This window comes from Alexandromys fortis, unplaced genomic scaffold (genome assembly GCF_014885135.2).
Source record: "Alexandromys fortis isolate MF-2015 unplaced genomic scaffold, M_Fortis_MF-2015_v1.1 scaffold_177, whole genome shotgun sequence".
Taxonomy (NCBI): domain Eukaryota; kingdom Metazoa; phylum Chordata; class Mammalia; order Rodentia; family Cricetidae; genus Alexandromys; species Alexandromys fortis.
In genome coordinates, this window is record NW_026068056.1 from 1,053,269 (window position 1) to 1,125,357 (window position 72,089).

General features: G+C 47.3%; 1 protein-coding gene across 1 annotated transcript; it reads right to left on the reverse strand.

Moving 5' to 3' along the window:
* Positions 1-23,696: 23,696 nt before the first annotated feature.
* Positions 23,697-59,034, reverse strand: Cnpy1 (canopy FGF signaling regulator 1). Its single transcript, XM_050119941.1, has 4 exons — positions 58,936-59,034; positions 29,369-29,572; positions 27,579-27,675; positions 23,697-23,734 (listed from the first exon to the last, which is right to left on the reverse strand). Exons 1-4 carry the CDS (start codon positions 59,032-59,034, stop codon positions 23,697-23,699), a joined length of 438 nt encoding a protein of 145 aa, XP_049975898.1.
* Between the last annotated feature and the right edge of the window lie 13,055 nt (positions 59,035-72,089).

Sequence of the window (72,089 nt, forward strand, 5' to 3'; positions counted from 1 at the left end):
CAAAATTGGAAAACTTAAAGTTAATGAATTTTCTGGATAAATATCACTTACCAAAATTAAATCAAGATCAGATAAGCAAATTAAATAGATTTATAACTGCTAAATAAATAGAAACAGTCATCGAAAGTCTCCCAACCAAAAAAAAAAAAAGGTAAAGACCAGATGGTTTCAGTGTAGAATTCTACGAGATTTTCAAAGAAGAACTAATACCAGTACTCCTCAAATTGTTACACACAATAGAAACAGAAGGAACATTGTCATTCTTTTTGTGAGTTTACAATTACCTTGGTACCCAAACCACATAAAGACATTACTAAGAAAGTGAATTACAGACTAGTATCACTCATAAACATTGATGTAAAAATACTCAATAAAATACTGGCAATTAGAATCTAAGAACACATCAGAAAAATCATCCACCATGACCACGTAGGCTTCATCCCAGAGATGCAGGGATGGTTCAACATACAAACATCTGTCAATGTAACCCACCATATAAACATCTTAAAAAAAAACATGATCATCTCATTATATGTTGAAAAAGCCTTTTGACAAAATCCAACATCCCTTCATGATAAAGGTCTTGGAGAGAGCAGGGATACAAGGAACACACCTAAACATAATAAAGGCAATATACAGTAAGCCAGCAGCCAATATCAAAATAATGGAGAGAAATTCACAGCATCCCACTGAAATCAGGAATAAGACAAGGTTGTCCACTCTCTCCATATCTATTCAATATAGTTCTTGAGGTTCTAGCTAGAGTAATAAGACAACAAAAGGAGATCAAGGAGCTACAAATCAGAAAAGAAGAAGTCAAATTCCCACTATTTGCTGATGATATGATAGTTTACATAAGCAACCCCAAAAATTCTACCAAGGAACTTCTACAACTCATGAACACTTTCAGTAATGTAGCAGGATACAAGATTAACTCAAAAAAGTCAGTAGCCCTTCTGTACATGATTGATGATAAATGGGTTGAGAAAGAAATTAGAGAAACATCACCCTTCACAATACCCACAAGTAGCATAAAGTATCTCAGAGTAACTAACCAAACAAGTGGAAGACCTGAATGTCAAGAATTTTAAATCTTTGAAGAAAGAAATTGAGGAAGACACCAGAAAGTGAAAAGATCTCCCATACTCTTGGATAGGTAGAATTAACATAGTAAAAATGGCAATCTTACCAAAAGCAATCTACAGATTCAATGCAATGCCCATCAAAATCCCAGCAAAATTCTTCACAAATCTTGCAAGAACAATACTCAACTTCATATGAAAAGCAAAAAACAGAACAATAAATAGCCTGTACAATAAAGGAACTTCTGGAGGCATCACAATCCCTGCCTTCAAACTCTACTACAGAGCTACAGTACTGAAAACAGCCTGGTATTGGCATAAAAACAGACAGGTGGACTAATGGAATTGAATCTAAGACCTGGATATCAATCCACACACCTATCACCTGATTTTTGACAAAAAAAAGAACAAAATATGAAATGGAAAATAGAAAGCATATTCAACAAATGTTGCTGGCATAACTGGACATCAACATGTAGAAGAATGAAAATAGATCTATATCTATCGTCATGCACAAAACTCAAGTCCAAATGGATCAAAGACCTCAACATAAAACCAACCACACTGAGCCTCATAGAAAAGAAAGTGGGAAGTACACTTGCACACATTGGCATAGGAGACCACTTCCTAAATATAACCCTGGTAGTATAGACACTCAGAGAAACAATTAATAAATGGGACCTCCTGAAACTGAGAAGTTTCTATTAAGCAAAGGACATAGTCAACAAGTCAAAACGGCAGCCCACACAATTGAAAAAATCTTCACTGACCTCACTTTGGACAGAGGACTTATCTCTAAAATACACAAAGAATTCAAGAAATTGATCATCAAAAACAAAACAAAGCAAATAATCCGATAAAAATGGGGTACAGACCTAAACAGAGAACTCTAAACAGAGGAATCAAAAAGACACTAGGAAATGCTCAACATCCACTCTGTAATTCTATCTTATACCTGTAAGAATGGCCAAAAGCAACAACATTGATGACAACTTATGCTGGAGAAGATGTGGGGTAAAGGGAACACTCCTGCATTGCTGGTGGGAATGCAAGCTGGTAGAGTCCCTTCAAATATCAGTATGGTAATTTCTCATAAAATTAGGAAACAATCTACCTCAAGACCCAATAATACCACTTTTGGGTATGTACGCAAAGGGAATGCTCAGTCATACCACAAGAACATGTACTCAACTATGTTCATAGCAGCATCATTTGTCATGCCAGAATATGGACACAACCTGGATGTCTCTCAAGCGAAGAATGGATAAAGAAGATGTGGTACATTTACACAATGGAGTACTACACAGTAGAAAAAATAATCACAACTTGAAATTTGTGGGCAAATAGATGGAACTAGAAAGCATCATACTGAGTGAGGTAACCCAGAAAGACAAATATAATACGTACTTATTCATAAGTGGCTTTTTTATATAAAGCAAAGAAAAACTAGACTACATTTCACAATCCCAGAGAACCTAGACAACAAAGAGGACCCTAAGAGCAACATATGTGGATCTAATGTATATGGGAAGTAGAAAAAGACAAGATCTCCTGAGTAAATTGGGAGCATGGAGACCATGGGAGAGGGTAAAAGGGGAGCAGGAGGAAGGTAGGAAGCAGAAAAAACATATAGCTCAATAAAATTTTTTAAAAAGAGAGACATGAACACATACAAGGGAGATAAGAATGTAGGAGGGAGGGTGGGTAGGAGGAAGAAGGGAGTGGGAGCTGGAGGGAGATTGGGACCAAATGCAGTGACAATGCCCTTGATACAAACAGAAGCTGATCAAAAACTGAAATACTAAAAATAATGAGAAAGGGATGGTGTGGAATGCCCTCATGTATATTGCCCATATGTGCTGCTTTTATTGGTTGATGAAAGCTGCTTTGTCCTATGACAGGGCAGAATATAGTTAGGATAGAAAGCCAAACTGAATACAGGGAGAAAGAGGGTGGAGTTAGGGAGATGCCAGCAGTTGCTGGAGAGCAAGGTGTGAGGTAATAAACTCAAGCCTTGTGGTAAAATACAGAATAATAGAAATGGGTTAGTTTGAGTTGTAAGAGCTAGTTAATAATAAGCCTGAGCTAATAGGCCAAACAGTTTGTAATTAATATTAAGCCTCAGAGTTCAGGAACTGGCAGGCCAGAGAGAAACCTTCAGTTACAAATGATCGAACATGTAAGTTTGATGCTTGATATTTTGAATATCAAAACTTAAACTTTTGCCTCCTGATGTTGGACACAGTCACGAGAACCCATCATCCTTCTCTGATGAAGGCAGTGGGTTCTCTCAGGCCATTCCATAAGTGAGAGGAGCCTAATGCTTGGGTCTCAGCACTGCACTGCCGAGCTGGAGGTAAGAGGGGTCTGAACTGCCAGGGTCAGTAGCTAGAACTGTGTCGAGGAAGGGCCAGGAGATAATCTTTCTGAGTCACTTCCAGGCAGAAGAGAGCTTTGTCCTACATGTGTCCCCCACACTGAAACTAGGAATTTCCTTGGTTTCTTTGAAGCCCAAAGCTGAAATGCAGGGTGAGGTCTATGACTGTTCCTGTCACACAGGGTACTGCTCATGCCAGGTCATCGATTCCTCACCTCACCTCACTCTGTTCTGGGCCTGGTGGCATCATGCCTTCCCTTCTTTCTTTAACATATGGATGTTTTCCTTTTATGAGGACTTCTGTGTCTGCACCACTTTCTCATTGCAGGAGGCTGACAGCAGTTCCTTCCCGGGAATGGGGGCCAGGCTGAAAGGCATTGTACAGATGGGCTTTGCTCTGGGAGTCTTGCCTCAAACTGGCCCTCTCTTGGGAACAGACCTGACAGGGAAGTGATCCCTGTCTCCCCTCAGTGTTGCTTTATGTATCTAGTGATTACATACCTGGGTGAAACCATGCTAAGGAACGAGGTCCGCAGAGAACCAGTAAGTCAGACTGGGCACCTCAGCACTCCATCTCTGAACTGGTGGCCAGTGATGCAATGAGTTGGGTGGTGTGCACACTGGCAACCCACCAGGAGCCCTGCTAAGCTGGAGGCAGAGCCACTTCTTGCAGATGTCAGAAAGACCCACACAATGAAGCTGTGCCTGACATGGCTCAGGTGGTTGACAATGACAGTCATACTGTCAGCGTCTCCTTTGTTGTTATGTGCCATCTGACTGGAACCCATGTTAAATTCTAGAAGGAGTGAAGCCTCTGACTCATGGCCAAGACCTGTGTTTGGACTCAAATAAAACTGGGCCAATCTGTGAAATTCGTCTATCCAGCGCCCTGCCCTCTTTGACCATGCCTGGGATTTGCCTTGGCTATAGGAAGTTAGTGGTTCAGTAATAAACCTGAGGCTGGCTCCCCTCGCAAGCAGTATGCTTCCAAATACTGGTTTTCCCTAAGCCTGGCCACCTTCAGGCTGACTCCCCCTCTCCAGTAGCCCCTCCAGTTCTTACCCATACCCAAGCCCTTCAGACTCTTCTGTCCCCCAAATTACGCACAGGAGGCAATCTGGAGGACACCAGAGTCCCCGTCTATTTGCAAAACTCCCCTGGACAAATTCTGGCTCTGTTCCTGCTATGCCCACCATGAGGTTCAAGGACAAGTTATTGTCATTTAGCAAAGGTGCTTAGTGACCTTTACAAAATTAATTTCTTGGTTGTTGCTGTGAATTCCCAGGAGGTATGTTCAGATATCAGAACACCATTGCCAAGTCAAAGCTACTGGGAGAAGGGCTGGGTGTCAGGGCGGGGGGGGGGTCGCCCCCAGTGAGATGCTGAATCTCTGAGCAGCAATGCACACATCTGTTCACCACCCTTTACTGCTCCCCACCAACCGACAGTGAGGCTGACAGGGGCAGGAGGGTCAGAATCTGAAGAATAGCTAGCTCTGGGACTACACGAAGTTTCCTTATTTCTGTGCCCATTTCCCACATGTGAGACATGAGGAGTATTCGTGTTAGGGTATGTGTGTGTGTGTGTGTGTGTGTGTGTGTGTGTGTAGGTCACAAGGCCAGAAGACAACCTCGGGTAAGCTTGTTCAGACTCCTTCTTCTTCATTTTCTTCTTCTTCCTCCTCCTCCTCCTCCTCCTCCTCCTCCTCCTCCTCCTCTTCTTCTTCTTCTTCTTCTTCTTCTTCTTCTTCTTCTCCTTCTCCTTCTCCTCCTCCTCCTCCTTTCCCCCCCCTCCTCCTCCTCCTTCTTCTTTTTCTAAGACAATGTTTCTCACTGACCCCAAACTCACCAAATAGGCTAGTTTGACTACCTAATGAGTCCAAGGGATGCCCCTGTCTCCACCTCCACAGAGGGAAATGTCACATGACCAGCTTGGGTTCTTTGGGTTCTGGGGATTGAACTCTGGTCTTTGTGCTTGTACAATAAGCATTTGCGCTTTACCCACAGAGCCCTCTTCCAGGCCAGACCTTATTTTGCATTGCTATAACAAATATTTGAGAAAGATAAGTTAAAGAAAGTACTTATCTTGGCTCATGGTTTTGCAGGTCACGGTCCTGGCTTCACTGATTCTGGTAAGGCATGGGGTCTTACAGCTCATGGTGCTAGAAGTATGTGGAGGGAAGATTACTTATTACTTCATGGCAGACATGTTATGAAGACCTCCCTCCACCCACAGACCCTCCATAAGCCACCTACTTCTATCTAGACCCCACCTCTGAGGGTTCCCAAAACTGTCCACAATAGTGTCACTAGCTGGGAAACCAGTCACCTACTTCCATGAACCTGAGCCTCATAAAACCAAAGCGAGAGCTTTTTATGTCAAGCCATGGAAGGAATGGCTACTCCCAGGTATGAACCCCTAGGGCTCCTGCTTGCTTACCTGCTTCAGAGGTCTGCCTCCAAGTCAGGCTGGGACCCCTGCCTGGATCAGATTAGAAGCCAGCTGCATCCAAAGACACCTCCACCCACCCCACCCCACCCCACCCCTTCTGTGCTCTCTCACTTGGGCCTTTTACCTCCTCTCCTACAAGTCATCTCGTGGGTCCTGACTGGCTCAGTGAATGCCTCCATTGCACATGACAATGACTGAGACCTATGACTACATGGCCTTGCATCCACAGCTTTCTAAGAAAACAAGATCAAGGCAAGTTCTGGGGCCTCTCGGTGGCTTTGTGTTTGTGGGTCAGAGTGGTAGACGTATAAGTCCGAGGCCTAGTCAGTGTAGGCACACTCATGTTTATCTCTGTAAAGCTAGCATGTGTCAGAACCGGCCAGAGAAGCAATGACTTAGCCCAGAAGTGTCCTGACCTCTCATGAGTCAGGCTCGCAGCTCTGTGCAGCTGGGCATCAGTCAGAAAACATGCAGCGGCACCTTCCGTGTACCGGCACCATTGCAACTCTCCATGTTCTTCCTGGGCATCTGCAGCGTGGCTGGTACAGTGAGGAGCATTCCAGTGACACAAGTGTCCTCAGCCTCTGTGTTCATCCACAGGGCCTCACGGCCATCTATCAGCTCTCTCTACCAGAGACATCTCCGCTGGACACAGGGAGAGGACAAGCCCAGAACCCCCAGGCCCCCACGATGTGGGACACTGTCTGCTGACCTGCTGGGTGACCCAGCCTCCCACTGCTCTCTGACCAGGCAGCCAGCCCCTCTTTCCAGTGTGTCTGCTTACCTGTGGGTGACCCAGCCCCCACTGGTCTCTGACCAGACAGTCCCACTCTACAGTCCTGTTACTAAGACCAGAGAGAAGGCATCATGGCAGCCATACACAACCGAGCCACCCTCATTAAGATCAACACAGAATCAGTTCATTGAGAACAGAGATTTGCAGGCCTTTGCAACCCCAAATCCCCAGGGCCTGTGGCTACAGTGGGAAGAGGGAGGAACCATCTCCCTGCTCTATTCAAGTGAATAGAATTCACTGACACGTCCCAGCCACACTATGAGACAGACAGAGTGAGTTGCAGAGCAAGTCCCTACCTGTATGGGATATCACCGTCTTCTCCAGCTGTTGATCTAGATGCTTCTCATAGTGTCAAAATCCACACAACACCAAATTGACCATTGTAGCCATTTTTAAGAGTGCATCTTGGTGCTATCGAAGCTCATCCATGTTCCTCTGTGTGACCATCAGTGCCACCCAGACTCTGCACTCTCCACCCCAGCCTGCCACCCGCCTTTCTGCGCATGCTTCTGACTGGCTACCCGAGAGTCCTCTGTGAGTGGAGCTGTGCTGACTGACCTTTGTGTCCAACCAGCTTCACTGAGCAGTGCAGATGGGCTGGAGTCCAGGCCTAGCATGTGGCCGAGGACAGGGCACCCCATACCCCCACTCCTGCCTCAGTTTCCTCAGATGTACAGGAAAGATAGTGATACCAATTTGGAGGAGACTAGAGGGGTATTCTCTCTCTCTCTCTCTCTCTCTCTCTCTCTCTCTCTCTCTGTGTGTGTGTGTGTGTGTGTGTGTGTGTGTGTGTGTGCGCGCAGACATGTGGAGGCCAGAGATGGACATACTCTCCTGTTATAATGCTCCACCTTGCTTTTTGAGACTGAATCTCTTACTACGCCTGAGCTCCCCAGTTTGGCCACATCAACTGCCCCAGAGATCCGCTTCTCTCTGCTTTCCCAGAACTGGGAGTACAGGCCCTAGCCTGTTTTTCACACAGATGCTGGGAATCTGAATCCAGGTTCTTGTTATATAGCAAACACTTCACTGGCAGAGCCACCTCCCAACCCTTAGGGTAAGATATTTCCCTAAAAAGCTTCAGACAGCCCCCACTCGGTCTCCTGTCACCACTGCTCAGGGTTTCCCTCCCTTTCCCAGAAGACTCTCCTGCAACCTTCCCTGTCCTGGACTAAGAAGACACGGTCTGCCACCTGCACCCCCCATCCGAGTCTCTGGACACACACTGCCGGGACTTTGGTCCTTACTCTACTCTCAAGGTGGAGCCTCAGTTTGCTTCCCAGGGGTTTATAGTCTAGTGCATCACACAGTGCCTGCAGAGGAGAGGTCAGTGAGGGGTCAGGCCCGATATGTACACTCACCCATGCTGATCTGCTCTGAGGTCTGTTTCTAGAAGCCCCACCGCCAAGGGCAGTGTTTGCGTAGGAATTGAGCAAGGTATGCTGGTCATCAAGGTGAACTGTCATCCTTTCTCCTGAAAGCCAGTCTTTAGGTCCAGGCACATGCTGCTCTGGGGAGTGGTGGATGAGGTCTGTGGCTCTGACGGGTATTACGAAAGCTCCTGCCCACTCCAATGTGGACAAAGTTCCCACACTGTCAACAGGTTCTCAGCCATTTAGGCTTCCTATATGCGGCTGGAGTCACCACCCCAGGCTAGGTTTTACTAAATTTTTGCCATGATATTAGTGGTCATACAGAGTACTAACTAATTCTAGAAAAAGGCTTCAGCTACCTTCCTCTACATGATTTCGGGTTTGAGACTCTGTTTTCTGCAGTGAACCATGAGCACACCTAACAGCAGCCTATGAAGTCTCCAAAAGAAGGATGGGGCCCCAAGACTATGATGGTACCACTAAACTGAAAAACGCCACTAAAGATTGGCTTTGGACTACAGACTGCTCAGGACAATTTCAAATTGACTAGCTGAGATGATCCAGCCTCACAGACCACTCTAGCCAGGAATTTAGACAAGCCCTGCCCTTTCCCATAACGCAGAGACTGGACAACAAATGATACAGTTACCTCTCCTGGACTTGACAATTAACCCAAATTTTTCTTCTCAGGATCCCCTAAAGATGCCTTCACACCTAGACAACAGGAAGTAAATTTAAGAACATGACGCCCACATTCCCAAGAGGTGAAATGGGTGGTTTATGGCCATTCATCCGGTCATGGACAGTTGTCATTGTTTAGGGGGGTTGGTTGCAAGTTGTTAATGATAATGGTCAGGAAGAAAGCTAAGTAGAGGAGATTAGATTCGGGGTTCTTGTTTTGAAAAGAAAGGGGGTACAGCTATGATAGGATAAAAGGGTAGATTATTGAATCTACTTTTAAAAAGCAACTACTGGTTTTAAGCATTTTACATTGGATTGGATTTTTGTATATTGTATACAAATTTGTATATTAATACAAATTTGAGATTAATTTTATTAGAACACATTGCACATACATTCCTACTCTTATCCAAGGTATTTTACCTATACAGCTCAATTAACAATTTAATGCAAATTTTTCATCCTTGAAAGTTATTATTATCAACTGTTTAGGATAATAAGGAAATGCAGGTTAGTAATTAGTCACTTATTGTGACTAATCCAACTTGTAGTCACATTTGGTGTATTTTCAAGGTCAAACAGATATATTTTAGATAGACAGGTCATCTTCAGACACTTCAGAGATCTACAGAATATGGCATTTAGGATGTTTTAATAACAGTTTTTTTTTTTTAATGACAATGATACATGTCTGCTCCTGGCAGCACCAATCTACTTTGAAGAAGATGACAGACATCAAAGAAACTCTACATGAAGTTTACTTTCTCATGACAAAAATAAACCACTGGGCAAGAAAGTACCCTTGCTTTGGTTGCTGGCAGTATAAGTCTAAATAGGACAAGCAGGACACAAAATAAAGTGACTATTAAACCTTGTCCAGACAAGGTGGGACAATCCTTCAAAAACCCTGCTTCTTAGAAGTCTGTTGAATATACCAGGCCTATAGGCTGAAGATGGATGCTCCAACGTTGCCGAGGAACCTTGGCTGACTGTCCAGGCCGCCAGTTGTTTCTTTCATTTCTCATATCTTTTTGGAAGTTGCTTGCTTGCCTACTCAGTTAATATTATTTCCTTCTTGGGTCTCTGAGGGAGTTGACAACTAGATAGTTATAGTTTTCCCTTTGGAACCGTCCTGGGTCCCCAGTGCTCCTCAGATATGTTCCCCCAAAGTCAGCTCCTTGGTTTGGGAAGGAGTCCCACAAGCACTGGAACACCAACCTTGTGGTTCCTTTGTGGTAAGTGCAGCTCCTCGGGATGGACTTTGCCTCTGTCTTTCCCACTAATGTGGGAGCAGCCCCCAGTCCTGGGAGGGACGGAAGGACAGAATTTCCAAGAAGGGATTCTAGTACTTATGCAAAGCACACAGCGGATGGAGCAACTGACTGGACCTTCCTAGGATTCTAAATGTATACATTCCTGCTTGGGATCCTCTTGCCAGGAACTTCTCTTGTGTCCTCATCATGGCAGATCTTGGGGACCCTCTTCTGTCTTGGCAAGCTCCTAAGAAGTTCCTTGAAACCATGGGTGGACATCTGCAGAAGTGGCTATAAGATGAGGAGCGGGCACTTCTGGGCTTCAGGAGAGCCATTTAGCGGACTGGAATACCAGATGACCTAAGATACTAAGATGATATATGGATGCAGGGAGGGAGAACAGCTTATTTGGGTGACATCCAGAGCCACGGGCTGTGTGGGGCTAGGACCAGAGGCCTGCTTCTGGGGACTGTAGTAGCAGATGAAAGAAGAGAGGGAAAGAGGCAGCCGCAGCAGGATGCTGGGAAGAAAGGCTGGCAAAAAGCATGGTGTCTGAACTCAGAAGCAGGTGACAAAGTGGGGCTCTTTGGCTGTTGTCTCTGGGCTTAGTTGCACCCTGCTCCTCCGTTGGGGGAGAGGTCATGTCCTGTGAGCAGCATGGGACACCGGGCACCCTGGCAATGAGCAAGGATGGCATTTTGTGCTGTGTCACTGGCGTACAGAGCCGCATGTGAGCAAGCTCTTCCCAGCCATGGTCCTGGCCGCATGTGAGCAGGCTCTTCCCAGCCTTGGTCCTGGCTGGCTGGCACACTGAGGGCTAGTGGAGACAGAATCTGTGGGGATGGGGAACTAAAAGCTCAGGGTTCCTTCTCCACCCTTTGCCAAACTGCCATGGTCAGGACTCCTGCCTAAGAAACCCTCAAGGAGGGCCAAGCAGCGCCGGCTCACAGAGTCTGTGCAGGACCCTGGGAAGAGCCAGTGCTGAATGACTGCTTGGCCTGCATGCATGGCTGCGTCTTCTGTGTTGTGTGTGACTTTAACAGAGGAAATGCCACAGCCCACAGAGAAAGGGAGGCCATCTCTGGAAGTAGTTGCATCCGCTCTCACAAGAGTCAGGACTGGACTCCTCCCCCTCCCCCGCATGCTTGGTGGTGACGGTGAGACCAAAACAGCAGTTCCAGGGTAGGAAAGGCTAAGACATCCATGTTGGGGAAGGCCTGGCAGGCAGTCTGACCATAAAGGAAATCTTACACCAGTGAGCAGAGGCCAGCACTTCCCCATGTGCCTGTTCCTCATTCAGATATTAATATCTGGCATCTGTGTTCTGTCCATTCTCAGCTCCAAGTGTCCCTAATGGCAAGGAAGTGTTGCTCCATGTATCTGAAGTTCCCAGTTGTCCCTTGGGACTGCCCAGCTTTATAGTCTCTGGGGGCTTAGTACCTGGGACTCTGAAATAACCTTCCTTTGTCTCCTGGGAGCCCCAAGCTGCTTTTTATTGCCCCTTCCCCAAGGAGGGGAAGCTGAGGCAGCAGCTGAACTACAGACATGGAGCCCCCCTCCCATGCCTGTGGTTGCCATGGCTGGCTTCAGGCATCTGGCACTCACAGGAAACAAGGCTGTGGACTCAGCGTAGAGGCCAGAATGGCTAAGGTGAAAGACAGATTTCTTTAAGTGAGCAAACAGTGTAGAGAACGTTGCAGAAACAAAAGAGGAGTGGGCAATGGAGATACTCTAACAAAGCCTGGAGAAGAGGGGAAGCAGGACTCTGGGGCAGTGAGGAGCAAGCAGCAAGAAGGCTTATAGAAGGGGTTCCAGGGACTGGGTGTGAGCCCCACTAGAGGATGCAAAAGGGTGATTGGGGCAGAAGCGGGTGAACAGAAGGCCAGAGCGGAGGCAGGAACACAGAAGTCAGAGGATAAAGGGCAGTTGATGAATGAGGGCTAGAATTTCAGAAAACCCATGGCCAGGTTTCTGCCTGCCTGTAGGCAGCCGAGTACTGTGATAAAGACAGCTGGAGGAGTAAGGGGCAGTGCAGGGAGAGGGGACAGCTGCCCTGGGAGAGACCGTGCTGTGGGACACAAGCAGTGGGGACAGCACTTGCTGATGGCGCAGCCATCAGAGCTTCAGGTGTCCCACCAGCTTACTCTGTCCTCACTGAAGCTATGGCCACACATCTGGGGTAGGCAACGAAGAGGCCATCCCACCTCTGGAAGGAAGATGGAGAGTAACCAAGTCCCAAACAGCAGGGCCACAGCAAGGGTCCCCTGGGAACTGGGGAGAGCCATGGGAGTGGTTTGGGGAGGGACTTTCGCAGTACAAAGGATGCAGAACAAAATGCTGAGACTATGGGGAAGGCTCTCCTGGAAGGGTGAGAGACTTGCCAGGCTGCCCATCCCAGCACCGCATAAAATAGGCATGGCGCTGCATGCTAAAGAAATCAGGAAGTGGAGGTGGGAGGCTCAGAAATTCAAGGTCATCCTTGGCAACATGCAGTCAAATTATGGGTTGAGGGAGTAATCATCATGGGCAGCCATGTTTTGTAGATCTTTCTAGAAATGTATAGTCTTAAAATCTGTTATTTAGGAACCTCCTTTCCCCAATTCCTCTTTTTTATTTTCTTTTTTAGAACATTGATTAACATATGACCCCAAGACGCAGGGTCACGCTTTTTTTTGCCCCCTGACTGTGATAAGTGGAGCCCACTGTTCACTGGTGATAAATAATATTTTCTTTCCCAGCTGGTTGCTGATCTGAGACGTTTCTTCCAGAAAATCCACTGCCCTCCCAAAAAAGGAGCATTGGGGATCGCATTAGCCAGCCTTCCACAGCTAAGAGGCAGCTTCTAAGTCCCTGTAATTGGACAGGTCTCTGTGTGGTGTGGACGGTATAGTATCAGTTATTCTTGGGCGTCTTAAAAGTCTTTCTAGATCAGAGCATGTCACCAGTAGTCTGCCAGGGCAGCAAGAGTGTTGTTAATTCTGTTAGCAGCGTCTGGGAGCAGTGTTTGTTTTAGGATGGCAGCTCCTCAGACCCCATCAGGGAAGTTTCTTTGTGCAGTGCTTAACACCGAAACTGAGCGGGTCCCACACAGCACAGTGACTAAGTGCCCGTGGATAACGGCCACCAAAGGGACACTGTATCTATCACCACTTACTCCCAAGGTCAGGGACCCATTATCAGAGATAGCACCAAAAGATTGTAGGAGCCAGACAGATACTGGGGAGGGAGGACTCAAGTGAAGTGATGTCTTCTGGGCATCCCAGGACTGCTACACTCAGGACTGGTCCACATTTCAGTGTGGAGGCGAGAGGGGCTCCCAAGCTGCCACCCCCTAGCTGAGGAGCTACAGACAGCAGATGGCTTCTTTAAAGTCGATTTTCTTTAAGAGTGTGGCCCCTGATACGTGGCCCACTCTTCAGAAGATGGTCCCACACCTAGGAATATGTGGGCAGCACTGAATGGACTCAATGGGCTATTTAAAAAAAAGAAGAAAAAGACAAGAAGTTGGAAAGGGTAAGGTGATCTGGGAGGAGGCAGGGAGAGAGATGGACAGGATTATGACCAAACTGTATGCAAGTTTGAAATTCTCAAAGAATTAATAAAAAGTGTATTTTGAAATGAAAACTGAAACAAGATGCAAAGTTCAGGGAAAGAAAGTCTGAAAGGATTGTGCATAGGTAGAAGCCTGGCTTGCTGTGTTATCCTGGACAGCAACAGATGGCCTCTCTGTTATTCAGGGCACCACATAGGATCCCTAACCTCTAACAATTCAGGAGAGGGCTCTTTTTTTGTTTGTTTGTTTTTTTGTTTTTCACGACAGGGTTTCTCTGTAGCTTTGGAGCCTGTCCTGGAACTAGTTCTTGTAGACCAGGCTGGCCTCGAACTCACAGAGATCCGCCTGCCTCTGCCTCCAGAGTGCTACGATTAAAGGCGTGCGCCACCACCACCTGGCCGGAACAGGGTTCTTAATGTAGGTTTTGAGAACATGGGTGGTGGGAGGATTCCTTCCTGATCTTTGCTAATTGCTCTCTAACTGATCCCAACCAGCCTTTATCATGTGGAAGACATCAGGCAGGGGAGGAACTCACAGTAGCTGTGACACTGACCAGTTTATTCACAGGTATCTTCGTGTCCCATTGCAGATGTCTCGGAAGGTCATTTTTACTCAAGCCCAGTCAGAAGTCTGTTAACTTCTACACGGTGGCTAAATCTTGTTCTGAGGTATGGGAGTGGAGAACGTCAATGAAGGGTTTCCCCAAGCTGCCATGAGGAACCTTAGTATTCAGAAGGGTTGAGAAGGTTGAATGTAAAAGACAGCTGAACAGCGGAGGGAGGTTTAATGAAGGGATGGTAGGCTCTCTAGTGCAGTAAATCAAAGGAGAGTGCCCCATGTAAGCAGAACAATCAATGAGACAGACACACCTGACCTGTTGGAGCACCCTAAAATCATTTTATTCAGGGTGGTCTGATGTGGGAGTCCCCTCTGTGTGCTGTCATTGCCATTAATGAATAGAGAAACTGCCTTGGCCTGTTGATAGGACAGAACTTAGGTAGGCAGGGAAGACAGAACTGAATGCTGGGAGAAAGAAGGGCGGAGCCAGAGGACACCATGGATGGATCCGCTGCCAGAGTCAGACATGCCAAATCTTTGCTGGTAAGCCACCGCCATGTGGCAATATACAGATTAATAGAAATGGGTTAATTTAATATGAGTTAGCCAATAAGAAGCTAGAGCTAATGGGCCAAGCAGTTATTTAATTAATATAGTTTCTGTGGGATTATTTCAGGGCTAAGCTAGCAGGGTTGCTGGAAACTGGGCAGCAGGATGGACAGCGGTCTATCCCTGTGAGGGTCTGCTTACCACCACCTGGTCACGTAGAGTCCCCCTGACTGTAACCCTCCTGCATGTTTCAACCAATCATGGAGGGATACAAGTGGCATTATCTCCGAGTCTGTCTGGTCTTCCTTCCTCTGGTCAACATACAGGCTCAATTCATCATTGTTAAGAGTGATACGTCCTGTGGACAAACCCACATCTGAATGTTTAATGAGTGTTAGTTGCCCTATGGGCATCGTTGTGTTCTCAAGGGAAACCACAGGGCCAACATGAGGACTCCTGACGTCTCAGTGTGGGTATCCCAACACTCGCGAGGACACCAGAGTGCCCCTGCACTTACAGGGCTGGGATCCTAGAGGCAAGGGGCAGATGATCCCAAGCCTGGAGTCTCTTTCTGAGAAAGGATGCCCAGCTTTGACTGTGACTGTTTATCTTGCTCCAGCCCCTGGACGCTGTGTCCATGAGGTGATTTTAGTGGTGTTTCCATACAGTGTTATCATGAGGATGAACTGGGATAGTGCCGTGGAAGAACCTGAATGTTCACAGCTATTTCTGTGACATTGGGAGCCTAAGTACCTGTAGGTGCTCAGCCCCATGTGATGGGGGCTTAGGACTCTGTGGCAGGACCAGGGCAGAAAGTTTTCCAAACAAGAGAGGATTTGTCCAGCTATCCTCTTTAGGGGTGCTCTTCACTAACAGGGGTACCATGTACACTTGGAGGACTAGAATGACACCATGGATGGACCTCAGACTGGGTCTTCTGAGAGCTTTCTAGAACAATTGAGGATCCCGAACAGGACTGTAGGACCTCTCCTGCCACACATTTCCAGGCAGCGTCTCCTCTTTTGTGATGTCATTTGAGGGGAGTTTCTGGAACTTGCTAAAAATCTGGGTACAAAACATTAATCCCTTCATTGTTCATAAGAAGAAAACATTGAAAGCAGCCAAAGCAAATGAAGTAAATATGCCAGAGCTGGTGAGTTTGGTTGTAGATGGCACTGGGAATTAATTTACATACACCAAGGGAATGGCGGGAAAGGCAAATCTAATTTACATGAGCACACATGTGTGCATCCATCTATAAGAACATGATGGGACAGTCTTCTGGGTTGTAGGAGTTAGCACAAATTTTTCCTTCTGTTCAAAATCTGCATTTTCTAAAGACATATCACTTCTAACAAAAATAGGTAAGTGTCTGCTTTTCAATTTTTCATTTTGTTTGGTCTGGTTCTATCCATTATTTGTTTGTTTGTTTGTCTGGTCTCATACTTGAAATGCCCCTGCCTCAACTTCCCAAGTGCTGGGATTACAAGCATGCACCATCACGCCTGGGACTTAGTCTAAGTTTTTTTTCTTTTTTCTTTTTTTTTGCATTTGTTTAAGATTTTATTATTACTTTTTAAAATTTAGATTTATTTTACATGTATGAATGTTTTGCCTGCAAGTAGGTATGTGCCTTATGTGTGTGGTGGTCAGAGGGGGCATCACATTCCCTGAACTGGAATTTCATACAGTTGCAAGTCACCATGTAGGTTCTAGGAACTGAATTCAGGTCCTGTGAACCCTCTTACTATGGTGGACACTCTTATGCTAGACCTCAAGGAGGACAAAATGACCAGAGGTCACCTGAGTCAGACACAGACATGGACATCAGACAAGCTGCTCAACGGGTCCTGTCCTGTCTTGTGTACTCTCCACCACCAGGCTGCAAACTTAAATCAGGAATGAAAGAACCTCTTCATTGCCAGCCGGCAGAAGGGGATTCATCCTCCCATCCACAGAGCCTGTGCTCAGTTTGGAATTCAAGCAAAGCCCACTCAGTGCCTATAGGCCACCAGGAGTACTGCCTATGGGACAGCCAGCCCCGCAGGAGTTCTCTGTGGGACAAAGGGTACATTTTACATTTTCGATGGTAGACACCTGAATTCTGTGTGGGGAGGGCTGGATGATGGGAGGCAGTTATTCTGAATCAATCAGCCACCAGCCATCATGACTAGCTAGGTCCCGAGGTGAGCTGTCCACCAACTTGAGAGGCTAAGCCCCTTCACCCCTGGCTTCTGCAAGGTGGGTTACACTCACAATTTTAGAGAGAAACTTTTCTCTAGATGTGGCCGAGTGACGCTTGGATTTGCAGTCCAGCCTATGAGAGGCGCCAGAGCTGTGTGCTGAGCATTCGAAGTGTAAATCAATGAGAAAGTAATGGGAAGGGACCCAGCCCCCAGCTCATCACTCATCACGCAGATAAGGCTTTGTCTGAGACACACTGTTCCCTTGGGATCCTTATTGACTGTCCAGGAAAGCCCCTGCTCAAGGGCACAGGCTGCTTAAAGGGGGCTGAAGGTCGGTGAGAAAATCCAGATGGCCCGTACAGCAAAGGAGCTGACCTCACTCTCTACTGTGCTGTGGGCAGGGCTGTGACAGATCCCCAGGTATCCTGACTTCCTGTCCTGACTGTAGGAGGAAATGACCTTGTCTGGGCATCAATCAACAGGAACTATAGGAAAAGAATGGGAGTGGAGATCTGCCTGACGTGAGACTCACTCACCGGGAGAAAGAAGAGCAAGACTGAGAAACAGCGTGAACCTGTATTCTGTCATTTAGTCCCATGTCCCCTACTCCCGCCCCTCACCTCTGAGCTCTGCTGTGTCTCTGCTTGAGAGCCTGGGTGTCCACATCCAGCATGGTGCTGTTCGTCTCAAGAAAGATGTTTCTGGGGGCTGGAGAGATGGCTCAGAGGTTAAGAGCATTGCCTGCTCTTCCAAAGGTCCTGAGTTCAATTCCCAGCAACCACATGGTGGCTCACAACCATCTGTAATGGGGTCTGGTGCCCTCTTCTGGCCAGCAGGCATACACACAGACAGAATATTGTATACATAATAAAATAAGTATATATATAAAAAAAGAAAGATGTTTCCATCCCACTGGCAGGTACCCACAAGAAGCTCGAGCCTCCTAGTTGGCTACGAAAGAAGCACCACTGGCCTGTGATCAGGCATGGCTTCAGCCCTAGCCTGGGTCAGGTATGGCTTTCTAGGCTAGGGCTCCATCACCCACGGGGGAATGATGGAACTAACTGGCCATCTTTTTTGCCCACCATTAGCGAGTGTCACTTTAAAATGCTTATATTCACACAGGATATTCTTGGTTCATCAGGGCTTTGATTTCATTTACGGCAGTTGAAGCAACTGCTTTTACTCTAATGATCTGATACCCTATGTAGGACCTGCATTTGTATCAGAGTTCCCTATCTTAATAGACCTTTCGTTAAATAGGACCAGTCTCTCTCTTAGAGTTGTGCTTCCTTCCATAACCCAGGGTCGGTAAATGCTTCACCAGTGTCTTCTGGTGAAGATGCCACCAGAAAGATGGCTCCCACCAGACTGGGGGTTGAAATCTGTCACCACAGTGTCACTTTGGGATCACAGTCTCCCATTATGAGCTGATTTCAGACAATGTGCTGTGGAAACATTCCCACCCATTCGGAAAGCTGCTATGTCAGGAGGACCTTCCGCTGCTTGAGGCGCCAGCCTTGTGTTCAGGAAGTTTGAAGTTAGCACCAACATTTTCACTTTGGCCTGACAGGGTCCGAGTCCCATCCACGCTCAATTAGCGGACACTGGGCCCAGGTATGCGGTGTTTATTCCTCAAACCTGGGGAGATAGACAGTCTCTAGGGGACGCTGCAGCTCCCTCAGCAGCTCTTTGGAAAGGAGTGTGCACCCGCCACGTTCTGGATCTTTCCCACTTAGTGACTGGAGGGAAAGACCACCCACTCAGTCACTGGCATTGCTGGTCAGGCTTCAGCTTTGTGCTGCTTTAGGACGAGACAGCAGACTGGACAGAATGTTCTAGATCTGTGCCCTGTGAGCCTGGAACATTGCAGGATTCTACCTTGCACAGCACTTTGGTTTTCAGCAAGCTAGTATCTGAAAACATTTTGCAGCTCTCTTGCTGTTGTAAGATGGGATCACTTCTGTTGTAATTTCAATACTTTTCTCTTTCAGAAATGATTTTGAAGACATGAAGCATAGGAATACTATGCTTTCTGTAAGGAGTTAAAAAAATTCCAGAAAAAAGCTCCACCTGCATTTCCCATGTCCAAATTTTATTTACTGTCCTGTGTTTCTTAAACTTTGTATCTTAGTTTTTCTACTTATTTATCTATCCACCCACCGAAACATGCATCCATCTACCTACCCACCTACTTATCCATCCAGCACCTACCTACTAACTAACCTCCACCCATCCGTCCGTCCATCTGTCCGTCCGCCCGTCCATCCATCCATCCATCCATCCATCATCCATTTACCTACCCACAGACCCATCCATCCACCTACCTACTCACAGGCCTATCCATCTGTCCATCCACCGATTCATAGATCCATTAATCCATCGATCCATCTGTCCATCCATCCACCAATCATCCATCCATCTATCAAGTATCTACCCACAACCCGTCCTTCTACTCACTTCTGGACTTTCTCAGAGAATCAGGAGCGGAGTCAACCTGACTGACATTTCCAAATCTGTTTCCATACACTTCCCTTGTGAGGCAAACCTCCTGCTGGTGATGAAGAAGCAATAGGAAGATCAACCAATATTACACAAACACCATCACTATTATCTTTACCACAGGGCAGGCAATGACAAAGCTTGACCACAGCCCCCCTGGCAGTGGGACAATGCCATTCCCTGCAGCTCTTTTTAGGTGATTCTTGGGCAGATCGGTTTTATTTATTGCATTTGATTTTTTTCTATTTACCCTTTTCCTTGTTCTAAAAGCAAATAAACTTATAAAGAGAACTACATTGTAGGCAGGAAGTCATAATAAAAACACACTGGGTTCTCATAAGTATATTGTTATTACAATGATTTAATGTACTTACTTCTTTACTGTGTCCAGGTAGCAAATGATGCTACATGCTGACTGCCCTTTAACATTTCCTTTTTTAAATATGTATTTTATGTATATGAGTGACCTGTCTTCACACACATGATGAGCCACCATGTCGTTGCTGGGAATCGAACTCAGGACCTCTGGAAGAGCAGCCAGTGGCCCTTAACCACGGAACCATTTCTTCAGCCCCAGCCTTTAACATTTCTAAGTCTCCAATTAGCTCACAAGTTTGCATCAAACTTAAAAGCAGACCACACAAGCATCAAAGATAGGCTTTTCCCCAATATCCCACCTCATCTGATACACAGTTTAAACTTTGTTTGTTGCATAGAACTATGCAAGTAAGAATAAACACAATGCCAGCTGAGAAACACGACTGAGCTCCTTCTCTGACTGTATCGTAGGACTTGTCTAAGTGTTGATGTTTCCTGTTGGGACTGTGGCTCACTTCGACTCTTTGCTCTCTTGTGAAACAGGTTCAGGAGTCTTGGCTTGTTTTTATTAAATAGCAACCTGCAGAGCGAAGCTACGAACTTTGTCTTGGCCAGTTTGGTTTGTGGGTTTTGAGGATCCAGACTTAAGTGATGCTTAATTCACACTCTTGGGACCGGATCTCCTCTTTTTGCCTCTCTTCCTAGGAATTTTAATATTATTATTATTTATTTTTTGAGCTCAATCTATTTTGATTTTTGTCAACTCTAAGATACTTTCATCATGCAGTATGGGTGGATTTTTTGTTGTTGTTTTTGCTTGTTTTTAGTGGTGGCAGTGGCCCTCACTGACCTTGCATCTTATTTTGCATTTGGCATCATTTCAAAGGCAGGGGAGTAGACAGCCAACACAGTTTCTCTTCCCTACTATTATTCCCCAGCAAAGCAACACCTCAGAAGAAGCAGGCAGAGAGACCCATGGCTCTGGGTAATTCTCAACCAAACTGAGGTTTAATCAGAAACTCAGTAAGCTACAGGCATTCACATGAGCTCAACAAGCTTGATATAAAAAAGAATTATGAAAAAATAAGAGTCACTAGATACCAAAACCACTGTAAGATCCAAGATCCTGTTTGGTGAGAAATCCAAATTTGGAAAATTTGAGAAGTGAAGAGTCTGACTGCATAAAGGCCCCACAGGAAACTGAGCCTGAGGTGGGGCGTCTCCTCAGAGTCGCTTCTCAGCCTTGAGCCCATGAAGGCGAATTTTAAAAAACAGCATTCTAGTGTACATTTACCAAGAAAGCCCAAGTAAGAAAATGCTAAAGAAGACTTCCTATCTCAAAGGCCAAGTTAATCTTTCAGGTTACAGAAATAAGATACAGGGACAAAGACCATCCCCCCTCCTTTGTGGCATCTCCCACTATAGCTCAGGCTATGCTTTAAATAACATTTTCTTCCCTGCTGGGCAGTAGCATCATTACCTGTCCTTGTATCTTCTCTTCCTTGTCTGTCTGGAGCACAGAATCTCAGGGTTACAGTGTGGACACAAAATCTCAGGGTTACAGTGTGGACACAGAATCTCAGGGTTACAGTGTGGACACAGAATCTCAGGGCTACAGTGTGGACACAAAATCTCAGGGTTACAGTGTGGACACAGAATCTCAGGGTTACAGTGTAGACACAGAATCTCAGGGTTACAGTGTGGACACAGAATCTCAGGGCTACAGTGTGGACACAAAATCTCAGGGTTACAGTGTGGACACAGAATCTCAGGGTTACAGTGTGGACACAGAATCTCAGGGCTACAGTGTGGACACAAAATCTCAGGGTTACAGTGTGGACACAGAATCTCAGGGTTACAGTGTGGACACAGAATCTCAGGGCTACAGTGTGGACACAAAATCTCAGGGTTACAGTGTGGACACAGAATCTCAGGGTTACAGTGTGGACACAGAATCTCAGGGCTACAGTGTGGACACAAAATCTCAGGGTTACAGTGTGGACACAGAATCTCAGGGTTACAGTGTGGACACAGAATCTCAGGGCTACAGTGTGGACACAAAATCTCAGGGTTACAGTGTGGACACAGAATCTCAGGGTTACAGTGTGGACCCAGAATCTCAGGGCTACAGTGTGGACACAAAATCTCAGGGTTACAGTGTGGACACAGAATCTCAGGGTTACAGTGTGCAGCACAGAATCTCAGGGTTACAGTGTAGACACAGAATCTCAGGGTTACAGTGTGGATACAGAATCTCAGGGTTACAGTGTGCAGCACAGAATCTCGGGGTTACAATGTGGACACAGAATCTCAGGGCTACAGTATGGACACAGAATCTCAGGGTTACAGTGTGGACACAGAATCTCGGGGCTACAGTGTGGACACAGAATCTCGGAGTTACAGTGTGCAGCACAGAATCTCGGGGTTACAGTGTGGAGCAGAGAATCTCAGGGTTACAGTGTGGAGCACAGAATCTCGGGGTTACGGTGTGGAACACAGAATCTCAGGGTTACAGTGTACAGCACAGAATCTCAGGGTTATAGTGTGGAGCACAGAATCTCACAGTTGCAGAGGGCCTATAACACACTAGCCACAGACACATTGCAAAAGCACACTTTCTCAGATTCCAAGATAAACAAGTTACATTAAGACTGACTAATACTAGGCAGAATGAAAAAAATTAGAAATCTCTTTCCTTCATTTTGGTAAATTTTTGCAAAGGTAAGGATTATTCTGGCCGAGGAGCCCAGAGAATGACCTGAATTGTATGATTTCTGGATGGTTTTATAAACAACCATTTTAGATCTTCCAGTACAAAATTTGCCTGTTACCCACACAAGTCTCACTGACGATGAAAATTTCATTAATTAAACAGGTGTAACCTGTATGCTCACATGCTGAATAATTAAAGTTCAATTCCACTGAATGCAAATTTAGCAGAGACAATGAGAACACGCAGCAGTAACTGTTACTACATTTCGTTACACTGTGGTAAAGGTGAATTTCCTTCCCCGTCCAAAAATAAATACATAAAGAAAAGTCCCATAGGGGAGTGAGAAATCAGGAGGTAGGAAAATCTCTACACTATGATTGGTGAGGGAAAAACAAACCAAGAGAGAGTCAAGCAAGACAAAAAACAAACAAACAAAAACCTCAGCGCTGTATCTTTTGAAACCCTCTACGTGTTAGCCTTGGGAATCATCTGAACATACAGTGTAACCAGGAAAGACGGCATGATGCCAGTCACCATGGCACCAGCCATTCCCGCTCCTTTGCTGTTCACCTAAATCTTTTAATTTATTTTTAATGAATTAACCAATTTTTTTTGAGACAGGTTCTCTGTGTAGCCCTGGATGTCTTGGAACTCACTTTGTAGACCAGGCCGGCCTCAAAGTCACTGAGATCTGCCTGCCTCTGCCTCCCAGGTGCTGAGATTTAAAGGCATGTGCCACCACCGCCCAGCTCATTCTACTGAATCTTAGGGATAAAGTTCTAAAATTTAAGAGTGTCCAGATCTGTAAGATCCATTTCCGATTGAGAGGAGTGAATTTACAAGTACCATACAGAACCTTCCAGAATAACCAACCCATGGCATTAGTTGCAAGTGGATGCCTTGAATTTGTAGTCGAACAAATATTTGAGAAATCATACCAAGTTCTTTCCAGACAAGCAAACCGTATAAGGACATGTCAGACACATTTGCTATGAAACACTCATACCCACTCTTAAATCCCTACTGACTCTAAGAAATGGCTTCACCTTTTTTCCCCACAGCTAAATGTAATGCTCTATTGCCGACCCAGCTTCCGTCCAGATATGCAGAGGGGTGTTTAGTTTATAAAATCCTTTCCACCTAAGAGATGACTTGGGGTTTGTCATGATGCCAAGTCAGAGATTTTCAAACCAATATCACGCATGAGACAAGTACAGCAGACATGAGATGAAACCCCTTATCACGGCAGTCACACGACGTTAGGCGCACAGTGACCTTCGGGGCGGTGATTCCACTCCTCACTCCTAGGGTTCAGGATCATTGGTTGGAGTGCCACACAGATCTGGAAAACGCATAAGAGAGTCACTAATGAGTAAATCCCAGGTCACTGAGTCGTTTTTTTTTCCTCTACAGAAGGCCCACACCGGTGGCAGTACATTTTAAAGTTTTCCTTGTTAAAAAATAATAAATGTAAGTACACGGAAAAGTAGAAAGGAGCACATATCTAACCCCCCACTGGATCCTGAGCCCAGCTTCTAGAAAGATTCACAGGCCAACGCAACTGCTCTCATCTCATCTTCTGGTGTTCAGGACCAAACATATCTTGCGGTCCCCCACAGGTGCGGGAGTATTGTAGGGAGATTCAAGCAGGGTGTTTCACAGTGAGAATGAGTAAGATGCTGGCAGAGACCTTAGGAGGCACTAATTATTTTGATTCACACTGCTTTAGCTATGTGACTTATTTGCAATATGCTAGCCTTTGAGAGTAATGATTTTTTATGTGAGGTTAGAATCTAAGTTTTCCCTCCCAGGTTGAGAAGTCATATAAAATTAAGGATATTCATCCACTTAAATGTTGGCTATTTCTAGATCCTTGCTCTATTACACAGTGGCTAAGATGTTTCTAAGTGCCGTGGTTGGATATCAGCACAGAGTGATTAATACAGAACACACTTAGGTTTCCATTTAGACCCTTCCGTCTCCAGGACAGCAGGGAAGCCATGCACGTTCAATCCACAGCCTTGTGTCCTCTACCTTGTATGGACACAGTTGTAGTTTGAGTCACGTTCTATATCATATCATGGTTTCAGTCAAGATATCAAAATGATCCTCAGGAGAGGCAGGTGTTTTAGGCCACAAGAAGATGCCATTGGAAAACATAGGGAAGTTACTTCTTTTTCTTTTTCCTTTTGTCTATGAAAAAAAGAGACGCGAGGCCTAAGCCTGGCTCCTCCGTCTTACACCAAGAGCAGAGTGTGCTTGCTGACCTTTCTTCTACCCAGTGCGTGACAACTCAGCGGCACCCACAGAGCCGAGCAGCGCCCTCCCTCACTGAGCTCTTCCCCACCCAGTAGGTAACACCAGCACTTATGAGGCTCTCACGGCTGTGGTACTTCATAATTCAAAACCGGCCACCCTGTGACAGAGACAGGCCTTCTCATCATCCCCCCTGTGTGCCTGCACGTGAGGGCAAATGACTGAGCCTTGACACATTGAAGAGTTAGACTGTGTCCTCATCTGCTCTGCTCCAGAGAAAGGCAGGCAATCTAGACAAAGCAGGAAAGAGTAAAACTCATATGGTCAGTGTGTATGTTAGGTATGGAAAGTAAGCTTCCAGCAAATCTCGAGCCCTAGGAACTTCTATTTTCTAAATAATTATTTATCGTCCTGTGAGCAATAGATGAGTGTTTCTTAGTTCTCGGGATGGCGTCTTCCATGTGGTGTGCTCCCCACCCCCTATACACACTTACATACAGAACACAGCCCTGAGACCCGGTTCACACTGCTGAGATGAGGCCACAGCAAAGCAGTTGTCTAACACAGGGCACACCGAATCTCTGAAATATAGCTGGTCCCCTGCACTGGTAGAAAGCTGTAGATGACACTTTAAGACACCAGGAGTGAGTTTTTCTGTGACGGGAATGTCACCTTTCATGCCGCGGGACTCTGAAGCCACCCCGTGTGGTAAATCACAGCGCTCCTTTGTTACGTTTGTGTTCACTGGGATTTATCTGCTAATTTGTTTTACTTGAGACAGAGTCCACGTAGCCCAGGTTAGCCCTGCTGTGTGGTGAGGTGTGTGAGTGTGTGTGTGTGTGTAACATACTCCCTATTTGTATGTTGGAGGTCAGGCAATTGTACACTAGCTAATAACTACTCCATGAGTATACACTCCATACAAGATGCTATCTTGAGAACGGGGGAAACACTCACCTATTGCTTTTAGGGAGACAAATAATTATTTAGAGAAGAGATGCCTCTAGAACAAGAGATTGGGCTGGCAGCTTGGCCTCTGTATCATTGGATGTTGTTTTGACTTCTTCCGGCAATAATTTATGTCAGTCTGAAAGAACAGTTTACCTTGCTTTCACGGTGTTAGCCTGCTTCAGTAGGGCCAAAAATGCTCAGTCTCTGAAGTTGCCCCAGTTTTTGGCTTAGGTATAAGCTGCTGTATCCATCACAAGCTTCGTGAAGAAGCCCAGCCAGAAAGAACTCTATCCACCATGCTGCCCAAGCACCGCAGCGGCCTTCGGCTCTGCACACCCAGCTGCTGGCAGGAAGGAGCTGAAAAGCGACCAAATGTCTGGTGTTCGCGGCTACATTAGCAGCCCTACATGTCCCTCTTAGGTTTATCCTCCACGCTTATATTTTCATTTCTATTTCCAATTACGCCTATACAGAAAATGAAGAGGGGGTGCTAACATTTCTGAACCTGAGTCAGATCACTGGACCTGGGAGCAGTCTTCCCTCCCTAGAATCTTAATTCAGGGCAGTGACTCCCAGAGACAGTGGCTGACACCCCTCAGGTCTTTCTGGAATGCCTCTGTGTTCATGTAGTCATCTCTGGTGTCTATCATAGGCGACATGGGCTGTTTCAGGTATTTATAGGGAAAACTAGCAAACAGATTTCAAACCCTGCTCATCGTATGTGTACTACTAGATAATATGCACTTAACACAACCAAAATGACTGAAAACCTTTCTTTGGGAAGTATGGCTTTGAACTTGTGTGAATGTCACAATTCCATCATTATATAACAATATGAAACATCTCAGGCTATCAAACAATCCTCTCGATGTTATTTACTGCATTTTTCTACAAGCTCCCACAAAAATGGACTTTTAGATAGAAAGCAACCTTATTGTCTGCTCAAAGTGAGAAAACAAATTGTCTCGTTAGTGTAAGGTATGTGGCCCTCTTATCTAGAAACTTTTAATGACATCAACATAGAGCTATAAGCACACAGTAATATTCCTTTAAGGACTTGAGCACCACATCTGTGAATATCTGCCGAATTCGACCTGCAGCTTTTGCATGGCTTCCAGGGCACTCCCGTGGGTCAAACCATTGTCTTCATATAAACTCACTCCTTTTCTGCCCAGGACAGCCAAGAAGCCCTGTTCAACAGATTACACTGTTCTCATCTCTGTCCCAGCATGCCAGAATGAGGGCAGAGGTGTGCTCGAGCAGACCGGGGGGNGGGGGGGGGGGGGGGGGGGGGGGGGGGGGGGGGGGGGGGGGGGGGGGGGGGGGCTGGCCATCACAGGCTTCACCTTGGTATACAGTAGATAACGTTCTGTTCATTTTTTTCTTAGCTTCTAAGTAGGCATACAAGTGTCTAAAATATGAAGCAAGTATTATTTAAACATGTCGAGACAGGAAAAAAACACTTTAGGTATAGATACTTAGGTGAAAGAACCTGGAAAAAATATTCAATATTACCCTCAAATCAAACAAGCAAAACCTTTCATGCTTTTTCTTTCAAAATAAAAATCTCACCTTCTGTTGTTAGAACAAATACTTAAGCTATTAAAAGCACATCCCTTCCTGGGCCAGGAAAGAAAAATCTAACATCTAGGACTTTAAAATTAAAGCCATGGGCTTTGGGGTCACCCAGCTCTGAAAAATAGTGGGTGTCTTAACAACTAAAGTTGAGTCTGAATTCTTAAAAAACAAAACAAAACAAAACAAAGCAAAAGAAAACAAAACAACAACAACAAAAAAGCCAGAGAAGGGACTCCAGCCTGGGTTTTAGCAGCTCTGCTTTCTGGCACAGGGGTCCTGTTCCCAGAAGCTGAGTGAGTCGGAGCTGAGCCCGGCCGGCAGGGAGGCAGTCTGGCTAGGCTGCAGATGAGCAGAGAGAGGGAGAGTGAGGCTGGGAGCACGTGTTACATCAGACACAGTACCTGATTTTTCACTGCACAGCATGTCAGCTAGATGGTGTGCCTCCTGGGCGATAAGTGCGAAAATCTCATCCTCATACTTTTCAATGATGGCTTCGCACTGCAGAAACACAATAGCAACACGTGTGAGCAGCGGCACATGGGCAGGGCCCCTGATTAGCACAGACTTAGCGACCTTTTAGTAGTGGAACACAGGAAAGCATGTAACCAAGGAAGTTCATTTTCCTCGGCCCCTTTGGTTTGATACATCATTGCACAGGAGTAACCTTCCTCTAGGAATGCTAATTGTATCATTTTCCTGAGACTTAACTAAATGATTACTCTGTTGGAAAACCTCAGAGGAGGAGGAAGAGGAGAAGAAAACAGGAAGAAGGAAAGAAAATGGCTGGCTGTTTGTTTCTATTCCTGAAGTCTGGAGAGCAGTACACAGGAAGGAACCGAAAGCTTTCCTCTCCTATTTCCTTCAACATTTTAAAGACCACATTTCCTGGAAATGGATGGATCAGCTTCCTTACAATTTAACAGAATAACTCACTTTGTGGTTTGGAAATTTGAGATAACTGAGGCTCCTCAGCCATCATAACAGTTGCACCTCCCATCACTGGGGAGGCTTCTCCGCAGCCCCTTAGGACTGCTCAGTCGTGCATTTGCTTTCCAAAGCAAATAAAAATAAAAACAAAACAAGTTCACACTTCAGGCAGGAGGAAGCACAAATTTGCCGTGGGGTCTGAAAGTGTTAAATTCTGCCTGGAGTGTGTCTCTCCCATCAAGAACTATCAGGCGGCCTTTTTTGGAACTGTGGGTTACTGATGGCCATCCACTGGAGACTTGCAAACCATCTCTGAGTTCATTAAGCAAGATACGAAGAATTTTAAATGGCATTCAAAAATATTTAAATTCCACTATAATGTGTTTATTTAAAACCTGTGAAAGACAAACACACTCCCATCGCCATCCAGGTTCCATGGGGCTTTTAGCTTTGAATTATTGCCCTCACTTTTTAATTAAAATGAAACCTCCAAATGTCAGCTACAGCCCCATGTTGGGGTTGCAGCATGCCTGACATTTTGGCCACTGTGTGAACTTAATGCAATTTTAAAAAGACAGTCCTGCCCATCACTGTGTGATTCAACAGCATTAAGGGGAAATGCATTGCAACTTATTTTGCCAGGCACACCCTACTAAGCCAGAGGCCAACGTTTTTGTAAAATCAACTTTATGCTGAAGGAAATGTGGGATTGTGCTCTTAACCCTAAGGCTTGGTGTAGCCCAGCCTGAGCAACAAAACTGGAATTAACTGGAGGAAAACATTCTCCTTGAGAAGCCTGTGGGGGATAGAGGAGAGGATCTTGGGGGCTACCACTCCAACACTGAGCTATAAATACTTGAAAAGGACTCTTGGCCTCCATTCGGATTTCAGCCTAGAAACCACAACCTCTGCCCTTCCTTAGGTGAAAGTCTGAGACACAGTTCCTTCAAAACAAGACAGGATGAGGTCACCCCACACCAGCAGAATGTCCTGATAAACAATGTGCAAATGGTACCAGACAGGGGACACAGGGCACCGTCCATAAAACCCCTGTCAGTCTCCCCACTGATCACGGAAGGCTGCCACGATCCCTGAGATGCCTCCCAAGCCAGATCCCTAAGCTTTCAGTGAAGACTTAAGCAGTGGGCCAGCATAGGACACTGGGGCATGTCAATGTACCTGAATGTCCACTGCTCATCAACAGCTCAAGAGTAGCCCCAGGAAGAAAAAGGAGACCCCAACAGACTGTTAGGAGGGTGCTTACCGCGAATTTCAAAGGTTTGAAGGCATCAGAATAAAAGAAGAACTTTTTATATTCTTTGTATATTTTGTCTCCCTTTCTCGGAGCGTATCTCCTGAAATACTTCTGCTTGGTCACTGGGTCGTCCTCCAGCTGGTAATCGTTCATTCGCATACACACTTTATCCAAAAGGTCGACGAGGAACGCCTCGGACTGGGCCAGGGGAACCTACAAGAAGAACAGAACCAGCCAGGACACTTGCCTACGCACTCGCGAGTCCAGCGAATGCGTGGAAGGTCGGCTTCCCAATGGAAAGCAGCTGCACCGTTCTTTATGTAGCTTTAAGAGAGCTTAAATTCTAGCGAGAAAAACAATATGCTTGTCAGTGGACAGTAAGAAACTGAACAGTCTAGAAACTGTACGTATAGATGTCATTTTAAAAAGTTGAGTAGAGGCTGAAGCACAGAAAATGGGAGGAGATGGGGGCGTCGATAGCGCATCAGTTCTGTGGGGAAGCCACACTTCTGCCCATCCCACGTCGCGCTGCCCCCCCTTGCCTTCCGGGAATCTTGCGGCCACTGTGCCGGGTCTATGCCGAGGTGATCGAGGTGATCGTAGGTAGCGGGACCCTGGGCGCTTCTCATAGGCCCGAGCTTGCTCTGGGAACAGCTGGCGCGCGTCCCGGGCGCCCCTCTCCCTCCCGGACCTGCCGGGGCGCGCCGGGCTCCGTGCCACCACCTCCGCCCGGGGCGCGGGTCAAAGAGCACCCCGCGCCCTTGGAAACCGAGACAAAACCTCGTGCGGCGTCTAGACGGGTCAAGGTGCAGGAGGCCTGGTCCCCGCGGCTCCTTCCGGAAGGGGCGTAGAGCCGCCAAGGGCGCCCGGCCGGGCCCGCGGCTTTGCGCGCTTTCTCCCTCTCCACCCTCTGCTGATCAAAGAAGGAAGTTTGCATGACAACCGCGCTGAAAGGGGCTGCATGACAAATGAACTCGGTTTCTGCAGTGTTGATATATCCAGCCCCCTTTGTCCCTTTTCACACGCAGTGTGAACCCTTCCGGTGCCAACGACTGCGCGACATTCACAGGCGCGCTCAGGGCGCACAAAGGGTCCCGGTGCTTCCCCGCCATCTGGCCGCAAAGCCGATCTGCAATTAACATGAAAGCGCGGACGGCCTGGCTCGTGAGGAACACCCCCAGGTCGCCGCTGCCCCCAGCGCCCACCAGAAACCGACCCTGGGAGTGCGCTTACGCAGAGCGCAAAAACGGCGCGCCAGGACCGCGCCCGTTCTTCGCCCCGCGCCTGCTGCGGCCCAGGTGAACCTCAGGCCGTCAGGAACTCTCAAAGCCCTGACTTTGCAAAAGCAATTAATTAAATACGTCTGCGAACTAAAATGAGAACACTCCGCAGCCGATGTCAAATTCTTCAAATTCACCAAAATATATACAAATATATTGAGAAAACGAAAATTCTACAAGGGCACTTTCAATCACAACTGGTATTTTATTTTAGTTTTTCAAACTTGGTCAGTTGCAAAAGAGAAATTCACAGGTTTACTGACTCAACTGAAAATCGAGTAGCTCATGGACAGTTCGGTAAACTTGGCGTGGGAGTGGGGCACAGGGAAAGGCAAGAGATCCGCAAAATGGAATCTTACGTTAATGACTCAAGGCGGGCCTTTAACACAAAGTCTGGCCGGCGTTTTCAGTGGTGCCAGTGTGTTGAGCGTCTTTCCTTAACGGACACATGTAGATGGCAGTTTCTAGTTGTCCACAAGAAAAGATTTTAAGTCACAGCGAAGGGTGGTATCGTTTATAAAAAACAAAACAAACAAAAACCCTAAAAGCAATCGGGAAATTCACTCTGCTTCCCTACCCCATCAGAAAAGAAACAGGACTCTATGCATGGGGGTGGGGCAGGGCTTTGGGGGAGGGCCCAGGATGGGGAAGAGGACCCTGGGAAACCCAGTCCTGTTACCAGGCCAAGACGGTCCTCACACACTAACGTTTCTAGTCGCTTCCCTAGAAACTGTTTTGTTTTTCTTCCCATTTCAAATTGACCTAATACTCTGAGCTGTGTGCAGAAGATTGCTGGGCCTTGAAAGTCTGGAGCAAAGTCATGGAAGCCTCCTACACGTTACTTTTGAGAACTTTGGGACAAAATTTTTCTGGGTTGCACTTTTTGTAAAAAGTCCTTCACAGTGTCCATAACTGTGAGTTGTTTTTAAAGTACAACCTTAAACCTTTGGATGCCCTGCTTTAACACGAATAGGTTGGTGTGTGTGTGTGTGTGTGTGTGTGTGTGTGCGCGCGCGCGAGCATTTCTACAGATTTTTTTTTAAAGTCTGAAGATTGACAGGTTTTGAATAGCCTTAGCTAGCTAGTCCTTTGCAGGAGTCTTTAAAACCAGGCGCAGTTGCTGGCTGAAGTCTTACAGGACATTATAAGCTCCTCCGGAAAAGAGAAGGGAGCCTTCCCAACATGAAGGTGCTGAGATCATTTTAGGGAAGAGTCTTCAAATTTTGATCTTAAAATCCCCGAGCACCGGATATTGGAAAAATATTTTTAAAAGATGTTTCTCATCACAGTTCTTTATACATGCATTAAAATCTACACTAATATGATTTCACTCAAATGAACCACTACCTTTAGTAAATTTAAAGACTGTACATAGAATAATTGACCCCCCCCAAAAAAATTTGTTCCGATTCTAAGAATGCATTAGTACTGAGACAAGTGGAGTAAGAACCAAGTCTTTCTTTGTACACAGTGAGGGTTTTGAATGGAACTTGTCAATAAAGCGACTCCCTTTGTGATCTTCCAGGAACCTCGCCTCCGCCAAGCAAGGACTGTCTCAGAGATACTAGCCTCATTAAAATATGAATGGAAAGGGCCCTTGTCACCACCGCTGTGTCAGTAGAGAACCGGCTCAGGCTTCTCCAACAGTTTTCTCGCTGATTTATGGCGACTCCCATAGAATGTTAGAAATGTAAAAATGATCCAATACCGTGTCCTCACTATCCTGGGGAACCTGAAAGTAAACCCAGCACCTCCCAGTTTCACCTCTACATCCCCTGTGGCACACGCACTGTCCAGACACCACCCCACCACCTTAGGCTTCTCCTAACCACTGGCCTGTGAAGTGAGCCGGGGAAGGGGCGTAGGAGGTGCCAGACCACAACTTTGAAACGGAAGCAAAGTTCTGGCTTGGTTTCTCCAGGAGTCTGCAGCGAGGGAGTTGGCTGCAGACTTCCATGACTACACTTTAATAGCGGCCAATTACAGCATGCTCCATGTTTTTTCATTACTGTGTCTCTGTTAATCTTGTAGCAAATTTCTTGCTTGATAGCTATCACAACCAGGCAGGAATACAATTATGTCACAGCACAATGGACGTGGAGACGCTAGTAGTGATGCGTCCCCTCTCTGCCATCACAGCCTGACAGTCGCCAATAAGCTTCATTCATCTTCATGACTGTTTTGTAGTTTTCCTGCAGATGTGAAGCTGGCACTTAACCTGCTTAGTGGCTGATCATTTCTTATTGTTGCAAAGGTTTTCCTTTCTCAAGGGTTGGTTAATGTAGCAATTATAAGGGCTTTGTAGCAAACATTGGATCCAGTTTAACTGCTAACTTTCCATCCGTAAAGAATGGAACCACCAGAGATATTAGCTTAAAGTCAATATTTAGCCACAAAAAGTTACAGCTGCTCACCTTAGGCTTGGATTCAGGAACTCTTGTGGGCTGATGAGACACACAATTAGCTTTTATGTTAATTGACTGCTATGAGTTTGTTGTATGACATGCCTTCTATAATATGTAAATTGGTCGACTGTTTGGTTTCATTAGACAATATGATTACAAATCTGAAGGAATTCATTTTGATGAGAAATAATAAATGCTGATGCATTTCCAGCTATATATATGTATCTATGTGTGTTATATAAACATATATATATATATATCTGGAAATTTTATCTGTAGATATATGGGGGGGGTGTCATATCCAAACCCAACTGATAAGAGAGCTTTTTTTTTCTGGTAGTCTAAATTTGAAGAGTAACTGGAGCACCACACAATGCTCAGCACTGGTGCTTCAAGATTCCTCAAACTCCCTGACTGGACAGGTGGGCCTGTGAGCAACTGCTACAGGATCCTTGCTTTTGAAAAAACCATTTCTTGCCAACTGAATGATGGAAACAAGCCATTCTGATTTGAAAGGCTATTTTTGCAAGTGTTTTCTGTCCTTATCATTAGAGTATGAGGGTTATGGATTAGTAACATATATTTTCAAGGAGTTGAAAATTAGTAGCAAAATGAGAACCCTGTGATTTAGAGGAACCTCCCCTCCAGACTTCAGGCACATTTTTTTTTACTCTGGAGTTATCTTCAACTGACAATGAGAGAAGAGAATAGAAAAGAACCTACGGCGGTCAGCATTAATGATCACGGGGTGGGGGAGGGGTCATCTAACTCAATTTCTTAAGTTAAAAAATAAGCATCTTTCTTTCATTATGAAATATTAAATTGTTGCCACTATTAGGTTTATCATTTTTTTAAAAAAATACTCTGCTTTAAAAAATAGATTTTTTTAAAACCTATTAAGTTTTGAATGCAGGTAAAATGAAAAACATAGCTGCCCATACAAAATATGGCCAATTTCCAACCTCTGTGAAGTCCTGTGAGCAAAGGCTCAGGCACAGTGTCTCTATGTGCCTCGCTTTGTCCTGCACTTAGTGCAGTATGGAGAGTCTGCTGCTTCAAAAGCTCCTGATCAGAGCGCCCACCGGGGCAGTTGCAGACCAGAGTAGAACAAGACTCAGTTTATTTAAGGCTGAGGAAAGCTGGAGACCAGCCTGGGCTACACTGTAAGTTTCTGGGTAGCCTGGACTACAGTGCTCTGTCTCAAAAGATCAAAATTTAAATAGAAATAATATTTTTATTCATTTACCAAAAATTACTAGGCCCTATCTACAATGTAGACAAACACATTTGTCAAATACAGACTTTTAAAAAATATATTATTGCTTTATTTTATGTGTATAGGTATATGCATGCCTGTGTACCACATGTGTGGCCACAGAGGGCAAAATTATGAGCTGCTATATGAGTCCTGGAAAATAAACAGTCAAGTGCTCTTGACTGCTGAGCCATCTCTCCAATTCCAAATACAGATCTTCTTAAAGACTCTCCATGATTCTGTGGTGTGGGAAGTCCTCTGTCTATGTGTTGCTTTTATTGGCTAATGAATAAAGCTGTTTCGGCCAGTGGCTTAGCAGAATAGGGTAAGGCAGGAGTTCCAAGTAGATAGAGGATAGAGAGAGTAAGTGGAGTGAACGAGAAGCCATGTAGCCCTACTGGAGACAGACAGAGATGCCGGATAGAACTTTACCCAGTAAGCCACAGCCATGTGGCGATACACAGATTAATAGAAATGGTTAATTTAAGATATAAGCGCTAGCTAGTAATACGCTTAAGTGATTGGCCAAACAGTATTGCAAATAATATAGTTTCTGTGTGATTTTTTTGAGTCTGAACAGACGGGACTGAAGGAACAGCCCCCATCAACAACTCTGAATTAACTAGAATATATTCCCAGTGGACATCAGCTGGTGATAGTGTGGCCACATCTATGGTGTGGCTGCCAGAGATTGCCTAAGCACTGTTGCTGCCTCCTTGACTTACAGATGTCTTCCTGTAGGCAGAGTGTTTCTGTGTCCTGACAGCCACTCCCAAATAACCACACTGAGACTTATTATTAATTATAAATGCTTGACCAATAGCTCAGGCTTGTTACTAGCTAACTCTTATATTTTAGACTAATCCATATTTTTTATCTACATTCTGCTACCTGGCTTGGTACCTTTTCTCAGTATGGCAAGTTCATCTCCTTCTCTCTTAGTGTCCTTGCTATTCTCAGACGACTCCTCTTCTTTGTGTTCTCTTTTTGTCTGTAAGTCCCACCTCACCTTTATCTGTCCAGCTCTTAGCCAGTCAGCTTCTTTATTAACCCAATTACGGTGACATATATTCACATAATGTAAAGGAATATTTTGCACCTTTCAACCAAAACTTGTCTTTCAGTATTTTGTTCCTGCAAATTTCTCTGTGGTTGCCCAGCTGTCTGCTAACACAGCTCTGCCAAATGTGATCCAATGCAGACAATGGGCAGAGGTACAACTGGGATTCTATTATAGTATCATTCAACTTTGTCTTTGCCTGCCATGAGCACATGGCAAGGAAGTGATGAGATTGCCTGGTGAAGACTGGGAAGTCTAAGATGAAGAAGGTCTGGGACTTGAGTGATGAATTAAAATGTGTCACCTCCACATAGGGAAAGCATATACACATCTATGCACATATCCATAGATATGCCTCACACACATGTAGGTATGCAACACACACATATGCATGTGCTCACACACATCCAACACATTTGAACACACACACACTCACACGCACAAATTATGCAGAGAGCACCAGCTGGCTTCTTAGCTGACAATAAATCTGAGGGCACTGTGAGGCTGGCTCTTGGGTGGGGCTAGTGACAACTGCAGGCAGAATGCTTGCAGCAGATGCTGAAGTCTCCCTCACACTCAGGAGAGTCCCTGACCACCTGGCCTCCACACCACCGTCCTGGCCTCAAGCCCTCAGTTCACAGGGCCCTTTCATAACTAAGAACAAGCCTGTGTTCTGTGAATGAGTGGCTAATTCCCAGCCTCCAGCTGAGCCTGAGGACACCAGAAGTTGGAACAGGACCTTTTTACACTCCTTTTTGTTATGTTCCTGTGCAAGGGACCCAGGGACAGCAGGGCTTCTGGGCATTCACGTCACTAGCATGAGCCCTGATCCCCTTCACACGATAGGAATCTGGGTAGGAAGACTGAGCAACTTCCCTAGGCCACCCACAGACTAATCCTGCCTCTCGCAGACTATCTTCATAAGTAAAAGCAGAAAGCAGACATAGAAGAGGGCTCAGATTGGGCTGAATCGAGACCTTTCTACAGTATAGTGGAGTTAGCCTCTTTGCAAAGGCCAGCTTTGTGTCCTGATTCCTGAAGGTCATATGAAGAATCAGTTCTCTCTTTCCTTCCTTCCTTCCTTCCTTCCTTCCTTCCTTCCTTCCTTCCTTCCTTCCTTCTTCCTTCCTTCCTATGTATCTATCTATGTATCTATGTATCTATCTATCTATCTATCTATCTATCATCTATTTACCTATCACCTATCAATCAATAATCTACCAATCTATCTATTCATCTAATCTATCATTTATTTATATATATTATATGCTTATATAATATATAAGTATTTATCTATTTATCTACCACCTATCATCTACCTATTGTCTAGAGAGATATCTATCTATCATCTATCAATCACTCTACCATCTATCAATTTATCATCTATCTACCTATAATCTATAATCTATCTAATCTATCAATCTATTTATCTATCATCTATCTATCTGTCACCTATCTAGAATCTATCTATCTATCTATCTATCTATCTATCTATCTATCTTTATTTCTTAAACTTTGCCTGTACAGCCTGGCTGCCTCAGCCTTCCAAGTGTTTTCATTTCAAGTTCTAGGTACCATGCCTGCTGAGATAGTTTTCTTTAAAAAACATTTTTAATATAAGGAGTAACACTTCCATTTTATTCCTTTTCAAAAATCCAAAAGATTAAAAGCATAAAAATGAGGAAACTAAGGTTAACATTTACCCCAGACCTCAGGTGTGAAGGCTCTTCTAGAATTCTGTGACCTGATTGAGACCACTGTGACCTCTACCAAAGCCATGGCTGTGCGGGAGTTCCACAGCTTGGCCCTCAGTGTGGTCAGCCATGTCTGCCTCAGGAGAGTCTCAGAAGGATGACCTGGCAATTCTCTCTGCCCTGACAGCACAGCTGTACTGTGGCGGCACCTTGTTGTCTGGACATGGTCCAGTGTCCTTGAGTTCTGTTTCTCAACCAACCTCAGCAGCCCCTGTTTCTTGTCATGCCCCACTAAAGGACAGAGTGGGGCTTAGGTGAAGGCTGGGTAGTGTTCTCCCAAATTCATACCCCAGGGCCTTAGAACACAACACATCTATATATAGAATCTTTATGGAGGGAACCAAGGTTAAGGGATATATTTGGGAGTGGCCTTTCACTGCTGTGTATGTATGTTTCCTTACAAGAAGAGGAGATTGGAGCCAGTTGTGGTGGCACACACCTTTAATCTCAGGCACTCAGTAGGCAGAGGCATGCAGTTATCTATGAGTTCGAGGTCAGCCTGATTTACATAGTGAGTTCCAGGCTACCCAAGGCTACCTAGTGAGACCCAGTCTCGAAAAATAAAACAAGACGAAGAGGAGGAGATTCAGACACAATACACAGAGGGAAGACAGCATCCATAACAGAGGAACGACAGAGGGCTAGCCCTGCTGCACCCTCAACTCCCACTTCAGGAAAGCTGACTAGGGTATTATCTAGGACTTTGTTACGGGGACCTAGCTAACACACATGGATCCTGAAGGCCCAGCTCCCGGAACCTTGCTGACTATAATCCAGGCCCAGCATATTGAACAAACCCAAGGGTTAGGTGATAGTGGGCTGAAGAGACTCCCAAATGCAGAGGTAGCTAGCTATCCAGGCCAAATCCCAGGAAGGCGTTACTTGCCCTATGAAGCTCTGAAATCCTTGGTGTAGCCTGATTGGGGTGGGGGTTGGGTTTGGGACTGGCCTAAATACAAGAATCTAGTCAGACTATACTTACCCAACTGTGGATAAGGCTGCCAGGGACCTTTGGTCTACCAGAATTCTCTCTGTCAATGGGGCCATAGCAACACCATTTTGTGTATCTGATGAAACATTCGACTAGCCAAGCACACTAACAAAGGCAGAGTCTTGACAGTCTCTGCTGATGGCACAGACTGCCTTAGAATTTGCACACTTTAGGGACACGAATTTCAGGAGAGTAGGGGGCCTCTGTGCTCTTCACAGACAAGTGGTAGGGAGAGGATGCCATGCCCTGCATCCTGACAAGAACAGCTGTGGGTGAGCTCTAGTGAGCACACAGCCACCCTCTGTGCCCCAAAGCTCTCACTGGGAGTGTCTTCTCCCTTCCTCTCCAGCTTCTCAGGGTATGAGAGTTTCTGGGATGGGTGTCAATCATCGGTTCCCAAGCGTGTCCTGGGACCAGCATCGGCTTTCCGTGAGGCTCTCAGGCACAGCAGTCTGTCAGAGCAGAAGGGTAGGAGAGGCTGTCACTGTTGTGCCTTAAAAATATTGTGCTATGTGTACATATGTGCATGTTTTCTTGTGTGGATGCACACACACATGGATAGCCACGGAAGACCGAGGAGGGGAGCCGATGCTCTGGTACTGGAACTACCTGCTCAACTTAGTGCTGGGAACCAAACTCTGGTCTTTGGAAGAATAACAACCCTCTTAGCTACTGAGTCATCTCTCCAGTTCCTGATGTCACTTTATTTATTTTTTTCATGTGATGTACCTGGAAAGAGCAGGCCATCAAAGCCTGGAGGGAGGACCACTTAGGTCCAGGACCAAGAGGTCCTGAATCCAAACCTTGTCTTTTGGACTCAGGTGAGACACCATAGCACGAGTGAAGTGATCAAAACCAAGGACAAAGAACTTAGGGTGACAAGATGGCTCAGAGGTCAAAACACTACTGCAAACCTAAGAGCCCAAGCTGGATCCCACCACCCCATGATAAAGAGAGAGAAATGACTCTTGAAAGTTGTCCTTTGACCTCTACACACATACTATGGCACACGTGTGCACTTATGCACATGTGATGTGGGAGTGATTTCTTATTAATAAAGAAACTGCCTAGGCCCCTTGATAGGCCAACCCTTAGGTGGGTGGAGTAAACAGAACAGAATGCTGGGAGAAAGAAGCTGAGTCAGGGAGTTGCCAGGATTCTCCCACTCCAGACAGACACAGGTTAAGTTCTTCTCTGGTAAGCCACCTCATGGGCTACACAGATTATTAGAAATGGGTTAGATTAATATGTAAGAGCTAGCCAATAAGAGGCTGGAACTGATGGGCCAAGCAGTGTTTAAAAGAATACAGTTTCTGTGTAATTATTTTGGGGCATAAGCTAGAGCTAGCTGGCGGCCGGGAGCTGGGGCGGCAGGGAAGCGGCCCGCAGCTCCTTACAACACACATGTACACCAGGCACACACGCACATAAATACAATAATAAAAATCAATTTAAATTTTTTTCTTTTAGAACTTGGGTGTAGCTGGTAGAAGAATATTTTCCTGGATGAGCCAGGGCCTGGGTTCCACTCTCAGGAAGGTGGAAACGAACAGACTGGGGGTCACTCACGGATGAAAACAGGAAAGAGAGGCAGGGGAGGGGTCTCCGGCAGTCCCTGGAGCCTGCTGTGACATCATTGGTGCCATTCCAGCACTGTCTGATCTCTCTTCATGTCACCCTTGCTCCTGCCTGTGTCTCAGCTTCTCCAGAGACCACTCAGGGGACATGCTGCCCTGGGCTGAGGAGCCCACGTGACTATGGCTTCCTACTGTCTTCAGGAAAGGCTTCTCAGCAGACTCTGTCCTTCCAGACTGGAGTTGAGACATGGGTTTGATGTTTAACATTAGGTGGTCATGTCTCCTCCCAGCTCAGACGTTTGTCTCAGAAACACCATTTCATGAACAGACAGGTTCAATTCCACATAGGAAAGGGTGGGTGTCACCATCTGGGGAGCTGGTGGGTGGATTATTTGTGCTCTCTTGGCTCTCGTACTCGTCTGGAAAACATCTCCTCTGTTTGCATAGGATGAGGGTGAAGTATAAGGAGTCAGCCGTCACACACTGGTCCCGGCACTCAGGAGACAGAGGGAGGTAAATCTCTATTAATTCAAGGCCAGCCTGGCCTCCACAGTGAGACCCAGCCTCAAAACAACAACAAACAAAACAAAACAAAACAAAAAATAGGGACAAGCCCAATCTATGTCCATGTCCCCAACAAAAGCCAACTTGTCCTCATTAAACAACTTTTGTCTTTGTTGTTTATCTCTTTGGGGACCATTAGTGATTATCTGTCACACAGTCAATGTGTTCACTACCCAAGAATTTAAGAAAACACCAGCATTACTGCAGTAATGGGATTCAGATATTGCAGTGGTTTGAATAGGAATAGTCCCCGTAGGCACATGTATTTGAATGCTTGGCCCATAAGGAGTGGCACTATTAGGAGGTGTGGCCTTGTGGAATAGGCGTGGACTTGTTGGAGGAAGTGCATTACTGTGGGGTGGCCTTTGAGGTCTCATATGCTCAAGCTATGCTCAGTGTGGCACACAGTCTCCTTCTGCTGTCTATGGATAAAGATGTAGAACTCTCAGCTCCTTCTCTGCCTGTGGGCTGCCATGCTTCCCGCCATAATGATAATGGACTAAACCTCTGAACTTCAAGCCAGCCCCAATTAAATGTTTTTCTTTATAAGATTTGCTGTGGTCATGATGTCTCTTTACAGCAACAGACACCCTAACTAAGACAGACATGAAGGGAAAAACCCATTTGAAACTTTAGCATCCTGAGGAGCCAAGCTGTTCCTTCCAAGGCTTCACCTGTAAGTACATGGTTCCACCCTCCACCCCACACAGAAGCAGTGACCCAGACACTCCCATCACTCCACAGTCTGCACATGTATTAGCAGAGTGCTTTGTGAAGAGTCATAGATCTTGGGCTGGTGAGATGGCTCAGTGGGTAGAGATCCTTGTCACTAAGCCTAACAACCTGAGGTCAATCCTCTGGACCCATAGCACAGGAGGAGAAGACAGAGTCCTTTGACCTCCTCGTGTGTGCTATGACACGTGTGTGCCGAGCCATAGACAGACAGACACATACACACTACAAACAAACAAACGAAAACCTATGAGACACCCCCCAATAATCCATAGCTCATTACCCAGTGCCTTAATTTGAAGATATTTTAGTGGGATGATAACATTTAAAAGTTATCAGTAACACTGCTCTGAGTGTTCTGTGCACGCGGTATGTCTTCCTGCTGGGATCTTTTCTCAGGGACTATTTCTAGCTGCAGATACCAAAATGGGGGCATCAGTCTCGCATGCATTTCCACTTGCGCTGCCTCGCATGCATTTCCACTTGCACTGTCTCACACGCATTTCCACTTGCATTGTCTTGAATGCTGTCTTTCTGGGTAGAGATAGGAGAAGGAGCTTGGCTAACAGATGTCAGTAAGCAAACATAAACTAAAGCAATGAGCAGGTCCTTCCTGATGGCTTCTCCTGCTCTGGAGAGGAACAGGCACCAGCAGGTCACTGACTGCAATTCCCTAACCCTCCATCTGACTCTAGCCAATCAAGCTGAGAAGGGGGAGGGGTATGGAAGGAAAGAAAGAGAGAGAGAGAGAGAGAGAGAGAGAATTGGGTATCACTTTCCATGCTGAAGACCTGTCTCAGCACCTCTGGGAAGTGGCCCCAGGTCACTTTCTTTGTTGTCACACAAGTTGTTACCATGCTTGTTTGAATGTTGGTCTCTTCAGCTGATTCTTCAGCCCTAGTGACCAGTATCGGCTGTACCAGCAAAACAGAAGTTTAACTTTAGTGGTTTATTTCAGGCAATAGATGTGAAACCATTGTCTCTATTCAAACAACACATTTTCTGCACTATTTAAGGTTAGCAACCTAGACATATCTGGGAAGAGGGGGTTTTAGCTGAAGATTGGTCAGTAGGCAAGTCTGTGGGGGCATTTTATTGATCAATGATTGATGTGGAAGGGCACAGCCCATTGTGAGTGGTGACATCCTTGGGCGGGTAGACCTGGGGGAGGGGTCTATGAAAATGAACTGAGCAAGCTGAGAGGACCAAGCCAGTAAGCACTGGTCTATGGCATCTGCCTCAGTTCCTGCCCTGACGCGCTTCAGTGATGAATGATGATGTGCAACCGTGAGCTGGAATAAACCATTTTCTCCCCACATTGCTTTTGGCCATGGTACTTTATCACAGCAACAACCTAAGACATTCTTCTTTCTTTTTTTTTAAAAAATATTTATTTATTTATTATGTATACAATATTCTGTCTGTGTGTATGCCTTCAGGCCAGAAGAGGGCGCCAGACCCCATTACAGATGGTTGTGAGCCACCATGTGGTTGCTGGTAATTGAACTCAGGACCTCTGGAAGAGCAGGCAATGCTCTTAACCTCTGAGCCATCTCTCCAGCCCGACATTCTTCTTTCTTAACACTGCATTTGGACAAATGCAATCGCCCTGCTAGCTCATACTCCAGGTAACTTACTCCAGGTGAGAGACTCCTTGGTTGCAGGTAGAATCATGACTGTAAACACCAAGTGCGCTGGATAAATCTCCAGCAGGAGCTCTGTGCTATGGATGATGGAGACAGAGATTAGCGTCACATTCCTACGGACAAGACCAAACTTCTTCCCGTGCCAGGAACCAAAGAATGCGGGGGCAGGGGTGGCAATCTATTCTGGATAGAGAGTCAACTCAAATGAGCCCGAAGGTCCCACCTGGTCACTGTGCCCTGAGCAGGAAAGACATGGGTTAGACAGGGGTCATGGCAGTGAAGAAAAAGAAGTGGCTCCTGTCCCCATCACCATGGCCTGGGCCTGAAATCACATGCAGAGCATGTGGCCTTGAGGGTGGCCTGCAGGGTCCTGGTCGCAGACTGATTGTGGACAGCCCTGAGCTAAGAGTAGCTTTTTGTGTTTGGAAAGTGTGCATAGGTCCCATGGTGGTGTGGAAGAGGTACTTTATGATAGGAGAGCGGGCAGAACTTACATTTCAGTATCTAAAAGTTCTTTCTTGAGGCACTGGGGATCAAAACCAGGGCCTCACATATGCTAGGCAAGAGCTCTACACTGAGGTACATCTCCAGTCCACTTAAGTGCAGTTATGTTCCCTTATACACTGTCCAAAGCTAAGAGGTGCGGTGGGGTGTGTCTTGGAGCTGGTGACACCATCAGTCTTTACAGGTAATGCTACACACACTGCTCTAACCCTGTGATCCTCTTCAGGGGACTTCACATTCTGCACCTCAGCGTGGCCTTACCCCAAGTATAACACAGCCTTGTCCCATGTGTGACGTCACCTTCTCTCTCTGCTGCAGTCTCCTCGCTCCTCTAGATACCAAACAGCAATGCTTTCCAGGAAAACACACCTGTCGCTCCACATGTGTGGAACACACACACAAGTACCTGAGAGCACCAAGCTGCTTATCTTGGCATGGCCTAAGGAATCGTTCCCAACAGCCACAGGCATAGCCCTTGTACACCTGGAGAAGTGAGGGTCACTGCCTGTGTCATAGACCAAGAAACCAGAGTCGTGTTACTGGTCACTCACTCCCCTGGGTGGACCAATGAGACCCTTAGTAGTTTTATTCCATAGACTCTTTTCTTGCTGAAGTCCCCTGCCTGTCTTTTGGGTGTGACAGGGGACTAGTAGGACCAGGGGCCTCTGAAGGTCTTCATCCTTCACAGAGGGGAAACATCTCTGCAGACAAGTGTCTTGCCCATGGTCACAGTCCTAGTTTATATACCAAAGGCAGAAAACAAGCCGGGTCAACCAGATGCCAAAGGCCCTGAGCATCAGGGGCCACAGCGGAGAGCACTGCTGCAGATTTGGAAGAGGGCGCCGGGTCCCTCTGTGGAGAGTGGAGTGCTCCCTGTGAGGGTCTGCACTGCCCTGTTTCCTCCCTGGGCTACTCGCACAGCAAGCCGGCTCCAGCCACAGTGGCCACAGCTCTAGAACACCATTCAGGATGTATCCTTCCTTCAGAACAATCAGTGCTCTTGCTTTCCTGCAAACAGGCAGAGTCAAAGCCAGACTACATCTATTCCATGCAGATGTGCCAGGGCATGGCGGTGCCCACTGTGCCACACAGCTCCTTTTGTCCCGAGGGAGAAACAGGCAATCCTCTAAACGTTTCCCCATTATCCTCCATTCTTTACCCGATTTGTGGATCCACACGATTCTTATTCGGTGGATAAGGAGCAATTAACAAGACTAGGGATTTATTAAGGATAAGTCATGCCAGACAGTTTTGACAGCTTGTTTTGAGTGTGACAGAATTACCAAATCCGAGGTTAGATGCATTATGTATTTAGACTTTAGTGTGGTGTCTAATGCCAAGCCTGCAGAAGCATTTCTGCCAAATGGCAGCAGACAGTCATGTACCAGAAACAGACTCAAAGGTCAGAGATAAAGGACACATGACATGCAGCCACACACCCAGACAGGTTAGGAACGGTGCGGAAGGGAGTGGCATTTCATGAAGAGTCATCAAGGTCAGTGTTAAAGTCTGTTCTCCACGGGGACATCATCCAGAGGGAAGAGGGGTATACTGCTGACCAGAAGAGATGGTGGGAAGCCACAGCCATCATGAGACAGTGCTCCCCCACAGTCTACAGGAAAGTCTGAGCAGCAATGGGGCTGGGCTCATTTTCACCCACCTCCCACCCAAGAATACCTTGCAAGAATGCACTGGGAGATGAGCCCACTCAGCCCCAATGGAACCAGTGTCGTGTCTGGGCCATCCAGCTCTCTCATAAAGCACATGCTCAGGTCTTGATGTTTACACGCATGGGTGCACCTGCTTGGGAAAGGGCCTCACTGGTACGGTGACACCGAGGTCCTGTTCTGAAGCCAATGTGATGGGTGCAAGAGTGGAGACACATGGACACACAAGGCCACCGCTATATGATCACTGGGATGAACCCAGGCAAGGATCCTGCTGAGTAGGGGCTAGAAGATGCTGGGCTAAACTTCCCTTCCCTCTGGGTCCTCCAGTGAGCCACCCTCAGCTCTAATCTTCTGCTCCCTGATCTGGAAGAGGAAGGTGCTGCTTCTTTCATTCCCCTTTGCTGTGAAGCTCCTGACGACAGACAGCCTGCTGTGCCCAGAGACCTACACACCTTCTCCACGAGGTACAAGGCCCTGAAAAGCCACACCTTCCCAGACAGTGACAGGGAAGGGGCTTCTCCTTTCCAGGGCCCCAGAGAAGATTTAGGTCAGTAAAGCTGAGCCCCAGCAGCCATTCACACTGGCAGGGCTCAATCACAGCTTTTGTTTGTGTTTATAAATGAGAGGCACGCATCGCCAGCATTTGGCTAGTTAACCCTAATTCTGCACTAAGCTACGATAATCTCTCATTCTCTCTCAGTGTTTCGGGCCTGCGGATGGTTATTATTTTTATCTGCTCAGGAGTATTGAATCATCTGTCTTTACCGCCTCCCTGAAGGCAGCAGAGCATCTAGTCTTTCTACATGCTCAAGCAGCAATGCCAGGTTTTGTTTCTTAACCAGAGCCCTGGGTTAATGAGGACATTGTGTCTCCACTGTATCACACACACCATTACCAGTTTTTATGCTCAGGTTAGTTGATGTGATCCTGGCACCCTAGCATGTGTAGGGATGTGCCCTAAGGTCCTTCTCAGACCTACCCTCTGACAGCAGGGCTCATGGTAAGGCAGAATTCTTCTCAGGGACAAAAGAGCTCCTGCAAGACTGCATCACTGCACCTTGCCCATGAACTGGCACCTCCAATCTCACAGGTGGCTCTCGCATTCCACTGGGCATCCCCAGCTAAATCCAACTCACAGCAGCCAGTCACACAGCTGACCTGTAGCCCTCTTTCCCCATGACTTGCTGTGGCTTTTCTAAACTTCACAATGGAGCTAGAGAGGTTTCTCGGTGGTTAGGAGGATTGGCTGCTTTTGCAGAAGTCCTGGTTTGTTTCCCGCTCCCCACACAGCTGCTCACAGCCATCTGTAACTCCAGCTCTGACAGACCTGACGCCCTCTTCTGGTCTCTTGTTGTACTAGGGATGCACATAGCACACAGACATACACACAGCTAAAACACCCATACATGTAAAATAAAACATTAAAACCTAGGCTTCACAACACAGTAGAAGTAGCCAGTCCCAAAGGACCTTCTGAAACTGATAAAGAGGTAACAGCCATGTCAGCCATTTCTTCCTTCACTGATTTATCTGACAGAACTAGGGGTGCCCTATGAGCAAAATGCTGTGTACTCACAGTATAAAAATGCACTTAAAAATCTGCTTCTCGGGGCTGAGAGATGGCTCAGCAGTTAAGAACATTTAAGAACATTTCTGGCTTTGCTGGAGGACGCAAGTTTGATGCCTGACATCTATATGGTATGACTTATAACCACATGTTACTCCAGTGCCAGGGAACCCATAACCCTCTTCCAGTCTCTACGCGCACACCCACACATATGGCATGCGTTCACACAGACACACATGTTCATACACATTTTTAATAGATTTCAGGAGGACTGGCTCAGTTGGTAGAATGTTTCCCTAGCATATATGAAGCCCCATGTTTAATCCCTAGACCACATAAGTCAAGCATGATGGGACACACCTCTAATCTCAGCATTTGAGGGGGAGGTAGGAGAATGAGAAATCCAGGATTTGAGGCAACTTGGGCTACATGAGATGCTGTCTCAAAAAAGCAAAACAAATAATCAAAATTGCAGTATACAAATAATTAGAATAAAAATAGAAAAATATCCACATCTTGAGAAAAAATGCACAATTCCTCTGTCCCCCAGAAACTGGACTTTTAAAGGTGACAGACACTGGGCTGGAGAGATAGTTCAGTAGTTAAAAGCACTGGCTTCTCTTCCAGAGGTTCCTGGTTTGATTCCCAGCACCCACATGGTAGCTTATAGCCATTTGTAACTCCAGGGTTAGGGAATCCACTTCCAGACTCCCTGGGTACAATATATGTAAGTATTGCACAGACATACATGCAAGCAGAACACTCATAAAGTCAATGAACATTTAGTTTTTAGCAGTAGGGGAAACAGGCTTATTTAGGAAACAGTGCTGGCACAAAGGGCTTGCTGGTCACCGGGGAAGCGAGAGAGCTGGACTCAGACCTATTTACTGTTAACAGATATGTTCAACACAACCACTACAGGAAGCATAGAAGAGAAGCAGGAATCACAGGAAGAAAACTCAGAAAACTATTTGCATGACAAAGGCAGGCCCCAAATGTCCTCTGAAAGGGGTGGAGTCTGCATGTGAAGGAGCCCAGTCACACGGGCATCATAGTCCAGGAAGGACAGCAGCAGTGGTTCACACAGGCTGTCCCTACAGACACTTCCAAAGTAATAAAGTATAAATGATAATCTGATGGAGAGATGGGAAAAGCTACAAATAAGCAGGCGCAGGCACTGCAGGCAAAAGACAGCTCACTGCCACTCTGGGAAGGGAAATTAAAACAGGAGTTGAAATGGCATTTTTTTTTTTTTTTTTTTTTTGCTCTTACCATGTCACCAAAAAGAGGACAAATGGTATTTTCCACAATGGGCACGAGTAAAACAAAGCAGCTTCTTTCCTACATTGCCAGTGGACTACAAATGCTGAGGTCAGACCACTGAGAAATCTAGAATCTGTTCTATAGGTGTCAGGTAAACAAGGCTGAGGGTAAAATGGCGGTGAAGTGCTTGCTACCTAGTACAAGGGCATGGATCATCTCAATCACTGAAAAAAATGAGAGGAAAATTAAAGTTATATTAGCAACACACAGGACCTTGTTTCCAGGAGATTTGCTGTAACTGTGTTGTATAGTTAAAAAATCCAGAAAGGGGTTAAAACCGGTCTCGCTGAACATAGCGGACAATGAGGACTACTGAGACCTCAAGAACAATGGCCATGGGTTTTTGATCCTACTGCACCTATTGGTTTTGTGGGAGCCTAGGCAGTTTGGATGCTCACCTTACTAGACCTGGATGGAGGAGGGTGGTCCTTGGACTTCCCACAGGGCAGGGAACCCTGATTGCTCTTTGGGCTGACGAGGGAGGGGGACTTGATAGGGGGAGGGGGAGGGAAAGGGGAGGCGGTGGTGGGGAAGAGACAGAAATCTTTAATTAATTCATAAATAAATAAATAAATAAATAAAAGAAAAAAATTGAAAAAAAAAGAAAATCAAAAGTAGAGTCATTAGACAGAATACATGCTGGGCACCCCTAGAGCCAATTCTGGGTCCCCTAACCCAAGCTGGACCTCTGGGTTTTTCCTGGGAGCCCCAGGATCCTGCGCTATTCAGTTCCCATCTCTGTGGAAAATATCGAGATGGACTTATGAGGCGCTAGGTGTACTGGTGCAGCACTTCCGGGCCTGAGGCCATGGTAAAGAAAACAGTTCACCTCGTGGCCATCAGGAAGCAAAGATAGGAACATGTTTAAGAGCACTCCTTAATGGTCTGGCTCTCCCTCCCAGACTCCACTTTCCAACTGGGCTCCAATGTGGCCCAATAATGCCACAGGCTGAGGATAACACCTCAACGCACAGGATTGTGGGACATTTGTCCTGCCACAGCAGAGATCCAGTCTGGATACAGCCTTGGAGACCTACAGAGGAGGGGGCCTTCCTCTGAAGTGTAAGTCCACTTGAGACCATTGTGCCTAGAAGATAGACTCATTATTAGTACTCAGCAGCCTCTGGAAAAGGGATGCCGCTAATTGAGCATTTCCATAAAGAAGGAAGCACGGAACTTCCCAGAACGCCTGAACCCAGACCATCTCGGTACAGTTAATGGTCATTCCTTCTGATGCCTTTGGAAAGTCTGGAAAGTCAGGGTATGAGAAAGGCCCAAGAAGCCTAATTGTTTTTTCACTTTGTTTAAGCAATGGTCAAGAGAATAAGGCCCTATCTGATACAAATTTATAAATCTCTTTATTGGTGTCTTACTCACACCGCTTTCCTTTAATCACTTTAAATACGGTTTATTGGATTGGTAAGAAGCTGTCCAGGGGCGAGGGCCAGGCAGCTGGCTCCAGCAGCTTGGTCCCCACAGTTCTGGGAGCCTCTCCCGGCCATATCACTCTTCTTTCTTGGTGGCACATGAGGCCACCCTGTGGGGAAATCAGCAAAGGGGGCTGGCTAGCTTTAGCTACATCAGCCCAGGAGGAAGCCAACTAGAGAGGCAGGAAGTTCTAGCCTGGTAAGAGGAGGGAGTAAGGGGGACACACCCGACAGATACTCCTGACTGTGAGTCCCATCCCACCTCCTTGGTCACAACATCCCCTTGTCTTCATCCCATAGATTATCATGGTTTCTATTTTTTGAAACCACCTTTGCCTTTAAAACTTGCCCTTAAAAAAAAACACATGTATTTATTTATTTATTTATTTATTTATTTATTTATTTATTTATTTATTATGTATACAATATTCTGTCTGTATGTATGCCTGCAGGCCAGAAGAGGGCACCAGACCTCATTATAGATGGTTGTGAGCCACTATGTGGTTGCTGGGAATTGAACTCAGGACCTTTGGAAGAGCAGGCAATGCTCTCAACCACTGAGCCATCTCTTCAGCCCAAATGTTATTGTGGTTTTTAAATTTTTTTATGATTTATTTATCTTTATTTTATGTGCATTGGTGTGAAGGTGTCAGAATCCCTGGAACTGGATTTTCAGACAGTTGTGAGCTGCCATGAGGGTGCTAGGAATTGAACCCCTGTCCTCTGGAAGAGCAATCAGTGCTCTTAACCGCTGAGCCATTTCTCCAGCAAAACTTGCCCTTTTATCAAAGACCTGATTACAGTCAGATGTTCTACCCATGAGAACACCTCTGGGTGCTCTAGTAATGAGAATTGCCAGGGAAATGTGAGCACGTGACCCCAGAAATCAGAGAGGTCAGAGCAACGGGTTCCTCCTCCTGCCCAAAAATTCTTATTGGAAATACTTGGGAGTGTGTTTCTCATGTTTCTCATAGCATAGGCTGCTTGACCTCGGAAAGCCAGCGCCTCATAGCCTCATGCCTGGTCTCAGGGTATTAGATATTTTCAGCGGCATTTGTTTCCTGGGCTGCCCACAGCAAACCACCACAAACAAGAAGACTGCACACGAGAGAAATTTGTGCTTTCTTAGTCCCAAGGCCAGAAGTCCAAAAGCAATGTGTCAGCGGTAAATGCTCTCTCTCAGGGCTACTGGGGAAGGTCCAGTCTCGCCTGCTCGGGTTTTGGGTTTTGTCAGTGATCTCTGATGTATAGACACGGTATAGACCCTGACCTTTGTCTCCAGTTAATGTTCTCCCAAGGGTCTCTGTTTCATCTTCTCAGAAGGTCTCCAGACGCTGGATTTGGGTCCACCTTACTACAAAGAGCCTCATCTGATTAATGGCCTTTGCCAAAAAGCCATTTTTCCTGAATGGCAAAGGCCATATCTAATAAGCACACTGAGATTCCTAGCTGAGGCAATTCAGGTTGAGATGGGAGTAGTTCGAGCACCGGGCCCCATCCCAGCTTCATTATGTATGTGTCTGTGTGTCTGTCCTTTCTCCATTCCCTTGCCACCCAACCAGGGCTCTGGGATACTGAAGTAGCTAAGACTGTGCCTTGTGTCTGGAAGGCTGTGCACTAGAACGGACTGTGCTGGAGTCTGCTCAGGTGCTACCCAAGGGGACAGTGCTCAGTGCTCATCTATCCATCACCTCATCGGTCTGCTGGGGGCCCCTGCACCGCACAGGTCACTGAGCAGCCTCTTGCACCTCTTCCCACCGGATACTAGCGGACTCATCTCCCCACAGCAGTGAAATCCTGACTTGAGGCTGACTGGAAACAGAGGATTTGTGTTCCATGGCTCTGTGGACTTTTGATCTGTAGAGATTTTGATCACAAGGTGAGGGTCTCTCTAAGTAGGGCTCCGTGGACTTGGCCCATGCTAAATTCTGTGTACTGATTCTTGACACAGAGCCAGTGTGCCTGTTCCCCAAACTGCTAAGTCCACTCTGGGGCACACACCTGGCATGTCGTCAGGTCTCTGCAGGCCTCAGGCGCTGCTGAGGATGGTTGTCTTTAGTCTTTCCTCTCTGCTAACGAACTGGATAGATGTTTCATTGTATTCTCTCTCTCTCATGCACACACATGCACGCACGCACACCACAACATGTGTGTGGAAGTCAGAGGAAACATGAAGGAGTTGGTTCTCACCTCCCACCTTTGTGTGGGCTCCAGCTCCAGAGACTGAACTCAGGTCGTCAGGTTTGGTGCCAAATCTTGACCTACTGAGCCGTTTTACCAGCCATGGCCAGACCTTTTCAGAGGGGAATTCTATGCATAAACCCTGGATAATCAATTTTTTCTTTATGCTGAATATTTTCATTGTTAAAATTAAATCTCAAATAATGAGGTCTGTATTTGCTACCAAGCTTAATACTAACCTAATTCTAGGACTTCTTCACCCCAGATTGTGTGAGCTAAACAATAAGCAATTAGACTAATCATGGCATTTACATTTGAAAGGGCAAGACAAGGAACTCAAATTTAGAATAAATCAGTGAAGGCTGGTAAAATAACTCAGTAAAGGCACTTGCCCAGCATTCCCTTGGCAACCTGAGTTTGATCCCTAGAAGTTAGGGTGCTGACTTCCACACGTCCACATCCTACCTCCAATACATATGCACTAATGGATAATACTAATGATTATAAAATAATAATAGTAATAATAATAACTGTATGAGAGGCTGAAGGTCCTGAGTTCTTACAGCTAGGGCATGCTGGGGCTGGGGCCCAAACACTGTCTGGCTCTTTCCACTGGCCTGATTTCCATCTGCCTCTTTCACCAGGCCCTCCTCCCCAGCTTGCTCTAAGCATAGGATGTCAGCACTTCCCCCACAAATGGGAGTATAGAGCAGGGCAGAGTCGGCATTGAGCGGGGATAATTCCTTATTTGTGCTTCTGCTTCCTGAGAGCTGCTCGCTTGACCCTTTGGGAGCTCTGGCCTCTTTCAGACATGGACAATCACACAGGCAGACAGTGAACAGGAAATCCCTGCAGGAATGTCAGGCTCAGGAGGGCAGGCCCAAGGCCAGGGCTCCGTGGAGAGAGGATTCTTTTGCTTCATCACTTCCCCTGAGGAACATATGGCTGGGCCCTGTGACCACCACATCCCAGAATGCCCAAGAGCAACAGCAAGAATCTGGCTGAGGATAGGCTTCTCGGTGGGGTTGGTCCTAACCACCACGTGTGTCCAGAGCTGTGTGTGATCCAGACAGACTTGGGAGCCAGAAAGACCCTAGAGTACGCACACTGTGAAATGTTTGATCAAAGTGACAAGCAAGAATCAGCTTCTGCTGAAGTCTGGAGATGTGTTCTACAGTAGAGCTGACCCCTGAGTTTAAGAGCTTCTGAAATTCAGGTGACCCACGACAAAGAAGGTTCTGTCTATGTCTTTCACAGAAGAGAGTCAGTGAGGTCCCTGTGGGCTGTGTCTTCCTCTAGGGCTTTACGAGACAGGGTCTCTCCATATAACCCTGGCTGTTCCGGTCCCTATGCAGACCAGGCTGGCTTTGAACTCACAGAGATCTGCCTGCCTCACTTTCCCAAGTGCCAGGATTGCTGGGATTAAATACCCTCACCATCACGTACAGCTTAAGCACATTTTTCAGTGGTTATTTTTAACTGTTTGTATGTATGTGTGGTGGGGTGTGTGAACACAAGTGCAGGTGTGTCCACAGAAGCCAGAAGAAGGATGTCAGATAGGTGAGCCACCTGACATGAGTGGAATTTGGGTCTTTTATAAAAGCAGTATACACTCTTAACCCCTGAGCCGTTTCTCTAGACCCCTCCCTCTAGGTCCTAGTGGTCCCACCACTCTTGTGGAGTGCTGTCCCCCTCCTCACACAGAACATGTATCAGTCCATGACATAAGTTGCTTTCTTCTGTTGCTCAACACCTTGCTTTGTGAGTCAGTGTCTCATTGAGCCTGAAGATCGTGGCTTGGCCTAGACTGGCTGGCAGCAGGCCCCAGGGATCCTCTCTGCCTCCCCAGTACCAGATTACAGGCCCTGCTGCCATGCTCAGCTTTTATGTGGTGCTGAGGACCTCTTGTGTGTGCACAGCAAGTACTTTAGCCACCGGGCAGCTCTGCAGCCCCAGAACTCAGTTTGATTTTACGATGCCTTCTGCTTCCTTCTCAAAAGTATTCTGGACTTAAAAAAATGAAGTCTAGATGAACATCTTGAGGTATAAACCCCATGCAACCTTTAGGAGACTATCCCACACGAAAGTGGAATGCAGCCTGCAGCAGGCTGGCTCCTCCAGCTGGGAGAACAATGTAAGCAAGGTCGAGCTGCGGGGAACCAACTCACTCACACACCCCGTGTTCAGAAAACAGAAAACGCTTCTTTACTCCTCATTATTAAATCCCCGATATCCAAACCAGCACCACGCATCTTCTTACAAGGGAAAACTGTGATGTCTCTAGAGAATGCCACGAATAAACGGCACAGGGATGGCCTTCTATGCACACACTGTGACAGGTGACTCAGAAGCTGTCTCCAGGTGCAGTCATCCTGCGAACTCAGGAAGTTCCACACAGGAAGCCTGGGGCCGAGGACGTGGGAGAAGGAGAGAGCCAGGTACCCCACAGAGCCTGACATTTTTAGCAGGCCAACAAACTAGGCTGCCCTGAGTCTCGGAGTGTGCCATTCTCGAAACGGGGGGGCGGTTTCAGCCATTTTCTGGATGGAGCAGAGTTACTGTAAGTGTTCGAGGGAGAACATGTGGGGTCTACAAAATCGAAGAGCACAGTGAGGAAGTGAGCATCTCTGACCAGAGAACAGTATCAGGGGATTAGGGAGTTTTCTCAGAGGAGTTCCTAATTACCTGGTTCTGGTGCTGAAGCTCCTCCCTACGTCAAATGGACAAACTTTGGGATCTGACTGTCCCTGCATTGTTTCAATGCCCATGACGGGGATTAGGACACTCTTTCCCTTTTAATTCGATACCCCTTCCTTCTACCAGTGGAGAAGGCACAAATGTTAAATTCCCTTGATTTAGGGAGGGGGAGGAGCTTGCTAACCAGTTGAGGTGATAGAGGATGGGAGGCCCTGGGAGAAAGATCCACCTGCTGGTTCTTCCTGGAACAGCACAAGTGTCGCAGGACTATGCTGACACACCATCCCATGTGTCCTGCCCAGTAAGCAGGAAAGCCCTGGGCTTCCAAGAGCTTCCTAATCAGCCAAAGTGTCACCATTGTAGCCAGCACACAGCACCGCACCATCCACAGTGATGCTCAGATTGCTGCTGCTCCCAGGGGCAAATAGAAAGCCTGTGTTTTTGGTGGTCATACACTTATTCACATGTGTGCATGCACACACACACATGTGTACACACAGAGATTCACTTTTACATATGTAAAGAATTAAGATATGCATACACACACTTACACATGTGCACAGACTCACATACACATGCATGCACATATATACAATTGAGCATACATACCAGGCACACTCATATGCATATTCAGACTGGGATAATTCACTTCCTGGAACCCTTGCTCTCACCAATTTTGGTTCTCATAATTTCCTGTCTGGTGACTTCAGGCTTGCTAGTAAGAAGATGATTGGGAAGGGAGCCTGGCTGCTGGGACACAGGCTAACCCTGTACCCATCTCAGTGTGTGGTCCAACAGCACTGACCTTGAGGCAACTCTGTTGCCAAGGTCTCAGCACTTTGGAGGTCACCTTTGTGGGATAGCAAGGGATTGGCATGGAGATTTGCAAGTGATGGGACTCTAGAACCAGTGTAGAAGGTGATAGACACCCCACAGCTAAAAGGCTGGATAGGTGCACATGGCTGTAAGTACAGTGTCAGCAAGCACGGGGTGCTCCTAAGTCACAGAGGCCAGCTGAGGGATGAAGGCTGCAGGGAACAGCCTCTGCCTCTTAGGTATTCTTTGGAAGTGGACATGAAGATGCTGCTAGGGGTGTGGAAGGATGGGGAAAAGCCTGGGGTAGCCCTAGCTGAGGACAGTGCCAGGCTGACCTAAGCAAAGGGATTGGAAGTGAGTTCCCTGTATTGGTATCAGGCATCATACGACACAGGGTTGGATACTGGTGCTGATCAGTCAGTGAGCTATGCCTGTTGGGTCTCACCCAGATGCTGAACACATCTGGGCTGCTGTAGTAGACTGGAGGAGACGGCCCTGCTGATGTTCCTGCTCCTGGTGTGACCATGTTGGAGGAGAGGGGATTGATCACAGGAACATCTCTTGGAGGTGGGGAACCAGAGCCTGCAATTTCCACAACCAAGCCCAAAATAAAAGCCCTATTATCTCTGGCATGGGGAGGCCACTCAAGGTGGTGACAGAGGGGATCTCCCAAGGGGCTAAAAGAGCACAAACCCTGAGGGCAATTTTGTGCTCTCCTTGCCACCCACCCTTTCTTTCTTGTCAATTGATGCTCATTTTTTGTTGTTGTTGTTCCTGAAGGTTAATGAATATGGAGGTGACATTTGGCTCTTGCACTCCCTGACTTCAGGTGGAACACAGCCCTGCTGAGACTCAAGCTCAGCCTCTTGAATGGCTCATCTTATCTCTTCTTCCCCTATCTTGTGAGCCGTGGCTGTCCCTGGCTCATCCTCTGGTTAAATAAAGAAACTGCTTGGCCTTTTGGTAGGGCAGTGCTTAGATAGGCAGGAAGATAGTCTCCCACACTAGGCCTCTGGTATATAAGGAGAACAGCCACGGAATGAGGAGACGAACAGGCTCTTATTTGGGTTTGGGGTTGTTGCTGGTTTTGTTTTGTTTTTGCAAATACAATGACCAAGGCATAGCTCCAAGGCAGATAGCCTGAGCCTGAGCTCATCGCCCTGGCTAGGGCAGGCTGCTTACCTCCTAACCCATTCCATGGGCTGTGACAGAGCCTCCCAGGGTTTAGTGGTGCTGGGTGAAGTGTCCTGCCCCATGCAGTTTTGTGCCCTTCTGTTTATTTGCACTGGGATCTGCCTGGGCAGCCTTTGGGGCAGAAACGGCTGTCTGAGACCCGACTTTGCTCCTCGAGACACACAAGGAAAGAACCGAATCCTGCAAGTTGTCCTCTGACCTGCACATACATGGCATGTATATTCTTTTTTGTTCTTCCTAATCAAACAAACAATATAATTAAAATATTTTGAATGTTTTCTGTGTAAACCAAGCCAAAGAAACAGAAACTTTACGATAAAATTCAGAGCAACATTGTCAAGTAAGTTCTTTTAAGTATTTGTGTATAACCCAAGTTTTATAGTCTTGGAGGTCAGGGGTATTCATCCATCCATCCTCCATCCACTGGTGTTTGCCCTCTGTGAGGTGAGCAGGAGATATAGAGTCAGGAAAAGTAATAGGCTATCTGTTTGCTATTTCTGGCTACAAAGAGTCCTGCTTATGCCATGGAAGGTGGCTAAGAGGTGTGGTCATCTTGATTCAGAAGAACACATCCTTTACCAACTAGAGTAATGGAAAGGAAAGAGGTGTCCTGATGTCAAGGAAGGCCCTGCCCTCTGTTTTCTTCACAGGACTCGCCACAGACAACCCATGATCCATTGGCCCCCGAATACTCTGACCTCCATACTTGCAGAGGGTGACCCAGGGTGGGAACTCGCTTTCAACTTCGCTCAATACTTGGGACAAGTCAGCACCCTAGCCTTGGCTTAGATCTGGGTGGTCCTGAGACAGTCATAGCAGGCTCCACACCCAGGGGTTCTAGTGTGTCTAGGTGTGAGGGTGAGATTTTCTTGACTGAGGAGGATGGAGCTGGGGGTGGAAAGTGAGCTGTGATGTCCCACTATCATAAAGGAGCATAAGACATTGTTCCTTTTGCCATAACACTAATGTCCATCAAACTGCCTGGCCCCTCCCTAGGCCATCCTCAGGCCCCTCCAGAGGCCTGCTGTGGCCTTCTGCAGCATGGCATTCACACTAGTCTCAGTCATGTCTGGGAAGCAGAGTTCAGACCTCAGTGGTTGGCATGAATCTTTCATGTGATCTACAGTTCTCAGTCTGGAAATCAGCTTATGGAGACTTTGAGTCCAGCCCCAAGGATACAGCCACAGGAGCCTGGAGCCAGGGTGGGCCCTGCATGTGGGTGCTCAGTCTGGGCTCTGTCTGTATAAAGTTACAGGCCTCTAAACCCAAAGTCACGGACACCAAAGTCTGTACTCAGAGAGGCTTGGGATTTTCTGCATAGGCAGCCAGGAATGGGCATGACATTGTTCAGTCTTCTCAAACAAAGTGTCTTCGGGCTATTCTCCCATGCTGGGGACGGCCACCTGCTTTTGTGGCTTTTGGATTTTTAGACCTGGTCTAATTTTTATATTAATACGTTATATAAAATAACACAGAATAGACTTCTCTTTTTCTAGAAGATGCTTTCTGGCATTTAGATGTGTTCTTATAACCACCACAGTGAGCTGATTTAAGGCTCACTAACAGCTGCTAAAGTCCCTGATGGACTGAACCCCCATTTGTCTCTGTGTCTGATGTTCCATAATACATGCAATAGAGAGGACACTTTGAAGTTACTTTGAGTCCTGGCAAATCAAAAAACCTCTTTGGACTAAGCTTACCAAGGTGGGTCAAGCAGGAGAGGAGAGTGGTAAATTTAACTCCTTTTTGAGATTAGACACCCAGGAGGGTGCAGCTTTCATACCCAGACACCTTTGGTGAAGCCACTGCAGGATGCTGCAGGAGGGTGAGATGGGAGATAGATGCTCAGGCCATTACATCCGACTCCCTGAGCAGCTGTGTGTCTGGCTTTTCCGCAGTGGTCAATATCACGGGTGTTATTTTTTCTGGAAGGTCATCTCCAGGATTAGAAATTGTTTAAGGATTGGGATACTGTGGCTCCCGACAAACAGCTACCCATTTCCTTCTGAGCCCTCCTAGCCTTGTGCCCTTTGCCTGCTCTTCCATGGGACAGTAGTTGCTTCCTTTACTTTTCCTCAGTTGCCCCATTACCCCATTAAAAAGGTCCATTCTGCTGATTCAAGTGATCTAACGACGGATCAGTTAACCCTTACTCAAGTTACTAAAACATGAAAGCTGCTTTTAAAAAAAAAATACTGCTAGCATGTGACCACATACACACACGTACACACACACACACACACACACACACACACACAACTCCTGTGGCTGTTTAGCTTTACATGGACTAGACTCCATGCAGGGCAGCTATTCTAAGCTCAGGAATTCACTGTCTGTGCTTGGAAGCAGTGGTATCTCCAAAAATGTCTGACCTTCCCTGCGGCAGCTGGCCCTCTTGCATGCAGGTCAAGTCCACTCTCCTTGCAGCACTGCCACTGCCGGCCCTTGGGGCGAGCCCCCTTTGAGTCATTTTGAAGGAGGACCTTCCTTTCCCCAGAGCATGGGCCTGTCTAAGCAGAGAGGAGCTTGCAGCCTGCTCTCCCCGCTCACTGGAAATCTGTAGGACCAGGAAGGAGGAGGGGTGGAGCGCCCAAGAGGGGCCTGATCAGCCTTTGAGCGTCTGCCCTATCACCTCCCTGAGCCCCCTGCTGGTCTTGCCCAAGAACCATGGACTTGCTATTTTTCATTCTGATGAACGACGGAGCCGAAATGTCTTCCAACTTGACAAAACACAAAATTTAGGTGCTGAGAGAGATACTTCAATTTCAAGCTTAAAGATTACTTTGGGTCCCCCAGGACTCAGAAGCAATTTAGAGCTGACACCCCGAACAAGAGCAAGGTTAGAAGATTAAGACCAACTGCTGTTTGGATAAATGGCTCGTAATTGCCCATATCCGCAATTAGATACTGGCACAGAATTCCTTTTCCGCTACCTTTTTCCTCTCCTGTGTCCCGTCAGGCCTGATTCGGTAGGAGCCCACCTTGGTTTTCTTCTGTCGAGCCTTGTTGATGTCATGTTCCACCTCATCCATCAGGGCCCTGCATGCTAAACAAGACAGATGGTGTGGTCAGGGGAGGGGAGCAGAATGGGTGGAGGAAGCGCCTGCTGCACCCCTGGGCACAGAGCTCCTGCGGCCAATGATGTGCATGGGCTCTGGCTGAGAGACAGAGGATCCCTGCTCTGTAGTTCCCAAGACCAAGCTGCCCTGGATTCTTTATGCCCCTTTTGTACACTGGTCCTTTTGGTTTTCTTTATTAAAAAAAAAAAAAAGATGTTTCTATTTCATGTGTATATGTGTATGTCTGTGCACAGTGTGCATGCCTGGTGTGCATGGAGGCCATTGGACTGATGGATTTGCTGGGCGCTGGGAATCAAACTTAGGCCTTATATAGCTTTCTATCATTGTATTCTGTCTGTTTCAATTGACAAACGACATCCTTACTAAAGCAAAGCAAAGAGACATTCCCCTGAATTTAGGAAGCCATCTTTCCTCTTAACAGCTGGAACCAAACCTGAGTTCTCTGCATGAGCAGCAAGGGCTTTTGATTACCGGACCATCTCTCCAGCCCTGCTATTCTGGCCTTCCAAGCCATATGCTGTCCCTTGCACATAGATGGCACTGTAGTAACTGAGGGACGTTGCTAGTGCTGGCAGTTCATCAGATAACCCAGAGCCCCTCTGGTGGTTTGGCTTTGGCCTAAGCAGCCACTTACATCGCAGGAAAGCATTGCTCTAAGTTGCCCCCTGCTCTTAAAAGTACCTAGCTGTACTATAAGTAGTTGGTTTGTATGAGATGGTTAAAAAGGCCAAAGATAAAGGTTTCCTTTTTTTTCTTCCTTTTTTTTTTTTGTCTATGAAGTTGCTGTTTATTTTTTTTTGGCCTGTTTGATGTATGTGTGAAACAATGTCCAACAATAAACCGGAATTTTATTTTGCTGAGTTGTTCTAAAAAAAAAAAAAAAAGTCCATCTCCGTGAGCTCCGAAACACACTTCTTAGGGGCTCTCTGGATGATCTCCCCCACTTAAAATCTTTCTCCCTTCCTCTCAGTGCTCAGCATCCAGCTTGAGACAGATGAGTTGTTACTGTAATAAAGCCTTTGGTGCCTCCACACCAACCGCCTCAGCTGGACTGGAAGCCAACTCCGGACTCCTTGTCCCTACCTATCTATGGACAAGAGGTCGGCGCCACAGAAGCAGCTCTGGGGATGCTGAAGAAATGCAACAGGAAAAACCCAGGTCCCAAGTACTTTGTGCAGACAGAGCTGCGTGCCAGCCTAGATGGTTCACCAGGCTGGTGTGTGACTCAGAAGCCGTCTTTTTCACCCTGAATCTCTACCCTGGAGTCTCTTTGCTGGAGCAGTGTAACCTCACACTCCCAGAACTGGCTTTTGGCAATGGAGATCTGACCCTGGGTTAGGTGCTCTTCTGATCGCGCAGGTGCCACAGGCTGGGCTAACAAGCCAAGGATGGATCGTGTATGGAGGTAGCTGGTGGCAGTGTGTTTGCTTCTTTCCTGTCACTTTCTAGGCAGAGGTTGAGATGGTTCTATAGTGGCATGGGTGCTGCCCTGCGGCAATGCTGGAGCCTCCCTCTCTGTGGTCCATCCAGCTCAGCAGCTCTGAGCTACCCTCAGCCACAGACTTGGAACTAAGGTATTAGTGTCATGCAAGCCCGGCTACCATCTTGAGCCTGCCAATGACAGCCAGGTCAGAATGGGCTGTTGTCAGTCATTATTACCATTACTGGACCAGTATACAGTCATACCGCCCAATCTCATCTGGTCTCAGAAGCTAAGCAGGGTTGGGCCTGGTTAGTAAGTGGATGGGAGACTGTTACTGGCTGGTAAATCCTGTGCAGTTAGCCTGAGGCTTCCAGTGGAATGGCTAGGGTTTCTCCTCAACCATGGTCCATGAGGATGGAAGGTTTGCTTGGCCGTGGTCACAGATGTAACTGGCCATGATTCAGTCGGTACTATGTTGACATAGCCTGTGAGACCGAGAGGCTGTCCTGGGCTACTTACACTCCTAGGTCATGGAATGCAAGCATGCCTCCCAGTGACACATGCCAGCTCTACAACTGTTTGTTCTGGAAACTTCCAGAAGGGCCAGCTCACCCTTGGTCCTTCTTTTCCTACTACTAGAGTGAAGTTGCTGGCTGAAGCTGGTCTTAGGCAGTGAGGAACAGGAAACAATGAGATGCCCAGTGATGAACTGTGAGGCCAGCGCCTCCCAGTGGGCTTCCATATCCCTCATGGAGGGTAAAAGAGCAGGGGAGAGCAGGGATGGTAGAACAAGAATAAAGGATGGGTTTGCACGCCCCTGGCTCTCCCAGGAAGGACTGTGGTTGTGTCTGGAAGCTTTTCAGCCCCAAGTCTCAGGTCATGGTCACCCTCCCTAGGGTAGGCTGTGAACTGGCAAGGCAGGACAGGAATGCTGGCTGTTGAGGCCAAGGGGATCACTGTGGTGTCCACTGTGGGGTGCAGAGCTATCACTGGCCAAATGTTCCTCTCCTAGCCCATCTTGCTCCTTTTCCTCCCCTCCCAGCGACTAAGCAGAGTACTTACTTCTCTTGTGTGTGACCTACTCACTAAACCAAATCCTAGGATCGGGACCTCAGCGTTACTTCTCTGTCTAGGCTCAGCCAGTGTGGGGCTGGAGCATTGAGGAGCTACCCAGAAAACAAAACCTCCAGAGGGAGGACCCACAGCCATGGTTTGGGGGAGCTTCCTCAGGGCCAAGAAGACACCATCAGGTTCCGGAAAGGACAGGATGGGTGGGAGGGGTACCCCTGACACTGCCACACTATCCTCTACCTCCCCAAGGAGGAACGGCTCTTTGAGAAAAGATCATTTTAAATTTCTGCCCCAGGTCACAGAACATGTTAAAGGAGAGTCACATCAGCGACCTGGGCTCCATATTTCAAGTCCAGCATTAATTTAAATGTTAATCTGAAATCTTCACATAAGCCACTGGAGTTTAGAGTTTATTAAAGCAGACGGCAGGAGTGGAGCCTCATGGGGGCACTGGCGGGTCACATTGCCTGCCAGAGGGCAAGCTCCCCCGCCCAGCTGGGTCTCCCCATTCTTTCCACACTGCAGCTCCTCCTCTCTCCCTGCCTTCCTCTTTCTCCATCAGAGGAAGATTTGAAAATGGGGACAGGAAATTCAGGTGAGCTCCTGGTACTCAGGTGCTGGGCCATCTCTAGACATCCACAAGCACAGACCCTGTCTATGCATCCCCTCAGCCTGGACTGGATACGTCGGAAGAATTTACACAGAAGAACGGGCAGGTGCTGCCTTCCAGGAGCGGCTTGCTCTTTGGTGCTGCTACTTTCTGGAAGCAAAGGAATCTGGTGCTTGACACTGGCTATTGTCAAGGTACAAAGAAAGTCAGTGAGCATAAATCACTGCCCTACATTGCAGGAGTGCTTGTCTGCCTGTGAGCTCAGTTCCAGAAGGAAGCCAGACAGTGAGAGGCATCCAAGGGTACCATTGGTACCCACGACACCTGACCCGTCTGGAGACAGGACCCGTGGAACTTCCTGAAGCCCTCTAGGACAAGAAGCATGGGTTGAGGAGACTACAAACCTCTGCATGATCAATTACTTTTAAATTGACATGTGATGTCCCAACATGTATTGCAAGCTCCACTCCTTTGCAGACATTTAAATAATGGATGGCCTAGCCTGGGTCAATTTCTGTGACAAGAGACACCTGAGCCTTCACTTAGGCTGAGATTACATCTCACTGGGTGGAGGATCACAGCTCACAGTGCAAACACTTAGGGCTCTGCAACTTGGAGTGAGAAAAGCCACTGTCTTAGTTTGGGTTTCTATTGCTGTGAAGAGACACTGTGACCAAGGTAACTCTTAGAAAGGAAACATTTAATTGGGACTGGCTTACAGTTTCAGAGATTTGGTCCATTGTCATCATGGCAGGAAGCCTGGTGGCGTACAGGCAGACAAGGTGCTGGAGAAGGAGCTGGGAGTTCTACTTCTTGATCCACAGCAGGTAAAGAGTATGCCACTGAGCCTGGGCTTGAGCTTCTGAGACCTTAAAGCCCTCCCCCACAGTGACACACTTCCTCCAACAGAGCCACATCTACTCCATCAAGGCCACACCTCCTAAAAGTGCCTTGCCATTCCCAGTAGACCAAGCATTCAAGCGCATGGGCCTGTGGGGATCATTCCTATTCAAACCACCATAGCCACCTTCATTCCTCCATTGATAGGCTTACAGGTAACAGAGCTCTGGCATCTTTCAGAAAAGAGGAATTACATACCAGGAGAATGGGGTGGATGGCGCAGGTCAGAAAACAGGATTCACACACACTTAGCCTCTCCTCCACCGAGGGATATTGAAGTGTCTGTTTTGTCAGTCCTGGGTCTAGCAATACCTGCGACCTGCCTTGATGTGCATAGTGGAATGATACTGTGCAAAGTGTGGAGCCCAAGAACCCCCAAAGCCCCTCTGAGCCTCACCACGGCCATCTTAGAGAGACCTGGCCACTGCATAAGGAGTCACACTGGTTACCTCATCGTGAAAGGTTGCCAGGGTCCCAGCCACATAGATGCACTGCACACACAGGCACAGAAGATGCTTCGGAACAGACTGTGGAAGCGAGCTGATGTCTAATGTCTGAGTTTAGGATAGGTAACACAGACAGGTGGGCGGGTTCCCATGGAGAAAAGGAGAAGACCTTAAAAAGCCACAGAGCCCCAAGAACCAGGCATTGCTGACTAGTTGAGTTAGAGGAATCATATATGCAAATGCCATGATGGAAAAGTACAAAGTGAGATGGAGGGACGAGAAAAACAAAACAAAGACAAAACCAGGATCCCAGATCCCTGGAGAGGAAGAGAAACTGTGTGCTATGTGCTGAGGCGGCAGGATGGGTTGGGGCAAGTTGTCTGCATTCTGAGCTAAGAGTGACCACTCTTCTGATTTAGTGGCCCTTCAGATTTGTATGCTTCTAGATCATTTAGGCCATAGTCAGGAAGATGGAGGAGGGAGGGTCTGGGTGTATACAGGTGAGTAGCTGACTTTTGAGCTGCTGCAACCATCCAGGTGAGAGATGACAGATTATAGCTTCATTTACAGCCATGATTAACATGAATGCTAAGAACCCAAAGAATTTGAGAGCACATTAGGAGGTAAAAATCAAAAGCACTGGTGATGGGGGAGGATGCTCAGGGCAGGGCAGTCACAGGGGCTGCCTCCCAGGAACCATTGCCTCCCACTTTCTCCTGTGAGTCAACACTGCTCGCTCTATTGTTGGCCTCTAACTGCACCCTGACCAGCTACTGGTATGGGATGAGTGTGCAGCGTATCCATGGAGATGGGATGTGAAGGAAAAAGCTGCTGGAGGTCTTCTGGAAGCTTCTTCTCTTGACAAAACAGAGACCTGTAGGAGCATCTTAGAGCCAGGGCAGAACAGGGAGAGGGAAGTAGCTGGAGCTCTGGAGACTCGCTGAGACCTTGGTGGGCTCCTGACTTCTTTTTTTTTAACATTTATTTATTTATTTATTTATTTATTTATTTATTTATTTATTTATTATGTATACAGTATTCTGTCTGTATGTATGCCTGCAGGCCAGGAGAGGGCACCAGACCTCATTACAGATGGTTGTGAGCCACCATGTAGTTGCTGGGAATTGAACTCAGGACCTTTGGAAGAGCAGGCAATACTCTTAACCGCTGAGCCATCTCTCCAGCCCTGGGCTCCTGACTTCTAAGGTTTAACCTATCCCCCTGGTGCTGAAGCCATTTTGTTCAGAAGGATGTGGCTTGTTTGTGAAGCCTGTGGTCTTCCGAAGGACAGTGGTGTTCTAGGACTGTGGTAAATGTTGCAGATGGGACTTGACAACAGAAGTCTCTCTCATGGTTCTGGAGGCTGACGGTGGGATGAGGGGTCAAGGACAAGGCAATGCCTCCCAGGGCTTCCTTTCTCAGCAGCCTGGCAACAATGTGTCTCTCCATGGCCATCCCTGTGTCGGCAAGGCCTACATTAACCTTGTGTTTAAAGGGCCTGTCTCCCAAAACAGCCATGGGGGTAGTTAAGGTAGTCAATAGACTAGCCATTCCCCGTTGCTTGCATCAGCCCCTTGGTGCCCAGCTGGTCCACATCTTGGCAATGCTCTTGTCTTGCCCTGCAGGATACTGGGTATCATCCATAGTTCCAGGCCTCAGATTCTCCGGCCCCTGCATCTGGGTCTCCCAAGCCTGTCTACTTGTCACTTTAAAGGAATGTATTCCATTTCTGAAGGCCTGTTGCCTTAACCAGAGCCATCCTGTGGCCTGACCTCACCTTGTCCCCCACATGGAAACAGTCAGGATGCTGGCTGAGGCAGGCTGTGACCCGCCCTCCAGGGCAAGCGAAGGCCTGGCCCATCCTCCAAAGCTCTTGACTGCTCATTAGCTGGACAAGATCAGGGCTCAGCTAGCAAGTGCATGTCTAGCCAGAGAGCAGCATCCCGCTCTGCGAGGGTCGGGCACTGGGCAGAGATTCAGGAGGCAGCAGGTGGGGGGAGGTCTGCAACGATGAGGCTCTACCAGCTGGTGCAGACAAAACTGAAGCCCGGGGCTCCTGCAAGTAGCAGCAGGCCTTGCATCCCCCATCCCATCACCACGGCAACCCGGCCAAGGGAGGGGCTCCCTACTGAGTTTTAACCCAAATTATATTTTCCATGTCTAAAATCAGAGCCACTGTAAGGCAAGAACTCATTTTCACAACTTTAAGATGCTCTTGCTGAGAGACAAAGATGAGGGATGAACGCTGGGAAGGACAAAAAAAAAAAAAAAAACCGACAGAATGCCGCTTTAAAACAAACTGCATGGAGTCAGGATGTTCCTACCCTTGCTTCTGGGAAGACAGAAGATTGGCATTAGGGTGAGGAGGCCACTTTTGGGGGAACTCTCCAGTTTCAGTATCATTCTGTTTACCACAAGCCATACCATCTTCCATGTTCAGGATGAGGCCCTGTGTTCCTAAGGACACAGAGAGCCCTGATTAGAAAATGCTGTTTGCTTTGGTAGAAATATGGACAGATGCACAGCGGGAAGACTTTGGGTGCTAATATCAAAGAAAGCCATCATGCCTAGCCTCCAGGTGGCTGGAAATGCACTGAGCCCAGTCAGACAACACCACACAGACCTTGTTTCCATACTTTTTTTTATTGGTCAGTCTTAGTTTGAGGGACTTGACTTCACATTCCCTGCATGCTGAATCCTTTGTGCAAAATATGTGATTACTTAAAGAAAACTCTGGACCTAGATGTGATCTGGACCTGCGCATGCTTGTGATCCCAAGCTCAAGTGGGCCACATGAGACTACGCACCTCCCCAACAAACAATGAGAGGGAGGAAGAAAGTGAAGGGGAGGAAAGGCGAGACTAGAAAAAGCCACAGGCTGTGTATTGCTTTGCTTTTTCACAAGACACAGGCAGGTGCTTTCATGTTATTTCCCACCCCATGGGGCTTGCAGGTCCTGTGGGTCTGTGTCAGGGAAAAGAAAGCATTATGTAATCAGAGGTGCTCTGGGGAGGCTACACCCTAACACTCTTGGGGGAGCTGGAGGCCACATGTAACAATAGCAGCTACTGGCCTTCTCTGTTCCCTGTGTGCTCAGCAGCCTAGGTGAGTCCCATGGTCTGTGTCTCACTCTGTGAGGGCCAAAGGTTTAAAAGCTAGTTGAACTTCCTAACCTGGCTGTCATCTTCTCTGAGGCCCTTCTGAAGCATGTGAGTAGGTGACTGAGGGGCAGAGTGGGCGAGTGGAAGCTCTTCCAGGTATAGCCACAAAAGGGCCCTGACAATCAGACTCTCTTCTGAGACCCTTTGAGACTCCAATCACAGCCATATTCAGAAAAAGGATCTGGTGGAGCCTGTAATCCCAGAACTCAAGAGGCTGAAGCAGGGGGATCCACGTCAGTTGGGCTACACAGTGAGGTCAAGGTTAACCTGGAGTACATAACAAGAACTTGTCTCAAAAAACTAAGACGAAATAGTCTATGTGTGTCTGGCAGTGGGGGAACCTGCTTTTCATCCCAACACTTGGGAGGCAGAGCCAGATCTCTGTGAGTTTGAGCCAGCCTGGTCTACAAAGCGAGCTCCAGGACAGTCAGAGCTGTTACACAGAGAAAATTTGTCTTGAAAACAATAAGAAGAAAACAAAAACAACAACCAAAAGTCTAGTTGTAGCAAGACTCTGAAATGCAAAGTTCACGTGAGTTCTGACTAAGTGAGCAACCACTTAGGCCAGCTTTGTCTGGTGCCTGGTGAGTCGGACACCTCCGCCGATGGATGTCACTATGACTGAACCCCTGTGATCACATCCAAGAGTACTGGACCTATTCCAGCGGACTCAGAAACCTGTGCTGCCCAGGAAGAAAAATGATGTCTCAATAAAGCCAGTTCCCAAGTACGTTCCAAAGAAGAGCTTGGCTCCCAGCCTGCACAGCTCAGTCTGGGTAGAGTTTGGCGAGACAGGCAGTTAGTGCTGGGCGTTTTGAGAGCAGAGGCCTATACCCCGCTAGTGCAGCTTGACTTCCTCATGGGAGAGCACCCATCTCTGCTCCAATGCTTCAGCTCTAACAAGGGCCCAGGGTGTCTCTCTGTCGTGGCAGGGACACAGGCAAGACTGGTGATCACCTGGGCTTGTTTCGACACACAGCTCAGTTTCCCATTGGGTCCTACCAGAAAACACTGAAGACCCCTAATTCGCCAGCCACAGGCACAGAAGCACCCACAGTAGCAACCAAGGCCCATCTAGCTCCCATGTCCCCACACCTAGTCCCCAAGTTTTCAGATATGGAGAAGGAAATGTGGTCAACTCAGACTCCACCGTCTGGGGAGGACTAGGAGGTGGCCTTGCAGGAGGAGTTACAACATGGCAGGGCACTCTCTCTGCTTCCTGCTTGAGGTTCAAGAAGTGATCTCTCAGCTTGCTGCTCTGGCTGCGCTTCCCTGCCTCGGTGGCAATGGATTCTTGTCCTTCTGGAACTATAGGCCAAATAAACCCTTCCGTCTATCAGTTGCCTTAGCTATGGTGTTGCATGACCTAATACACATGGGAACCCAAAGGCAAGGGGGCTGGCTGTGATATGGGTCTATAGAACAGTGGAAAGTCCGGGTGGGGAGAGGTGAAGCCGTCCCATAGAAAAGGCCCAGATGAGGAGGTTGGACATCCGACACAGATGCAGTCCAGGCTGACTGCTGAAGGAGAGGAAGAAGAGAGGGACCCGGGGACACAAGGGTCATCTGGTCAGTGCAGTCAAGTCAGAAACCCCAATGGAAAAGTAAGGAGGCAGAGTCCCTGAGCCGTCTGGCCTTTCTCTGGAAGTGCTCTGTGGCATGAGTCCATCCATACACCCCCTTGTCACTGTGGGTAGGTCTTAGCTCGTGTTTCCAAAAGTCACCCCCCTTCCGTGAATGCTGTCCATTCCCTAATTCAGAATGAACTTGTTCAAATGTTTTTAGTGTAATGAAAACATTAGCTCTGGTCTCAGCGGGGCGGTTGTCACTAAATCAATAGCCTGTGCTGTCCATTATGCTGAGGGCTGAGGGGCTGAGGTCTGGCAGCAATGTGAGGCAGAAGAGCCCGCTCCAAGTGACAGACAGGTGGGAAGATATGGAAAGCTGCTGTCTGCGAGCTGCTGAAACCCCATGAAAGGAGGCCAAGGTGGCGGGTGGCCCACACAGTACAGACGTCCTCAGGACAGTGGGATCGGCCTTGGAGATGACCTGTTAGACCACATCGGCACTGTGAGCCCTGCCCATGGGCAAGCACAGACCTTGGCACTGTCTATAAGAGCTGGTACCTGCTGGATTCTCACGCCATGCTCCCTCTACCTCTTCTCCCACAGACTCACAGACCACAGGGAGAGCTGGTGAGGCTGATGGAGGAATCCAGAGCCTGAGGACTGGAAGCATGGGTTTCTAGCATGCTCAAACCACCAAACCGCTCCCAGAACCCACATTTGCTTGTTTTTTTCTTCCCTTTCCTTTCTAATTTTTTTATTTAAACACACACACACACACACACACACAGAGAGAGAGAGAGAGAGAGAGAGAGAGAGAGAGAGAGAGAGAGAGAGAAAACATGTACATGTACCAAGGCACGCATGTGGAGATCAGAGGACAACCTTCAGTGGCCTGCTCTTGTCTTCCCCTTAGAGAGACAGGATCTCTCTTGTCCTTTTGCCACCTCCATCTTGCCACAGAAGAGCTGGTATTACAAATACACACCCTGGATCCAGCTTTTTACACAAGTTTCTGGGGTCAACGTCAGGTCATCAGGCTGAGATTTGAGCTGTCTCCCTGGGTCACGATCTAGTTCTCTGAGAAGGCATTGATTACTAAGAGAAGACAAGTTCAAAACAAAAACCATTCCAGGCCTGTTGTCATCATCAGACCCACCATATGTGCATGTACATGCGCATGCATCCACACACAACCATCATGACCCAAAGACACATATACATAAACAATCACATGATTCAAAGACACACACACTCATCTACATATAACTCATATGGCCCAAACACACACATAGAGTTCACATGGCCCAAAGATATACACACACATATGTGCATATACATGCACACACATTGCACATACCCTTTCATACAACTTCTCTAAGAGCAGCATCTGGGATGGAACCAAGTTCTCCACAGCAAGGGCAGGGCACAGAAAAAATGAGTCAGAGATAGCAGGGCTGTGTCTGGGTGAGCTCAGGCACTACATGGCTGCAGGCCCTACAGAAATGGCTTGGGGATGCTGTGAATATCTGCCGTCTATGCCAGAGTGGGAAGCAATCGGGCTGAGGGGGCAGAACAAGTCAGAAGGGGAGAGGCACAGGCAAGTGCGAGCACAGGACACTGGCCAGCTGATGGCGGGTAAAGAGCGCACAGGCGAGGGTCAGCAGTGTCAGGATACGAAACCCACGAAGAGAACTCACCACATCTTTACCTACATAAGGTTATGAAAAACCGCAAGGAAGGAAGGCCAGCTGGAAGTGAGCTCAAACCCAATGGCAGTAAAGTGTGACACATGCCATTTATGTACCCGCACTATGGAGTGCACAAGGAGTGACCTTGATGGGAACTGTGGACTCTGGCTGTTGATGCTGTGCCAGATTCACCCATTGCAGCTAATGGACCACATGGGGGATGATGGTGGTGAGACGGTAGGGGGCTGTAGGGTGCTGATGAGGCAGGAGCTGTGGGGAGGCTGGGGGTGAGGGTGGGGATGCTGTGCCCTGTGCCCAGCCCCATGCTGGATACATTCAGAACTCATCAGCATCTCAAAATGCTCAAAGCATCCCCAACACATGTCTACTTAAAATCCACACCAAGGCTGGAAACCCTATTGCACACTGCATACAGCTCAGTGGGGGGAGAGAAGGCAGGCACATGAATTCTTATCCCATCCCCTCAGCCCTCTGAGCTCCTGCCTCTTCTTGCCAGCCCCAGGGATCCATGTTCTCTATGTCAGCTGCCCCCTCTTTCCCTGTGGATGACTTGGAAAGTGGCCCTCTAGGCTTCCTCAGGCAGCCACCTTCAAAGGCAACTCCCTCTAGGGGCCCCCAGCACACCCCTACAGGAGCTGGCCCTGGGCTGGGCCTCCTATTTGCATGAGAGCTTTATGAAATCAGTGACTTGCATCAGAATAAAGACATACACCAGTGTGGGGTCTGTGCAGAGGGGCTGTTTGACATGGTAGGTTCTCTGTCTCCTCCCTGATGGATTCTGCCCAAGGGGACTGCAGTGCCGTGTCGAGGGTGGGACGGAAGGGCTCAGCTGACTCTGAGAAGGAGAGGATGGCTCTAGGAAGGGTGCAACATAGCCCCTTCTCATCACTACCCTTCAACACTCCTCTTCAGCCTCACCCCACCCCACACCCCTGCCAGTTCCCGCTGGATAGACCAGTGGTTCTCAACCTGTGGGTCGCACAAACTTCTAGCTCCAAAAATATTTGGATTGTGATTCACAATAGTAGTAAATTCCGGTTATGAAGTAGCAGAGAAAATAATGTTATAGTCAGGGGTCACCACAACATGAGGAACTATATTAAAGGGTCACAATTTTAGGAAGGTTGAGAACCACTGATACAGGCCATCTCCTTGGACTCTGCTCCTCTGTCAATTCTGTGCTCAGCTCCCTGCGACCCGCACTTGGTGCTTTTGCAACTGTCCCAATCCTGGTCCTAGAGCCAGGCTAGATGCCAACATCATGTCATGGAACAGGTTTAACTTCTCAGAAAGAGGCAGTTTGACTAGGCTGTCCCAAACCCAAGTGGAGATTGCAGAGCCCCAGAAACAGACAACAGAGCCTTCTACTCAAGACCCAAGCGTCAATGAACCCAGAGCCAACCAGAAGCATTTGGCTGCACCTCGGTCCCCAGGTTCCCCTCTCCTCCGCAGATGGCATTCCCCTACCAACGGGGCAGTCCAAGGGCAGGGATTGTGTTCGGGGGGAGGGGATTATCGCCTTCCTGCCTGCGTCTCCTACAGCTTCTATCAACTAGAGGTGCTTGCTGTGGATGTCAGAGCTGAGATAAGGTCTGTCCTGTCTTTTGTCCTCCAATAACTGGAGCCACCTGTGAACCCTGTGGACCCAAGGGGTAGACTGACATCCAAACGCACAGCAGTGCTTTTTAAGCCAAGCGTCACCTCCTGGTTCCTGGAACTAGCAGCCCATCAAATTACCCAGTGCTGACCGGCACCTGCCTCTGTCTCCAGTCACACTGGGGCTCCAGCCTACCCCAGACAAGGCTGGCAGAGGCAAGGGACCCTCCTTGTTCACACAGATTCACACAGAAGCCACATCAGGACAGCTGGAATGCCAGAACAGCAAGCAGCAAGCTATGCACTCCAAGACTGCGCCAGCAGCCACAGAGCAGGAACCTCAGAGGGCTTCTCCTGAGTACCCAAGACACAGGAGTGATGGCGAAAGGAACCTGTCCAGCGGCCTGTCTCCCACAGATTAGGAGCAAGCTGTGTACCCCAGAAGCCTGGAGCTGAGACACCCTACACCCCACCCCCAGCACTCACCTCCACAACGCACATTGGGTTCCTCAGAGTCCTGGGC

Bases quoted from the DNA above. Each gene is read 5' to 3' on its own strand.
- Cnpy1 (XM_050119941.1), bottom strand. From the start codon at position 59,034: ATGGATGAGGTGGAACATGACATCAACAAGGCTCGACAGAAGAAAACC. The intron at 29,573-58,935 runs GTAGCGGAAAAG...TTCTTCTTGTAG, and splicing joins GGACACAGGAGAGGAAAAAG to GTTCCCCTGGCCCAGTCCGA. The intron at 23,735-27,578 runs GTACTGTGTCTG...TGCGTTTTCCAG, and splicing joins GCTGTGCAGTGAAAAATCAG to ATCTGTGTGGCACTCCAACC.